The sequence below is a fragment of the Magnolia sinica genome, chromosome 18 (assembly GCF_029962835.1).
Source record: "Magnolia sinica isolate HGM2019 chromosome 18, MsV1, whole genome shotgun sequence".
Taxonomy (NCBI): domain Eukaryota; kingdom Viridiplantae; phylum Streptophyta; class Magnoliopsida; order Magnoliales; family Magnoliaceae; genus Magnolia; species Magnolia sinica.
The window spans coordinates 37,474,888-37,546,976 of record NC_080590.1 but is presented as its reverse complement, the minus strand read 5'-3'; the positions used below and the strand labels follow the sequence as shown (position 1 = coordinate 37,546,976).

Here is a 72,089-nt window from a genome sequence, read left to right as displayed (position 1 = left end):
TATTTCTCTTCTTAACACCCGCTTATATGAACACCAGTTGAAAGGCTAAGATTGGCGTATTAAGGATATTCTTTTTCGCAGTTCATCTGTGGTTGGGCCCACCACACCAAAGGTCTGGATCACTGGACCATAGACCCACTATTCAAACTAAAATTCCCAGTATACTATGAATATTATTATTTTTTCTTTAATTTACACACACCCACCACATGTGCTTGGTAGATGCAAAAAATAATCTTCTGCATGCAATTCTAAGGTGCAGGATGAATGGCCTTTAATATATTGGATGGGATCCCTTTGATTTTCTTTCATGAGTGTATTAGGCTTTATTCCATCTGGGAGAATTTTGGTACATTGACTGACACACAAAGGAGCCCACTAACACCGTTGATTTGGACCACTCAACTGTGGCCCTAACCTGTTCAAAATGAAAGCTTGGTCTGAACCGTCCATTTTGTTTTCATATATTTGGGGTTGCTCGGCTGATGAAACTGGACGACTTTTGTGCCATGTCATGTACTAAGTTGGACGGATCAAACCGCGCGTTATTACCAATCTAACGATGATTTTAAGGCTACATAGTGGCCCACTATTTGACAGCTGGGTCTGACCTTGTGATTGACGGTGGAAATGGTTTCAGGTAGATTACGTGCACATGGAGAGAAGGAGAGGAAGTGATTGGAAAAGATAAGCATCTTGGATGGATAGGATGGGAATTCTCAACGGCACCTGTTTCAGGGAGGGACTAAAACACTCAAGCTAATAAGTGAATCCCACCGTACGGTGCATGTAAAATCCTATCCGTACATCAGGTGAAACTTCTCATTTCCGCTGCAAATTCCAGAAAATCAACCTGATCCAAAACTCAGGTGGGCCACCTCATAATTAACAATGCAAAATCACGCCTGTGTCCATCATAAGGTCACACGGACCTGTATGAAGCACAAACAAAAATATTAACTTGATCCAAAACTCTTGAAGCCCCGAGAACTTTTCAAGGATAGGTGTTCAATCCTTACCGTTTCCTGTGGTGCGATCCGCTTAAACTTTGAATCTTTATCATTTTTGAGCACATGCCCTAAAATGAGCTTAAAAAACGGATGGACGGCGTGGATAAAACACATACATCATGATGGGCCCCACATAGGTGACGTTTGATTTGGATCGTCAGCAAATTTTGTTGAACCGTCTATTGATTTATTCGTACGTCAGTGGATGCCTGTTGATGCACGGAATGGATTGTCGTGCAAGGTCATGAAAGGTGGGGCCCACCTCATGTAATTTTGGGATGTTTCAACACAAATGCTTAGTAGTTTAGATAACCTCTTCTGCTGGCTGTTTCTTCTTCACTTGATCGGAAACAACCATGGTCTTAGTCCGGGTGGGTGTGGTCGCACCAAATATTACGAAATATCAAGGTATTTCATCAATTATTAATTAAAGTTACTGGAAATTCTCGTGATATTTTGGAAAGCACGTACATCTGAGCATTTGATAAGGTGGCCCCCCCGTTAATATGATCTGACGGAAAAACCAAAGGAGGCACGATCGTTTAAAGGTCAATCGTTAGGAATGTTTCCATAACCGTCCATTCTTTCCGTACATAGGTGGCCCACCAAACGAGCGATGAGCATAATATCGAGTCCAGGTGAAATTGGATTGTGTACTGAGTTACTCAGTAAGCTTTTATTGTCCTGAGTAAACTTAGTTGGGCTTACTTTGAATGTAGGTGGTTTACCCATGTTATCCATCTATTTTTCGAACTCATTTTATTAGTTACGTTCAAAATTTAAGCATACAAAAAGGTCAACCGAACCACATCACTGGAAATAGTGGGAATAATGATCTCCACCACTGAAATCTTACGAGGACTGACAGTGATGTTTATTTGTCATTCAACCTATTCATGAGATCACACAGACATGGATGAATGAAAAACACCCATAAAAGCTTGATCCTAAACTTCCGTGGTCTTCCAAAGTTTTTCAATGGTAGAAGTTCAATTCACACTGTTTTTTGTGATAAGGTTTACTCGGGCTTTGGATATGAACTAAGTGAATAAAATATATAAATTAATTACAGTGGACCCACGGAGTTGACTGACTACGCTTAGCGAACTCAGTTATTCCGTACGCAATCCGATTCCAGTCCCGGTGGGGGCGCCGATTGAGTACTACCCTACCAGGACTTAGAGACGGACGGCCTGTCAGCTATTAGTGGGCCCACTATGATATATATGTTCTATGCATGTTGTCCGTCATTTTGACAGATCATTTAATGGCATAAACACAAGAAGGAAGCAGATTGAAAGGTAAGTGACCACAGCAGGGAAAGCAGCGGATAGAATTCCTACGGTTGAAAACTTGCTACAGCCCACGGTGATGTTTATTTACTTTCTAACCTTTTTATAAGGTCAGATCTGTACGAAAGGAAAATATAAATATCAGCTTGATCCTAAACTTCTTTTCCCTGAAGAAGTCTTCAACGGTAGAAATTTAATTTCCACTTCTTTATAGGGTGTGATCCAGTTAGGTATTTACTCTGACTCCTTTTTGAGCTCATTTCCTAAATTGATCTGTCAAAATGAATGGACGGGATGGATTAAATATATACATCACGGTGGGCCCCACGGGTCCCTGCCAGGACCCTCCATCCATAGTAGGTCCTGGTGGGGTAGTACCTAATCCGCGCTCGCCCGGGTCACGGTAGACGTGGGGCCATTATGTTCACGTCAGATGTTAATCACGGGAGGCGGATTTCCTGCGAAAGCATTTCGCAGGAAGTTCCTGCGCAAGGATGCTGGGTGGGGCCACCACCATTGTTTTTGGAAAATATACTCCGTTCATCCATTTTGCAAGATAATTTTAGGACAATCTACAAAAAACAAGGTGGATCTGAGAGACTCAAGTGGGCCACACGAGAGGAAACATTAGGGATTCAGTTAGAACCGTTGAAACATTCTCATGACCATAAAAGCTTTCTTTCAGGCTAAATTTTTTATATTTTCACTTCATCTCTGTGTTAATAACCTTATAAACAGTTTGGATGGCATATAAACATCAAGGTGGAGCCCAAAAAGGTTTCAACGGTAAGTATTTCTTTCCCTAATTTTCCCTCTCGTGTGGCCCACTTTAGTATTGGATCCACCTCGTTTTTGGTCGATTTTCCTAAAATGAGCTTACCAAGCGAATGAATCGGAATACATTTCCCAAAAACATAGTGGTGGGCTCCACATAGCATCCTTTCGCAGGAAGTTCTTGCGCAAGGATGCTGAGTGGGGCCACCACCATTGTTTTTGGGAAATATACTCTATTCATCCGTTTTGCAAGATAATTTTAGGACAATCTACAAAAAACAAGGTGGATCCGAGAGACTCAAGTGGGCCACACGAGAGAAAACATTAGGGATTCAGTTAGAACCGTTGAAACATTCTCATGACCATAAAAGCTTTCTTTCAGGCTAAATTTTTTATATTTTCACTTCATCTCTGTGTTAATAACCTTATAAACGGTTTGGATGGCATATAAACATCAAGGTGGAGCCCACAACGGTAGGTATTTCTTTCCCCAATTTTTCCTCTTGTGTGGCCTACTTGAGTTTTAGATCCACCTCTTTTTGGTCGATTTTCCAAAAATGAGCTCACCAAACGGATGAACGGAATACATTTCTCAAAAACATAGTAGTGGGCCCCACAAAGCATCCTTGGGCAGGAACCCTGCGAAAGCATTTCGCAGGAAGTTCTTGCGCAAGGATGCTGGGTGGGGCCACCACCATTGTTTTTGGGAAATATACTCCGTTCATCCGTTTTGCAAGATAATTTTAGGACAATCTACAAAAACAAGGTGGATCCGAGAGACTCAAGTGGGCCACACGAGAGAAAACATTAGGGATTCAGTTAGAACCGTTGAAACATTCTCATGACCATAAAAGCTTTCTTTCAGGCTAAATTTTTTATATTTTCACTTCATCTCTGTGTTAATAACCTTATAAACGGTTTGGATGGCATCTAAACATCAAGGTGGAGCCCAAAAAGGTTTCAACAGTAAGTATTTCTTTCCCTAATTTTCCCTCTCGTGTGGCCCACTTTAGTTTTGGATCCACCTCATTTTTGGTCGATTTTTCTAAAATGAGCTTACCAAGCAGATGAATCGGAATACATTTCCCAAAAACATAGTGGTGGGCCCCACACAGCATCCTTTCGCAGGAACTTCCTGCGAAATGCTTTCTTGCGCAAGGATGCTGAGTGGGGCCACCACCATTGTTTTTGGGAAATATACTCTATTCATCCGTTTTGCAAGATAATTTTAGGACAATCTACAAAAAACAAGGTGGATCCGAGAGACTCAAGTGGGCCACACGAGGGGAAACATTAGGGATTCAGTTAGAACCGTTGAAACATTCTCATGACCATAAAAGCTTTCTTTCACGCTAAATTTTTTATATTTCCACTTCATCTCTGTGTTAATAACCTTATAAACGGTTTTGATGGCATATAAACATCAAGGTGGAGCCCAAAAAGGTTTGGACGGTAAGTATTTCTTTCCCTAATTTTCCCTCTCGTGTGGCCCACTTTAGTTTTGGATCCACCTCATTTTTGGTCGATTTTCCTAAAATGAGCTTACCAAGCGGATGAATCAGAATACATTTCCCAAAAACATAGTGGTGGGCCCCACACAGCATCCTTTCGCAGGAACTTCCTGCGAAAGCCACCACCATTATTTTTGGGAAATATACTCCGTTCATCCATTTTGCAAGATAATTTTAGGACAATCTACAAAAACAAGGTGGATCCGAGAGACTCAAGTGGGCCACACGAGAGGAAACATTAGGGATTCAGTTAGAACTGTTGAAACATTCTCATGACCATAAAAGCTTTCTTTCAGGCTAAATTTTTTATATTTTCACTTCATCTCTGTGTTAATAACCTTATAAATGGTTTGGATGGCATATAAACATCAAGGTGGAGCCCAAAAAGGTTTCAACGGAAAGTATTTCTTTCCCTAATTTTCCCTCTCGTGTGGCCCACTTTAGTTTTGGATCCACCTCGTTTTTGGTCGATTTTCCTAAAATGAGCTTACCAAGCGGATGAATCGGAATACATTTCCCAAAAACATAGTGGTGAGCCCCACACAGCATCCTTTCGCAGGAAATCCGCATCCTTCCTCACGGTTTCCATTTTGCTCGGCTGACGTACTGGATAACTTTTGTTCCTTATCATGTTTTAAGTTGGACGGATCAAACCGTTATTACCAATCCAACGGTGATTTTAAGGCCACATGGTGTTTTATCTTTTATTTATTTATTATTATTATTTATGAGAAATGCTTACACGCAACTAGTTGGACTGTGAGTTTTGGTCCAACTAGCCGAGCATTTAATGTTAATAAATGTTGTATCCGGAAAATTATTTTAAAAAAGAAAATGACTTACCCACTTTGATCGGCCCCACCATGGCGTTAATGGGAAATCCACCCCAATCATCACATGATTCACCTCACGCTGGACCCATGGTATGAAAATCAGCTCCATCCATAGTTAAGGTGGACCACACGACTAAAAACAGAATATAGGAAGAGTTTATCCTCCAAATCGTCTTCCTTGGCATGGCCCAGTTGAAACATGTACAGCCATGATTTCTTAGATATCAAGCCTAACTTTTTGTATGGCATATAATGGCTGGAGTAGATTTCCAAGGCCCAACTGGGTGGGCCCTATAAAAATCAAGAGTCGACGCCTTTCCCAATTGTTTCCATTTGGTATGGCCCACTTCATTCACGAATTAGCCTAGATTTTTTTCTGTAAGCCCAACATGGGATTAAACATATAATGATCGGAGTGGATCCCACACACATATCACAGTGGCCCCGTTAAAAGATAAAAGGTTGAAGTCGGTGAGGCACTTGTTAGTTCCGAGAAAATTGGTACGTTACCGAGAATGAGAAATTTACGACTGTGGACCTCACCTTTTTTCCAACGGTTTTATGCAGCTCCTCTCCACTACGCTACTTTCAGTCCTGTTTCTTTCACCCCTTTCCACTGCGTTGCTTTCACTGCTGTTTTCACCCCCTTTCTTCACTCTGTTCCAATAAAGGCTTGTTTGGCCGGGCAAATCCCATGGGATTAGGAGGGATGGGATGGATTTTAAGGTAATGATGGTAGTGTTGGTGGATTGGAAAAAGATCCATGGGATTGCTATATCCCGGGACAAGTTCACTAGGTTTGTTTGGCACGCCCAGCACATCCTGGGATTTTACCTTCTTCGAATCCGTCCAACCAAGGGATGAGATTAGTTTTAAGGTAATGATGGTGATGTCAGTGGATTGTTTTAAGATCCATGGGATTGCTTATATCCCGGGATAAGTTCATTGGGTCTTTTTGGCTCGTCATGCATATCCTGGGATATCGCGATCCCATCCCTCCTAATACCGTGGGATCGGTCCGGCCAAACAAGCCCTAAGAAAGACAAAAAAACCCATTTTCTGGAGCCCCCTCCTTATCACCATTGGATTGCATCCTCTCCGTATCACGGGAAACAGTGGGGATAATGATTTCCACCGTTGAAACCATATTAGGCCTAACAGTGATGTTTGTTTGTTATCAAACCTGTTCATAAGATCATACAGACATGGATTAATAGAAAACATAATTATAAGCTTGATCCAAAACTTCTATGGCCCCTAATAAATGATCAACAGTAGAAGTTCAATTCAAAATTATCATATGGTGTTGTCCATTTGAATATTAGATATGTTTAAATTATCATGTGGTGTTTCCATCTTGAAATTATCTGTTAAGTTTGCCCCACTGATTTTCTAGTTTACCTTGCTCAATTTCATGTTTACCGCGCTGATTTTCTACTTTGCCCCATTCAATTTCACGTTTGCCCCGTTGAAATTCATGTTTGCTCTGCTAAATTTCATGTTTCCCCTATTGAATTTCTAACTTGCCTCGCTTAATTTCATGTTTGCCCTGCTTAATTTCTAGTTTGCCCCGCTCAATTTCATGTTTGCCCCGCTCAATTTCATATTTACCCCACTGATTTTCAAGTTTGCCCCGCTCAATTTCATATTTGCCCCGCTCAATTTCATGCTTCCCCTGCTAAATTTCATGTTTGCCCCGCTCAATTTCATGTTTTCCCCGCTCAATTTCTAGTTTGTCCTACTGAATTTCGTGTTTGCCCCGCTCAATTTTATGTTTCCCCTGCTCAATTTCATGCTTCCCCTACTGAATTTCATGTTTCCGTTGCTGAATTTTATGGATCCCCCGCTGAATTTTATGTTTCCTCCTCTCATTCATGTTTCCCCTGCTCAATTTTCAGTTTGCCCCACTCAATTTCATGTTTGCCCCGCTCAATTTCACGTTTGCCTTGCTGAAATTCATGTTTGCCCCACTGAAATTCATGCTTCCCCTTAGAATTTCATGTTTGCCCCGCTCAAATTTTAGTTTCCTCGCTCATTTTCTAGTTGCAAAGGTAATAGTGTATGATAAGTGATATGCATTCCTCTAGCCTTTGGTTTTAAAGCTTGGTGTTCAATCGAAAACCTACATTTGTCTGTCAAATTATGGATACTGTGTTCATTACTGTTCTTAGAGTGACAAACATACTGGATTTAATATTATATCCTTTTTTTATGTTTACCGGTTTACTAGACATGTAATTGGATGGAACTTTCTTAGTGACTCTGATAGTGTTTTTCCTATGCAATCCCATATCCGAGTACTTAAATCCACTCCAGAGAACAGATCTGCACTTTTAATGAGTCTTGAATATCTAATTGGCATTTCTTATGTTGATGACACTGAGGTGTTTAAGGTAGTCATGTTAACTGCATGCCTTCTTTTCTTTGTAATTGAGTTTACATAGAGTCTTACCTTGTTTGCGTCAAATGCATGGATAGGTATGCTTGGATTACTGGAACCCTTTAGTCCTTGAGCTGTTTGAGGCACATCATAGCTTTGACAACCATGGTCCTATTGCTGCAAGCATGATGGGGCTTCAGGTACTTTAGATATGATGCTTCTTACTGCTATTGTGCCTAGAGTTTTATAGTTTCAATACATGGCATGGGTTATTATTAGTGTGATTTCAATCCATGTTTCTTACTGCTATTGTGCCTAGAGTTTGGATACCACCATATGAGCTAATCAGCCAAGGACTGAAATTTAATTATCTTTTCAATCCTTCCAGATTGTAAATGTGATTATAACTCTCTACTTCCATGCTTTTAAGAAGAAAGTTTTATGCTGGTAGATTGAAGAGCACGAGGATCCTGCCTTAAGTTCTAACTATCTGTGTTGAAGATTTTGACTATCTAGTTGTCCAGACTGGATATCTAGGCCATATCAGGGATGCAGATTGATTTGAGGAAAGGTCGGGACCTTCTCAATGCCTGGATCAAAGGTCAGGACCTCCGTGGGATTGCTATATCCTAGGACAAGTTCACCGAGTCGGTTTGGCATGCCCGTTATATTCCGGGATTTTACCTTCCAATCCCTTCCAATCCGTCCTACCAGTAAAATAGAGGCACAAGAATTACTAGCAATCATGTATGTAGACTAATAATCAATTATAGATAAGCTGAAATTGATTGGGGTGTGGTTTGGGTCAGTGCACGTATGTAGACTAATAATCAATCATGTTACATCTCTTCCTTCATCAAGAATTACTAGCAAACATAGAATTTTACTGCTGCAATTTATTAAGTACTTAAAGAAGAGGGGGAAGTCGATGATGATTTTTTGAGAACTCTGAAAAGGGGGGAATGGATGAAGAGCTCTAAAGGGTATGTAACCCCATTTGGGTCGGTTTTCTTCCATCCATTACAGGAGCTCTTTTACAAATAACAAACATTCCTGTCATTGATGAAACATTCTACGGAAACAAGTTTGGTTGCTATACCGCTGAGTTCCATTTGTTGGGAGTTGTGATGGACATGGAAGAGGTGTACAAATTGACTGCAAATAATTTCACATTTCCTAAAGCTCTACTACTGTAACTAGAGAGTGTTCTACTGAATGTAGGGTTAGTTTAAGATCAATTATAAGTAACTTTTTTATTTAAAGTTACTTAATCATTTCAATTTGAGAAGTAGGAACCAAGATAAGCTACTTAACGCATAGGTAGCTTATATCAAGTTACTTACAATCCAAACTCCCCCGTATCGACGCTATTTTATCCACTGCATCAGGTTTACGAGGTATTCTATATACACACCAGCTATCTTGATCTATTGCATTCAAACTGAATGTAGGCATCTTTTCCTCCGATGAATTTTATGTTTGCCTCGCTCAATTTTTAGTTTGCCCCGCTCAAATTCCAGTTTGCCCCGCTGAATTTTCAGTTTGCCCTGCTCAATTTCCAGTTTACCCCGCTCAATTTCTAGTTTGCCTCGTTGATTTTCTAGTTTCCCCCGCTCAATTTCCAGTTTACCCCGCTCAATTGCATGTTTGCCCCGCTGAATTTCTAGTTTGCCCCGCTGAATTTCTAGTTTGCCCTGCTCAATATCTAGTTTGCCCCGCTCAATTTTCAGTTTGCCCCACTCAAATTATAGTTTACCTCGCTTATTTTTATAGTTTGTCTCGCTCAATTTTCGGTATTTCCTCGCTCAATTTCTATCTCGATTTCATATGAAGCTTGTTCAAATTCATGAAATGCTACATTGTTTTTAATTATTTCTGATTTTGTATACTATGATTATCTTGTGAATTTTATGTTTGATATGTTTTTCAATTCATCTTTGTAGGTGACGAATATTCTGCTGTAATCCCAAACCCAAGCTCTAGGTATACACTGAAATGGTGGTTTGAGAAGGTAACGAATATTCTGTTGTAATCCCAAACCCAAGCTCAATTTCTACGTTGCCTCGTGCAAGTTCTAAGTTGCCTCGCTAAATTTTAAGGTTCCCTCGCTTAATTCCTAGGTTCCCTCACTGAATTACTAGGAAGATTTTGATGATAAAATAAATGAAGAAGCTCTGGTGCTAAAGTAGATGACGCCACATGGTGGGGCTTGAACACAACTTGCCAAAAACCTCTTTTAGGGGCTCAAGGAGTTTTGGATCAAGCTGATATTTTTATATTTTTCCTTTTAATTAGGTTTATATTATTTTATGAATAGGTTTAATGACAAATATATATATCACGATGGCCTCTAAGAAGGTTTCAACAGCAATATCATCATCATTACTGATTCTTGTGATGTAGGTGTGATTTACTTATGTTTTTTTATCTACTTTCTTTTTAAGCTTGTGTTCTAAAATGATTTTTAAAATGAATGAATAACTTAAATAAAACATACATACTATAGTGGGCTTTATAAAAGCCCCTAGTAGGACTGTTCGACTCTAAGTAAGTTACTTAAATAGGGAGTTTTGAAACTCAATCGAGCCATATGCAAACTAAATTGTCTAAAAGTTATACAACTTTCCTGTAACCTAGGGTTATATGAATTCCCTATAATCTAAAGGGATGCAGATTGCCCACAACAACTTAGGGTAGGAACTCCTTACTATTGAAAACTATGTGGGCCTTACGTTAATTCATTTTGACTACTCTCGTTATGATATAAGATAAAAAAGTAGACAAATCTAAAAAAATGAATTGACTACTCTCATTATGATATAAGATAAAAAATGAGACAAATTTAAAAAATAAGTGGGCAAGACAACTGACCCGGTCTCTCTCATGCTAAGCTCACTCTAATTTCAGTTTTCCTTGCTCTCTCTCATGCTAAGCTCACTCTAATTTCAGTTTTCCTTGCTCTCTCTCATGCTAGGCTCGCTCAATTTTCATTTTCCATTGCTCAATTCCAGACTACTTAGATAATATTGATAGTATTTGATCATCTCTGACGCAATAGATCCTTAGGTTCACTTGATGAACATAAGTTAGCATTCACGTACATATACAATCTTCGCGTGACTACACACATACATCATCATCAACCTATGTATCGCATCACACAGCCACATTGGGACTGGTTTTCCTCGACAAGATTGGCCTTGGTTCATTCCGAACCTTCGCATAGCCCTCCATATCCCGTGCCCAGTGGTCTCCTTTTTGGTTCTTTTGATGTACAGTGGCGGTATATGATAGGTGGCCCGCCTCCTTTTTTTGTTGCGGAGTCGACCTAAAGATGTACATTGTTCCCCCGTTTCCTTTGGCTTAAATGAAATTCTCCCTTTTTGAAAAAAAAAAAACAAAAAAACCCTATGTATCGCATCACACAGCCACATTATTCAACGGTTGAATTTGTATTGGTTTTGTCCAAACTTACTGACCAAATGTGTCTCAAAACTAATGGGTTCTTGGTGGCCACACGTACACTAAAGACTCACAATTCATAGTGACATGCTGATGAGCGGACGGTGCCAATAGCGTATACGTTACGACAGACCCGGCGGACCGCACGAATAGAACAAATATATTGTGGTGGACCTTAAGAGGGTTTCAAGTAGGAGGGCTCAAACAATACTATTTTCATGTAGTGGGGCCCACGGGCGCCGGACCAAGCTGAGATTTATGTTTTCCTCTTACCTAGGTCTGTGTGGTATTCTCAACTTGTCTCCCAAGTGGGTCCCATGGGTTTTCAATGGTGCACATTCAATCTCCACCGTCTTCCATGGTGGGCCCCTCAAAACTGTTGGATCACACTAACATTTGTGAAGTCCCTACATTCAGGTCCGAGGAGCCGTTGAACATGTTGGGATGCCAAATGACAGTGGGCCCTGGTCTGTTTCAATGGTGTTCGTTCAAAGCTATTTCCCTTCATTTTTCATGGTGGGGCCCACTTGATGTCTAGACCTGGCCCGTCTTTGGTGCCATGTCCCAACATGGTCTGGCCAAACGGATGGAAAGGATGAATTCTCACAAACATTACCACGGCATCAGGTATGTTGCATTGGTATGCATTAATCTCATTGTTTCTAGTGGCATGGTCTACTTCAGATATACATCTACTCCATATATTATTATTATTATTATTATTATTATTTATTTTTGGACTCATCCCAGCGGGTTGGTCCCACTAATGTGGTGGGGCCCACCCCTGATGAGCTTAGAAAATGAGTGAGTGGGGTGGATACCAACACATACATCACCCTAAAACATTCATAGGGCCCACTATAACATTTATTTTCCATCCAATCTGTTCATAAGATCACAAAGATCACCTTGATGAAGAGGAAAAACAAATATCATATTGATCCAAAACTTATGTGACCCTCGAAAGGGTTTGAATGGTAGCCGTTCAATCCCCCACTGCTTTTGCAGTGTGGTCCACTTGATCTTTGGATCTATCTTATTTTTTGGATCAAGCCTTACGATGAGCTCACCAAATGGAAGGATGGTTGGGATAAGGTCGCCCCAACAGTGACATCAACGCACCAGCTAGTTCGGTGGTGTGTTGTACACTAGCCAATCCACTTCCCTATAAAAGGCATATATATATATATATATATATATATATATATATATATATATAAAAGGTGGCCCCAACAGTGATGGATCACCTAACCCGGCGTCCTCCGTTTGCAAGTTTTGCAAGCGGAGTCCATGGTGTATATAAGGTGGCCCCAACAGTGATGGATCACCTAACCCGGCATCCTCCGTTTGCAAGTTTTGCAAGCGGAGTCCATGGTGCCCAGTCTACCGAAAACATTTGCAAGATACAGAGTCCCCTTTGCAAAAATGCGATGAGATTATAAAATACTTCCGTATTTTGTATGATGAACAATATTCTCGGCATGAGACAGGAATTGCATACCGAGTCACTGACAGTGCTCTATTGGGACCATCACGATGTATGTATCCTATCCACGCCTTCCATCCGTTTTTCCAAACTATTTTATGGCATGAGCCCAAAAATAAGGTAGATTCAAATCTCATATGGACCACACCACAGGAAAAAGTGGTGATTGAACACTCACCATTAAAAACATTTTAGGGGCCACGAAAGTTTTAGATTAAACTGATATTCATGTTTTCTCTTTATTCAGGTGTGCGTGACCAAATCAACAGGTTTGGATGACAAATAAACCTTAAGAAGTTTTTAATGTTGGGCATTCAATGGCCACCGTTTTCTTGTGGTGTGATCCATTTGAAATTTGGATCTCCATCCTCGGTCTCGTGCTCGATAACAATCTGAAAAATAGATGCACAGCTTTAATAAAACTCATATGAATGATGGGGGCTCGCATAGCACTGTCAATACACCTCGCTATTAATGTTGTCATTACTCAATCCGTGTCCCTCGGCATCACTAGAAGCTTTGATCATCTTTTTAAAAAAATAAAATTGAAGCAATAAAAGTAATAACACAACCCTTTGATCATCTCTACTAAAATTTGAAGCAATAAAAGTATTAATACAACCCTTTTGGTTGTCTCTACAAAAATTTGAAGCAATAAAAGTATTAACGGAACCGTCTTGGAAAAGCGGCCTATAAAAATCTCAAACGGGTACTGATATTCCACTGCTACTTCATTTATCCATCAGAAATGATAAAATAGCCTCCCCTGTCGCTGAAAGAACCACTACCCAAACACTATCCAGGCGCATTTTTGGTCATGTCCATATTAGCCATCTATTTTCTAACTATCAACCGTTACCTCAGCCATCCGATCATTGGATGATCCTTGGGCATTTGCGTTAGTCATCTCGGTCTATGACCTACTCATGCTTTTATTTCCCGGTTTGTATGGGCTGTCTGTCGCCACTGCCCTCAACATTGTTTTTGCATATCGTGTTGCAATAATCATGAATGTTGCGATGAAATGTGTCATCTGGAATATGGCAGCCTTCAATACCATTTCTAGGTTTTACTTCTTTTTCATCTTTCCCCCAAAACTCCAAAACTTGTTATGGCGCGTGCAAATCTTGCGATGGACCGTCTTTCGTTATGAAAAGTCTTGAATAGGGATTTTGACTTTTTTTTTTAACAAAAAAAATCTCTTTTGGTATACCCAACTGCCCCAAATATTGAAAAGGATTAAACGAATACACCAAGCAACTTTTTTTAAAATTTGTTGGGATGAAATTACCGTGCTTTTTTGCTTTGAGCTAGCATGTGACAGCTGCTGGAAGGATACGAATGGAGTAAATATTGTGGGGCCTACTATGGTGTTTGTGAGAATGGACACTACTTACATATTTTGTCAAATCATTTTATTATATGAGTTCAAAAATAAAGTAGATCCAAAGCTCAAGTAGGCTACACAATAGAAAATTGCGGAGACCATACTCCCATAGTTGAAACATTCACGTGGCTGTATAAGCTTTTGATAAGGCTAATATTTTTATTCTTTCAATCCATTCCCCCATGGTGAGGCGTTTAAGAGCATTTGGACCACTCTACGAACAATTTAGAATGCATATAAATGTCACTGTGGTGCCTAGTAAAGTTTGAATATTAGGCAATTCCTTTCCACTATTTCCATTCGTGTGGTCCACCTGAGTTTCAAATCTGTCCAATTTTTTGTCTCGTGTCTTGACATGATCTTCCAAAGTGAATAGATGGAGTGGATTTCCTACGAACATCACGGTAGGGTATATAATGTATATATTTTACCCATGCCGTACATTCAAAACTTACTTTAGGGCATGAGCCAAAAAATTAAATTTAAAAATAATAATAATAATAATAATAATAATAATAATAATAATAATAATAGTAGTAGTAGTAGTAGTATTTTATTTTTTTTCAAATAGTATAATATCTTCGCTGTGTTTATTTATGTTTGGTATTACCTTTGTAGGATTTATGATGTGGCTGTGGTTGTAGCGATGATGCGAAAGTCAATGATATAATATCTTTGCGTTTGAAAAAGCCTAGATATATTATTAATTTTTAACTAATTTATCCTCTTTACGGATGCATGCTCACATGAGCACCTGTTGTATGTATGCACCTTCTCACACGTGTCAAAGGTGTCTAATCTGAACAGTCCATGTCATGTGGCATTCCATGAAACACTGACGGACCAATTTTCACCTTGATCTAAAACTCTGGTGGGCCATAGCAAACAGAGATGCAAATCAAGGGAGAAAACTGTTTTCTTTTTCATGGCCTACCAAAGTTTCGGATCAAAGTAAAAGTTAGGTCATAACGATTTCATGGCGACCTATACATCACGTGGACCGTTGAGATATTAGACTCACATCATCATCTATGAAGACTCAAAAAGTTCACACGAGTTCCATCCGAACCGCTGAGCACTCGGCTTCTTCGAACGCGCACTGGCCGTCTCCAGTTGGTAACGGGTAGGATCTTTCAGTGGCCACCGTCATGTATGAGTCTTATCCATACCGTCCATTCATTTTTTATATATCATTTTAGGATATAAGCTCAAAATTGAAGTAGATCCTGTGGTCCACTTGATCCTTGGATCTACCTTAGTTTTGGGCTTACATCCTAAAATGATAGGAAAAAAATGAATGGACTGTCTGGATAAGACCATATATCACGCCATAACAAGCGTTTTTTTTTTTTCTTTTGAGGGGAAAATGAAAAATAATTAAAAACCAGGAATGATGCTGAAGGCGGCAATTGCCCGGACGGCACATTTCATCGCAACATTCATGATCATTGCAACACGATCTGCAAAAACAATGTTGAAGGCAGAAGCAACAGCCCATACAGGGACCTTCAATCTCTCTCTTGTTGGAGTTTTCTTGTGTTTGATCGTAGAGATGGAGTAAGAGAAATAAAAGCATGAGTACGCCATACACCGAGACGAAGAAAGCAAATACCCAAGGATCATCCAACGATCGGATGGCTGAGATGACTGCGTAGATAGTCAGAAAAAAGATGGGTAACATGAATATGACCGAAAAAGCCCCTGGATATCCAGGGTTTGTATAGGGGTTCTTTGAGGGCCAGGGCAGGCAGTTTTACACAAAGGAAGGAGTACTGGTGCAAGAAGATCATACCCATTCCAGCTTTCATAGGCTGGTTTTGCAAGACGGATTCAAATTTTGTAGAAATGTTCAAAACGTCCAGTCATGCGTAGATTGTTAATCATTCAAAAGTATTTTATATTCTCATCGCATTTTTGCAAAGTGGAGTCTTGAATGTTGCAAATGTTTTCGGCCGACCGGGCACGGAGTTCGGTTGGTCCATCACTGTCGGGCCCTACAGTCAGGGGTCACACCGATTTCGGTCGATCCAAGGTCTCACTTAATCCTACGCGGATTGCGTCCTATCCCCGCCTGTATGGGCACTTCTCCGGTGAGCCCATCTTGATGTATCTTTTTACCCGTGCTGTTCTTCCCATCTCTTAAAACATTTTAATGTATGTGCCAAAAAAATAAAATAAAAAATGAGGCAGATCCAATGCTCAAGTGTCACACCAACGATTACTCTAACATTTAATGCTTTGGGTATTTAATACACTCAAGCTCATTATTTGGTGTGGTACACTTGAGTGTGTTAGATTTGCTTCATTTTTGTGCACAAACATTAAAATTACACGGGAAAAATGATGGACCGCATAGATAAACAGATACATCATGGTAGGCCTGCCCAAAGAACTGAATGTTCATCGCGAGAGACCGGCGAGGGTAGGAGGCAATCCGCGTCTCACTTAATCTGCTCCTACACACGTGAATCCTGGATGGCGACACAAGAAAAACAAACTCATAGATGGTATCAAAGGGAAAACGGTCGCGTGAGTTTGGAGCGTCATTTGGGGTCTTGCTATTTGCTTAGGTGGATAGAGGACTTCATGTTAATGAGATCCACCCCATCCAACCGGTGAGCCACCCTGAGTTTTGACCGGCGTCTTAAAAAACAATCCGATTCAAAACTTAGGTGAGCTGCACCACGGGAAAGGGTTGAAATTAAAAGTCCCACCACTAAAATTTGTCTAAATCGTGTGGGGTCCACCAAGTAGTGTATATCCTATCCAATCCACTAATCTTACCCGAGATACTAGGGTGAATGAATTCCACCGAAATCCGAAGACTCATGTATGCCAAGCCACGTTAATTTAGAGCTTCTAGTCATGATTTTACACGTCTCGTGCTGTGGCAATTTTAGGATCCATGGCAAAATTGTGGTGGATTAGTTGGTGGAAGGTTGGATCTGAAGGACGTTCTCTCCCGTGTGGCACAAGGTTAGCCATAGGCATGCCTACACCGGGAGAGTAACGCTACCAGGGATTTGCCAATGATTCTCACCCCTCTTGCATGGTAGTAGACCCTTTTGGCAACTCCAATCTAATCCTAATAAGAACTACTCTACTAAAGGTTTAGAGATTTAAGGCCTTTTGTTATAATAATTATAAAAAAAAAAAAAACAAACAAACAAACAAACAAACAAACAAAAAAACCCTTATTTAAAATAAGCGCCTATCATAAAACATTTAAATAACTGCATTTTTCTAGGCGTAGTTATTGTCATTTTTTAAATTTGTAAAGAACTCCATCTCAAACAAGCTCGCCCCTTCCAGCCTCTCACTTTGGATGTGAGTCGTCCATCGTGTAGAGCTCACCTTTAATGTAGACCATCTATCATGGGCCAGGCTTTCAAAATGAGCTCTATCATGCAGGGCCCACCTTGGATGTGGACCATGTACTCCTAGAGGCCGACCTTTGATGTGGATTCCATTATATAGGCCCACCTTGATGTAGGTCATCATTTTTGTAGGGCTCATTATCATTGTTAATTATCCTTTATGTGGGGGCTCTTCAATGTCCACTGCTCATCACATCACATATTTGATTTGTCCATCATGTGGCCCCACCTTCAAAGTGAGTTGTCCATGTGGCACCCGCCTTGGATGTGGGCCATTCATCATTAGGGACTAACCTTTGATATGGATCGTCCATTATGTGAGGCCCACCTTAATGTGGGTCATTCATCTAGTGGAAACCAGTTAATGTGGGTCATCCATTATGCGGGCCACACTTCGATATAGGCCATCTGTCATGTGGGGCCCACCTTTGTTGTGGGCCATCAAAATGTGGGGCTCACTTTTGATGTCCACCATTCAACGTGTGGGGCACATCTTCTATGTGGATCATCCATCATGTTGAACCACATTCGATATTGGTCATCCGTCACGTGTGACCTTGGATGTGGACTTCCATCAGGTGGGGCCCATTTGATGTGGACCATTCATAACGCAGGGCCACAATTTGACATGGTCCATCCATCATGTAAGGCCCACTCCGTCAATTATGTGGGCCCACCTTGACATGGACCATCCATCATATGGGACCCCACCTTCAATACAGGTCATTCATCATGTGGGCACACCCTTGATGTCCATCATCGATTATATGGGCCCACCTTCAAAGTCCACTATCCATCAAGTGGACCCCATCTTTAATGTGGACCATCCATCAGGTGGGGTCCACTTGATATGGATAGTCAATCTTGTAGTGCCTGACTTTGATGTGAGCCATCCATCATGTGGGGGCCATCTTTGATGTGAACCATGCAACATGTGGGCTTACCTTGATGTGGACCATTCATCATGTACGCCCCACCTTTAATACTAGTCATTCATCATGTGGCCCAACCTTTGATGTCAGCTTTCCATCATTATATTAATGAATAAAAAGCCCTCTATTTTTTCTTTTATTATTATTTTCTAACAAAGCATGGGATATTCCATATGGTAGGCTCAATCATTTCATGGAAGATAGAAAATGACTTGGCTGAGCTTTGGGCATGGTATACAGTAGTTCTGTTCTTATTTTGACCCTTTTCCTACCTATTAGAGGAATAGAAATGACTACGGCATATTGGGGTCTGACTACCCATAAAGCAGGTTTGGTTTGAGCAGAACCCATCCACTTCTCTTTTCCATGCATTTGAGATGACAGAAAATGGAAACGACATTGTGTGATTCCACCATGCATTTTTCTGCCCCGAGTATCAATTGAACCCGAATGTATGTTCTTCAGTTCTTATCCCAATAGAGATTTAGCAAGAACTGCCTCTGTATGCTGCTGACAGCTGAACTTCCAAGCACACCCTTAGTAGTTTCTTACTGAGGAGAGAATGATTGTTGCTTCTTGTTAACTTGTCATTACTGTTAGGCTTTTAGCTTATTACTAATTATTCCTTCAATGAAGTGAGATTTCCTGATTTGTAGTATAAGAGTTTATCATGTGAAAATATTCCAAACATAGTTGAGCTTAAAGTCTTTTACACTGCCATCTTTCCAGCAAAAAGGAACGGACAGATTCAGTGTTTCTCGACATCACTCTGATATGTTTCCACATAATCTAATTAGTGGGAATGACAAGGGTCATCATTTCACAAAGGGTCAGATATTTCTTTTCCAAAATGGATGGGGGTAAAAGGCCCGAAAAGGGTGCCACTTGGGTAGGACAGGTTGGGTTGAGTGTCAACCCAAACCCAACTGTAGCTCAGAAGGCCCTGGCCCAAGGCCCAACTCAACTATAGACCCAATTCAAGCTATCCAACATGAGGGTATTGAATACTTAACTCTTAACACAATTTGGGTTGGATCAAGTTAGATTAAGATAGGTTGGGTTGGGTTAGATTGGATTAACACTTGCAACTAGCACATAGAATCAAACATCTAAGCATCAAATAATATTATTGAAGTAATAATTGTTAGTACTTAATTGATAATAGGAAAATAAAGCTTACAATCATCACTCATATACAAATAAAATTAAAGAAACAGATTTTATAAAATAAAATTAAAAAAAAATATTTAAAAAAAAAAAACTCATTTTCCATGCAGGGACGGTTTCACACATGAACCCTTTATGGCATAGAGTCCACAGCACAAATGGCTACAATCTTGAACCATGTTTTCCATGCAAGCCATAATCTTAGAATTTATATCATGTATATTAATCATAACTCATATGTATAAATAATGCATATGAGGTCAGGTTCACATTAGGTGGGGTTATCAACACCTCAACTGGAGCCTAAACCAATCTGGAATTGATTCGAGGTTAGGTTGAGGATTTTCAGCAAAAACCCAAGTACGAGCCCAAACCCACCTCATCCTAACGCAACCTATAAACTTTGGGTTCAGATAATCAGGTCGGGGTTGACCCAAGAAGGATGCACCACTAACCCATCTTATGTTTCAAGGGAACCACCTGATACACTCATAAATGAAAATGCTCTTAGCAGAGAAAATTCAATTTGTTTTGACTTGATGGAATTTGGGGGAGAATACAGAGTTCACAACTGTCAAGTTCGATACCAGTTCTGTTAGTATGGATGCATGTTTTTTCTTTTTGATATGTTGTCATGTGTTATTTTGGTAGCAAAGCAAGTTCTAAATCCTCGAAAATTAGTACAGTAAAAAACGCTGGTAAATGTCCAAAAAGGTGCCGGTAAAACCTTTGTCAACGCTCAGACAAGCACCAAAAAAGGGGTGCTTCAGCAGAGGATTTACCAGTGCTAATCAACCTTTACGGGCACTTTTGTGGTCGCCGTAATTGAGTAGACTTTTCCGGTGCTCATTCTCATTTTATCGGCGCCTCTGATGGCTACCAGTAATCTCTGAAAAAGCATTTAGAAAAGTTTTTAAAAAAAAACACCGGCAAAAGTCTGTCCAAGCGTCGGTAAAATTATTCTAAAGCACAGTTTCTAGCCAACATTTAATCATGAAAAAGCGCCAATAAAAATCTATCCAAGTGCCGGTAAAAGTCTTCCGAATGGCTTTAGAGATTTGAGAGGCCCTGGTTAAAAGCCATACAATCCACAGTAGAGGCCAATAAAATTTTCTTATATATATAATTCAATTGGAACCTGTATTATTTTTTTTAATATTTAAAACCTAAAAAATGTTGCAATAAAATTAAAATGAATATTAAACAAAAATTATATTACTTTACAATAAAAAATATATATAATATTTACAACAATAAGTTGAAAATGATCTTGAATATATTTAAAAAAAAAAAAAAAAAATACTCCATGTGGTCCACTCCTAGCTTGACCACATCACTGAACGAAATGTAGACGACTGGACTGGTTGCCTTTTCATCGAGCTACTCCATGCATGTGCTTGTCTAGGAACATGGATGGCAACCGGTAGTTCTGAAACAACGGAAGAGATCATCCACCATCATTATCTTCACAATTTAACTATCAAATACTGTGTACTTTAACCAGTATCTAGCTAAATTGTATCTAAAATTACAATTCAGGAGCTGTCCAAATGCATCTAAAAAGGCAAGGAGCAGTATTTGAGTAAAAAAGTTAACTAATTAAACCGCAGAGAGAATAACATACCTAGGAAATGCTTAAGATGATAGGATTCCAATACAACCATACTGATTTCTCATTCAATAAACAAATAATGAAATAGAAATGAAACTAAGACAGAATAACATTAGATGAGAAGATTTTGCTTAAAAAAGAAGTAGAAGAAGAAGAACAAAAAGATTCGACCAAACAAGAGATTTTGTACAGCGCATGAAACACCCAAGCTCTGTTCTCATAGTTATGTTATCCACCATTAGATGTCATGTTTCATATTTTGACCGTGTTTGGATGCACAAGTGGATTGATTTGTGAACATTCAATTAACAAGAGGAAATGACCAAATTAATGATTCTTCTGAGTATTCATGGTGAGGAAACACCTTAGGTTTGAGTATCCATAGCACGCACCATTACAACTTCCACCACACGATTGTAACTCCAAATAGGGGTGGCAATGGATTGGCGTCAGCCCAAGCCTGGCCCATTTCCTAAACAGGTCAAGAATTCTTGCCTAAACCTAAACCTGACTGACGACTCATTACCCTCTAACCTGGCTCAAACCAACAAGACCCAGTTAATAGTTAATGGGATGGGCTCAACCTACCATGATCCAATTAAGGTTTCAGAATGGAATATGACACTAAGGTATGAACAACCTAACCTAGACAGCGGATAGGTACACATGTAAAATGATCTTCAATGCTTCTTTTTTTTTTTTGGAGGGGGGTGGGGTGGTGGTGGTTTGGGTCGGGTCGGGCCCATTGATAAACTATATGGTCAGGTCAGGTCAAGTAGGGTTCAACCCAAGCTTCGGCGATTTTCTTAAACATTTTTTTTTTTCGGCGATTTTCTTAAACATAATCATAAAGTTTACCTTCCCAATGGCATTGCTTAATTTCGCAAAGGCCTTTACTTGAAAGAATTCTGACAAAACCTGCAACATAAAATCATTAGGAACAATCACCAGATCTTGAGCCAGGAAACATTAGGTGGATAACTCACTTCTGAACTTGACACAGCATAATTTGACCACCTCTCCATTAGTTGAGATAACACTGTTTTGATGTCAACAATTGGCTGCAAAAACAAATGCAAGGGAAATAACAGAATTGGTACACGCTCATAGAAAAAGAGAGAATACTTCAAGAGCACACGCTCATCTTCTCAATTCTAAACTCTTAAAAACTAAGAAAAATCTGCATCGTCCAAAAACCAAATACACATCCAACAATTCATGGTAGTAATAACTGCAACAAATGGCTGGTCAAGGGTTCGAGTACCCATAGGTGGTGAAATTCCACTACAGCGTGAGTGTGTGGGGTATGTGTGCGTGTACAAAAAAAAAAAAAACTGCAACAAATGGCTCGAGATCTTCCCGACCTGATTAGTTGATTCAGCCAATTTCAAGATAACCCAACAAGGTTTAGTGAGAAAAGCATGGGAATGGAAACAAACAAACTGACCTTCCATTCCAGTTCCATTGTCACACACAAGGGGCTGAATGTCCTCAGTATCAGTCATCTTTTATATTGAGCTTGTACCACCAACCATGTGTCAAAACAGTTATAAGCAAGCATGTTTGATGGTTCTTTAGCAAAATCAGACACATAATTGATGTACAGAACTGGCAAAACAAGTGCCTGTAAACTGGTTTGAGTCAAGAATACTGATGTATGAAAAAGTTGAGAAGCATTTTCCAATGGAACCAAGCGGGCATTAAAAGCACTCAGCAAAGATTAAAATTGGGACCTTAACATTCCTAATGTTCGAATCTGTAATGAATAAGAGCATAGTAAGGCAAAGGCATATTGCCATATCAAGAATAGAAATGGTGACATATCAGAACTGAAATGAATATGAAAATGGTAAGGTGAAGTAATGAACCTTCGTCTTATCAGATACGTCCTCGTAGTAATGAACTTTTGTACAAAAAATAAAATTAAACAACAACAACAACAACAATAATAATAGATGTACTTGACCACCAAATGGTTAGGGAAGAAAGTGAAAAGAAAGAACAAAAAGAGAAATGAACTTACATTAACACCTGCAAGTTTCGACTTTTTCTTCATTTCCTCCTCGAACTTGTCCTTCCCAATGCAACCCATATGACTGGTCACAGCAGGAATTTGTAGCATCCACTGCAAAACACATAAAAACTCAACCTATCTAAATAATGAATTAACCAGAATAATAAGCAGCAAAAAAAATACGGCAATTAGTAAATATATAACTAGGCAACCTTGCTGAAATATACACCTTTCTTTATACACACACGTGCGTGTGTGTGTGTCTGTCTGTCTCTGTGTGTGTGTGTGTGTGTGTGTAAAGAAAGGTAATGACTTCGCAGTACCCTGCCATCAATCAATATAATTATAATCTGTTTTACCTCCTGTAATGCACTCCACATTCACTACAACAAAAAAGGCCTTTAGCCTGAATTCAAAACTGTGGCTAAAAAGGTTTAAAAAATGAGGCTAAAACCTTTTTGCCTCGGTTTTGCCTCAGTTACCCAAACCAAGGCTACCCTTTGAAAACCCACTTTTGTACCATTAAAAAAAGAAAGAAAAAGGAGAGAGAGAGAGAGAGAGAGAGAGAGAGAGAGAGAGAGAGAGCACAAAATGGATGTGAACATTTCAATGAATGTGCTGCTGAAGGATCTGAACACCATCTTCTGGTATTGGTAACATTTGAGAATCACTAGGTGTGTCTATTCCATGCCTACGAGGCATTAACTCCTCTCCGACATCGACACATCATTTCTTCAGGTGCAAATCAGAAACAAAGTACAAATCATTAGAAACAACATGAGTAATACAAGGGGCATGCTCTGTCGGTAATGGTACCACCATTAGCTACAGAATCAATTGAGAAAATTACTAGATAGAAAATAGATATATGCATCACCTGATATAAGTTAGCCATACATTCAACAAACCTAACAGTTGAAATTTCATAATCCTATCTAGAGAAGGCATCAAAGCTGTGACTCTTCACTATTTCCATTCCCTACTCATTTGGCATAACATGTACTACCGATTAAAAAACATCCTGACATGTAGTTGCATGTACATTGTATATAAATAGACTTAATGTATGTTCAACAGAACATGAATTCCATTGAATGGATGGTTTGGATCATCCATGTAGTAATGGTTCTTTTAGTACAACCTATGATGAGTGGACTGGACCCAATGGACAGTCCCTAATCCTTATAGGTGAGATGGATACCAACAAGTCCATATGCAACTATGTACATAGGAAGGTTCCCATGCAACCCACTAGATCATTTCTCAACTAATGTTTTACCAATCACAACTTTTTATTTCACTCACCAAATGGGCATTAGAATTATTTGACAAAAGATGACCCCAAATGAAAATGAATGCCATGACAGTACGATCCGTGCATATGTTGTGCTGAATGAAAGAGTGCAGATTAGAACAATTTTTGAAAGCATGAGGTTAAGATAAACTTGCACAGGTTCCAACTAAAGCCTCATTTGAAACATTAAGGTATTTTCGATGAAATAGTTGCTCCGGCTATTAACAAAGTTTCCATAGCACAACGCAAATAGTCAACATTAGAACCTAGCTGCAAACATAATTTAGATTATGGTTAGGCATATGCAATATATTAATTACTGTTAAACATAATCTTCTGGGGTTGTCATTATGTACCAAAACACTATGGAACAAGCAAGATCTAGTTCTAACTTCGCACCATATGCATGCCTTGTGTTTTTTGAACAGATTTACTTATCAATTATACAAAAGACATACATGTCAAGAGAACCCCATGACAGGAGAAGTCAACAGGGTTCTGAATCTTCTGTGGGGAAAGAATAGTGCCTGGATACACTAGTCTGTGCAAGTGGGGGACACACACACAAGCAACATTCTGAATGTCTATAGACAGATGCTATGCCAAGTGCTACAGTATTGAAGCCTGCCCGATTTTACAGTTCTGAGGACAAGATGGCACATTGTTGTATCATGTACAACTGTGGAATAGAATGAATAAGTAAGCTTTATAACATAAAATAGGATATTCAGATATCTTGAAAGAGGGTAATTGGAGAAAAAGAAAATTGATGTATAGAAGAAAAAAAAATTGAAAGCCAAGTTCTATTAAAGGGAAAATGCAAGATGAAGACAGCATAACAAGGATGGACCATAACTTGTGGTCCAACCAGTAGGACTTGAGACCTCCTCTTTATAAATAAAACCCATAAAGAGTCGAATATACCCAATTACTGCCATTAACACAAAGCTACTTAGCAAATACTGATTAAGGCAATATTAATCACATCACTCATTTCTAATGCAGGAAGTTGAACATGTAAAAACATCAAGATGGCTTGTGATGCATTCACATCAATCTCTAGAGTCCAGACAAAGCCTATGCGAGCATATCCTTGACAGAGAAAACCTAGAGATATAACAAGCCTCAATTGCCTTCTAGGAACTAACTTCTTCGAATTGACCTCAGTATGTTTTGTTCTAGCATGAGATACACGGTATTACTTTGGGAAATGAAATAGCACAAAGGTGAACTATTTCAAATGCAAATCAATTATGATGGGTTTAGACATGAATTCCTTTCAGTAACCACAACCTTCTCATTCACTTTCTCAAACCTCTAGTAGAGTTAAAAGGACAAAAAACCGCCATTTTCTTCATTACTTCACTTGCTCTATATGCCTAACATCGCCACTTATCGATGAGAATTGCATCCCTGGGTTTCTTTTAATCAAGTTCTTTCCAGATTATGCCACATGGTGCTTATAGCAGTGAGCAGACATCTAAAAATGAAATTAACTCATTTTTAGATGTCTAACAAACAGGGCCTAAGCTTCTTCTTTTTTTCCCATCTGACTATCGGATTAGTGAACAGTTACAAAATGAAAAATATGCAATGGTATTTGTTCAAAAAGAGCTACCTGTGTTTGAGATCAGCCCCCATTGAGTTTCCTACTGGAAATTAGCGCTATGGACACAACTGAGAATTTCTACCATAACTTTTGAAATTCTTTTGAAAGAATTTCTAGCATAACTTTCATAAAGAAGCAATTTTTAGGTAAAATATAACAATTCAGACTCAATCTACAAAAAGTACTCCGATTTCTTCACAATCAGCAAAAACTACGATAGCATAATGCTTTCCAGATCAGGTCTGCATTGACGTGAAATCGAAATCGATTCCGATTTTGAATTTCATTTTTTATAAAGTGATTAAACAGAAAAGAAGGCTCTAGAGAGAATTTTGAGATCGAATCGAGCTTACCTTGAACTAATTTGGCTATGGATCTATATGGTAAGGAGGTCTTCTAGCAGCTCTCCTTCCAGCTGAGAGAGAGACCGATGGATGGACAATGACACAAAGGCTTCATTGAAGATATGGCCCGGCCTTCTTCCAGCTGAGAATTTCTGCTGGCTCAACAACTTTATGCAAAGCAGGAGCTCTTAGATTCTTTTGCGTGTCAAACACATAAATACGGCCTGACCTGAAAAAGAAAGGACCAATTGTTCAATGATGGTGAACTACTAAAAATGAAGGGATCACAAAACCCATAGCTAGCAACAAAATGAGCATGGCTATTAAATGCACAAGAAAATATTTAAAGAGTAATTAATAAATGGCTAAAAAAACATTAATATGCATAGCCCTTAGAGTGACAAATTGCAAAAGAGGCACATGATTATTCCGAATGTATGTATTATGTATATGAGGAATGCATGTTGGTTGATCATCTCTTTATGCATTAAATTTTGGCCAAAGCAGTTTGGGAGTGTTTTTTTTGTTTTTTTTTTTTTTTTTCTCTCAATCTCCTTCAATGTTGCTGGGTGATGCCAGATTCAATCACCCCCCTTTGTTCTAGCATGCCATAGGCTGGTGTCGGCCAAAAAGGAAAGAATTTGTGGAAGTTGTCCCTTCTAGCGGGGTTGTGGTCCATTTGGGCAGAGATAAATGATAGATGCCTTCATAACTGACATAGGTTGCTAGATGAGGTGTTTAGAAAGGCAAAGTTGATATGGATTGGGCATCCTCTATCAAGGTTCTAGCAACTAGTGCCTTGGATTATTTGTTGTTTTAGTTTTTTGCTGTGTAATTCTGGTGTAGAGGTCTATATGCTTTCTTTATTAATTTTTTTTCTAAGAAAATGATTCACCAATAAAAACTGAAGTAGCTGAAACAGTTGAAGTAATTGGAGTACTATGAAGTTCAAACCATGGAAAAATAGTTATTAATCTATGCATGTTAGAAACCAATGCTTAACTGCCTGCATTGTCCAGAAATGACATGAAAAGTAAATTTGCCTAACAAAGCTCCAAATGATGGAGACAAAATGTTAGAGTTGTGACCTTTCCCGTGATGATGCCCAAAAGGCGTTAATGAGCGCAGAACAATGGGCGAATAAGTATAAATTCATGGCTCTAAACAAAAACAAAAAATACAGGAAACTCAACTTCTCACTGTATCATCTCTCCTATGCAAGGGAACTAAAAGAAACCTTATCCTAGAAAGTGTTATGCCAGAAATACGGAAAAAGGTAAAGCACCTCTCTCTAGCACTAAGAGATGCATAGTAATGCAGGGGCATTTTCACACTGGGCTCGAGTGGGGTCGCTTGTTGGATGCAGGGGCACACTCGGGGTGGGTGCGGCCCACGGAGGAGGTCTCGTGTTCGAGACTCCTCACCAGGGGTGATTAATGCGCATTTCACACCGGGCTCGAGTGGGGTAGCCCGTGAGATGCGGGGACACGCTCGGGGTGGGCGGCCCATGTGATTTGGGGCCCACGAAGGGGGTTCGGCCGAGGTCTTAAAACCCATGAGATGTGGGGCCTGGGCTATGAGATAAAGGGATTAATTCGCCATACTCTAACAATTCGAGCTTTTAGAGCAAGTGGTTAATTGTCCTGCATCAAATTGGTATCAGAGCGGGAGGTCTCGTGTTCGAGACTCCTCACCGGGGGTGATTAATGCAGGGGCATTTTCACACTAGGCTCGAGTGGGGTCGCTTGTTGGATGCAGGGGCACACTCGGGGTGGGTGCGGCCCACGGAGGAGGTCTCGTGTTCGAGACTCCTCACCAGGGGTGATTAATGCGCATTTCACATCGGGCTCAAGTGGGGTAGCCCATGAGATGCGAGGACACGCTTTGGGTGGGCGGCCCATGTGATTTGGGGCCTACGAAGGGGGTTCGGCCGAGGTCTTAAAACCCATGAGATGTGAGGTCTGGGGTATGAGATAAAGGGATTAATTCGCCATACTCTAATAGTTCGAGCTTTTAGAGCAAGTGGTTAATTGTCCTGCATCACATAGTGTAAGGATAATTCATCACAGGGTTACATGAATTGTAATCTTACTGTGAGATTTCGAATTGCCTTGCTTGGTAAACCATGGTGGAGGATCCCCAGTTCAACTCTGACCTTGGATGTTGGTCCTAATTAATTCAACTCTGAGCTTAGTTAGGTGTTGGTCATCAAAGCTCAAGCAACTAGAACTTGTGCACTTTCCCATTGAAAGGCATTCAAAGATCTGCTTCAGCTTCTAAAAGCACAGAGGTTTGTAATTAAAATAGATGTTGGTTCCTTTTCAAGCTAGATAATGCAGGTAGAATAAAACTCTCTCTCATTCCATGTCCTTATTTAGAAGGGGATCGGTGACCAAAGCTGTGTTAGGAGAGTTGGATGCATGTGGTGACCAAAGCTGTGTTAGGAGAGTTGGATGCATGTGGTTAACATGACCTATTTTTTGTGTAAATGATCTTGACCATCCACATTAAAGACCACAGATCAAATGGTTAATATTGTCAAATGACTGTAATGCTTGCATGGTGGCTCTTGAAATATTTGACAGACCTAACCAATAGTCTAGATGAATGAATTGGATTGTCCAGGTGTCCCAATGCAACTACCAACACTACTCCTAGAGCTATGGAGCATTTCTCTAAGTATAGAATTAATTTTCTAAGAATGTAATGAACTTTGTTGTGCCACAAAACCTCTCATATATAAGAAATAGGTGCATCAACAATATTAATTGTTTTTTGGAGGACAAAAGTCCTTCATTAAGTTCAAAATGGATCTCTGTCCGGAAATAAGGTAAATACAAAGAAAGATTAAGATAATTCACTGAAATTTACCTCAATGGATATTGCACCACAGAGGCAATCTTCTCCTTACAGTATCAAATCAATTTAAATTTAAAAAATAAAAAATAAAGAAAACATAGCCTAACATTGTGTGTGTGTGTATGTGCTATCAAACTCAATTGCAACAATTTGTCTGATCATTTAAATAGTAGGTAACCTCTTAATGCAGCACTGGAAATAGTCCTACAATAATACAAATTTTAGTATCAATAAAGAAGTAGAAGCATGCAAGTAGCTAAACTTCAGATGAGACTGCTACAACTAGAAAGCAATTAACTCATATAATAGGTTTGGAAAATAGACAGTCAATATTAAGTATTGACGTCATGTCTATGGAGGAAACATGGTCTCGGTGGTAGACTCAAAAGAGTTTCAACACGAGGCCATGGGTTCGAGTACCCACACCCAGATCCATAGTTCAACTGGCAGACTGAGTGGAGATACCTCGTTTCAACAGTTGAGGTCTTGGTATCGATCCCTAGCGGGGGGTGGCTAACATGGAGTGTGTGTATTGACATGGGTGTGTACTAACAAGCTAACCCAAAAAAAAAAAAAAAACTAGTGGTGTGAGTGCATGGTGTGTGGGGCGTGAGTGCGTGTTTAAAAATAAATAAATAAATAAAAACTATAAATAAAAAAAAAAAAAAAAAAAAAACAAAACAAAACAAAAGAAACAAGAGGGAGGAAACATGGTCCTGTGCAATAGGAGCAAAAAACCATGTTTCTTTTGTAACAGATGAAAATAGAATAAACTTTACTACATTCACTTGGTTATTGGATTGGAAAAAAATAAAAACATACTCATTTGAAAATTTCCCTGATGCCTTTTTGTCAGACCATCCAAAGAAACAATACCATGGTGACCCCAATTGTGGGGAATAAAATATAAGCTCTCGGAAAAAAATAATAATAATAATAATAATAAAGAAAAAAGAAAATGAAGGCCTAACAAAAGAAAGCAAATAATTTAAGAAACAACAACAACCACCTTGAGATACCAAATCATGGGGAGGAAAAGGGGATCATCTTCCACATGACATTGACAACCAAGAATAGAATGCAGAGTTTAAGTTACATCAGCTTTCACATTGTTGCATGACTTATCAGTCCCTGTTCATTCCCACTCCACCGTACACATGGTTTTATGGATGGTGAAATGAATCCAGAGCTATACATCTGATGAGCCATATTGTGGATGTCCAACGCTACAGTAACCATATCAATTGAAGAATCCCATATATTCAAATACTAGATTTTTCTACTTTGAATATGCACCATTGCTACAGTGTACACATATTGATTATGGTTTTAGTTTGCCACACATGGAGTGTTAACATTTAGAAACACATCAACAGTAGATACAAATAAGAATTTGTTAATTTGAGATGGACAACACGTGCTCTAGACACACTAGACACATGCTCTAGACACACTCTCCAAAGTGCCTATACAAGTGGATACACAGCAATCTTGGTTGTTCATTTTGTGAGCCATGACGTCTCTGTGTCATGGCACTCAAATCAGTTTGGTCCAATCAATGTGTGTCACAAGTGAATGAACAAAATGAATGGTTGGCCAAAAGTGATCAGCAATCCACACTCAATGCATAGTTGTCACAAAGGACCTAATACTTTTCAAGAACACGTCATTCGCAACAGGACCCATGGGATAAATAAATCAGATTGCCTTAACCATAGCTCCACTTACATGTATGTAATAGAGATTCAAAACCCATATCTATTCTATCAATCCCATCAAACTCAACAACCTATTTCAATCCAAATAACATAAATCAAATCCATCCAATAAACTGCACAAAACCCATTCAAAAAAAATTTTAAAAAATAAAATTAAAAAATAAAATAAAATCCAATTTCGATCTAACAGAATACCAAATCGAAATCATTCTATAAATCACATGAAACCCACAAAACAGATTTTTCTTTTTTTTAAAGACATTTAAATAGAAAATACCACCTAAAGCAAGAAAAAGATTACCTGCAAATAGGAAAGATCCAAGCTCCGGATCATTTCACTGCAATCAATCCCACCCCAAGATCGGTCACACTCAAACAGATCAACTTCAATTTCTGGCACCCAACCGCAATGCACCCAATCCCCAAATCTGTCACGCTCTTGCAGCACAGGTTAACAGCAGTAGCATAACCACAGGATAACTGGTCAAAAGACAGAAATCCATCTCACAGAACAAAGTTTTTTTTTTTTTTTTTAAGAAAGAAAACCTTTATCCACACAACAAGAGCTATACAACAGAATTACATTCAGACAGGCCCTCAGCTCAAAAAACCGTCCGAGCCTGCCTATCATATGTCCCCAAGACTGCCCCAAAAGAAAAACTAAATCAGACTCTATCTACTCTAATGCAACCCAGGGCCACCCAGTCCAAGATGAGGGATCCCACAGAATAAAGTTAACACTGCAACAAAAAATACCATCTAGTACCCTTACTACAGCTAACAAAGCAGAAGTTCATGACCTGTTATAGAAAAAGAAATCCATTTAGAAAACTTGCATCTGTAGAAACTCATTATTTCATCTGCAATCAAATAAAATTTCCCAATATTATTGGCTGTAGCTAGATAGACATCAGATGGGAAACCAGAAACAAATCTGGTAGATAGAACCCTATCGAGTATCCTGGTTCACAAGTCAACTGTATTATTACTCGTCCCTGCATTGCAAGAGAACAGTTCAAACTGAATTATCAAACTTTCCATATGAAGGTTGCCAAAAGAGAATAACCAAAACAAAAGATCAATCAAACATACAGTATTTTTCATTTTTAACTTGAATTAATAGTTGACACATGAAGATAACTAATCGAACCATCAAGAACAAATTATGCACAAGCAATACAAGAAGAGAAGTAATTGAACTGTTGACACATGAAGGAAAGTGAACAAATGTATGTCATCTTACTGTGTAATTTTTCATCCTCTTGAAAGATTGCATGACCAGTCAGTACAAAGCATTATTCACTCAATCACCAGTCATTCCAAATATATGTTTCTTAGCTTGCAAATATTGTACAATCTCATGTTTTTGTGCTGAACGAACAGAAAACAAAATAAACAAGGTGGAGAATAGGAATAATAACACCGGCCTGATTTTCAAGCCGTTAGGCATTCTATGATATAACATCTCTATCATGCATTTCGTCAAGTGCCTTTCTAGCCAAGTCCAAATCACCAGACCTGGCGTAAAATGTAACCAGCGCAATAGCGACAAATAGATCAGAATATAGATCAGAATTGAAGCCATGACCAAACACAGAAGCATGAATCTCCTTACCCAACATCGGATGGGGAAGCGACACCGATGACAACGCTTTCAAGAGGGAGGAGATGGTGAAACTATCAGGTTTAAGGGTGACTTTGAATGATGACAGAGACGAGAATAGGCAATGGGCTTGCATTGAGAGAGAAGATATTTCCGTGGGGAGTTTCGTCAAGCATCTTGCGGGTGTGATGGATATGGACGAATTTACAGTACATATAAACAATTTACCATACATATAAACGAGCTTTGGGTGAGGAAGTTGTTGGGGATGATCGAGAGGAGAATGAGGCAGGCATGAATCTGCTTTCCCTGGAAGAAGAGGCGGTGGTCAGCACAGTAAAGAAACAAACAGAAACTACAAGAAGAGGGGATTGGATGCTAAGGCTACCCCAAACAATGAAAATTATAATGGGGAGCTCGTTACCTTCAATTGCCGACGGTAAATGTTGGCAGCCGGCAACAATGCCCTGACAATGCCCCCTTCTCTTGTAGTGAATATCCATATTAGCCATTGGTTTCCTAACTGCCAATACAACCATCTCAGCCATACTCATGCTTTTATTTATCTGTTTGCGTGTCTACGATCGAGCACCTGAAAACTCTGTCAAGAGAGAGAAATTGAAGGTTTTTTGAGCACATCATCGGCTGCAACCACAACCATATCACGAAGCCTACGAAAATAATACCATAACAAACAGAAATAACCATAATGAAGATATTATATTATTTGGGGATAAAAAAAACAATCACCACAAGGGAATACATTCGAGACATCTTCATCAAGGAAAGACTGTATATCGCAAGATTTGCACGCGCCATAACAAGTGTTGGAGTTTTTGGGAAGATGAAAAAGAAGTAGAACCCAGAAATGGTGCTGAATGCTGCAACATGCAAAAACAATATTGAAGGCAGTGGCGACAGCCCATATCGGACCTCCAATCTCTCTCGTCTGAGTTTTCAAGTGTTCGATCATAAGCAAGCAAAGAAATAGAAACATTAGTACATACACCGAGATAAAAGTATAAGTAGGACATACACCGACACGACGAATACAAATTTCCAAGGATCGTCCACCATGGTTAAGATGGCTAAGATGCTAAGATGCTGTATCTACAGTTAGAAAACATATGGCTAACGACGTAACGCTTGAATAAGGTTTGGGTAGGGTTCTTTTAGTGCGAGGAGTCTGTTTTACTATTTCTGACCTGATGAGCAGCTGAAATGGCCAGGACGGGCGTATTCGTTGACCTGAAAAAAATTAATTACTCCGAAATTGTGAAAAATACTCGCTGTTAGGTGAGTATGACTTTTCTGCATTCTTTCCTGTATCGTCATTGGCACATGTCAGTCAGCAACGACGGCGTCTAATGATACCGTCCAATTAGATTGCAACCACGATATCTTGACGCAAACAACGGATCCGTATTCTATTTGTTGACGCTGAATTTAGAAAGCGCCACGAGATTTTTCTTTTTTTTTTTTTTTCTCGACCATATGGACCTGGCTTAATGATGAATATGAAACGCGCTGTATAAATTATTTTATTATTAAAAAAAATACTTTCAAAATTACCCATCTTGGGAATAGTGCCTCTAATATAGAACCCAACTTTTAATGGAACTTCTTTAGGCCCCACCATTATTTATGTCTTACATTCAGACTGTCCATCAACTTTTTCAAATAATTCTAGAGCATTTGCTTATAAATGAAGCACATGTAAAACTCAAATAGACCACACCATAAAAATCAGCAAAAATTGAATAACTATTGTTGAAACTTTTCTGGAATCCAATGTAACATTTATTTTCCATATAACCTCTTCATAAGGTCACATGTACTTGGATGAAAAAGGAAACACCCAAATATCAGCTTGATCAGGGTGTTCTATGGCCCAAAGAAATTTTAAAAGGTAGGCGCCCAATTCTCACTATTTCCTACAGTGTGACCCACTTGAGCCTAATATCTTCTATGCACCCCACCTAAAATGAGGACAAGTCATTCTTTGAGCTTCAGCTTGACATTAATAAATTGTTTCTCAGTAACTTAGAAATCATTGAAAATCCAAATAAGTCAAACTGGGAGTATACTCGGCACATGTCGAAGATAACCAATGGACTCAATTGGCTAATACCAAATCTAAAGTGATTCCACCATGGCCTAGCATTTGAACTCCAAAACCTCAAAAACTCTCTGTATGTCACAACCGATGTGCGGAAAAGTATAAAGTGAACCCTTTTTACCTATGAATCGCTCTCTATACCCATTAATCTTCCTAAATAGTATTGTCACGCCCCAAACCCGGAAATCGAATTCACAGGAATTCCGATCTCCGAATCTAGTGCCGACAGCCTCCGTAGTACTCCATTCTCGACTCCTAGTGTTCATACGCCAGATTCCGATCCTAGGATCCTACAAAGAGGATTTTTTATTTTATTTTTTTTGCCAATGTACATTTAACTCGTAATAAGCATAACCACAAGATTACCCAATTCACAAGGGCAACATCATCAGCACATATCCACTAATATAATCATTTGAGTACAATGCTGAAAGGAAAATACATAAATTGAAAATCAAGCTCCGGAAGACCGCTGCACGCTCCAAGCTCAACATTGCTGCAATCTAAACATTACCTGCACGCATCTATCGTGCATAAGCTTATAGAAAGCTTAGAGGGTGGTGTAAGTGTGTGCACAAGGTAAGTGTCAAGTATTCAATACAATGTCATCATTATACAATACTGAAAACACTGGTAATTCCATAAATCGTACAATATCGGAATAAGTAGAAATGCTGACAAGATCATGAATTATCAGAGTAAGCAGAAATACTGACAAGATCATAAATCATATGCTAACAGAGTAAGTGGAAATACGGACAAGTCCACGAGTCAATCAATATCAGAATACGCAATATAGAACAGCTATGCAAATGAGGAGTCATAAAGAGCCAAATACCAGCTGCCGAGGATGCGATGCAATATGAGGTGCGAATGGAATGATCATGCTGGAGTGTGAAGTCGGGATGATAGTACGTAGTATCGCAGGCTATGGAATCCATCACAAGGGACTTCTATCCAAACCAGTCCCATACCTAAATTTGGATAGTCAGACTCGATGTGGTAAACTCCTGATCTCAGGTTAGTCGCGCGCCCCAACCGAAATCCTGGCCATTGCGAAGGCACACGTAACAAATAGTTGCGCACCACCAACTCGAGTGGATAGTGAATGAATGAATGCATGAATGAGTATGCAGCTCCTGCTCACTAAATGCACATATCAGTACAGTTCATCTCTAGGATCATCACCGGCGTTTACTACACTCCAAATGGCACTGCCGCTTTCCCACCCGCACAATCCAAGTGAGCGTAGGAAACCTCACTATCCATTTGACCAATAGTCTGTCAATACCTATCCGGCATGTCGATAGCGGACCCATTCACAAGCTGGTCAAACTCAGCCTCGTATTGCCCCCTACCCTCGAGCGGGTAAGGCCACACTCCCTTCCAACCGACCACGACACAGTGGGAGACGTGACCTCCTGGTATTCGGCACTCGGGCGCTCGTGTATCCACTCGGTCTTGACATTTTGGAGTCTCCTGGCCTCGGAGGTTTAGGGATTTTCACCCAGGGACATCTATGGCACCCGTATGCTAGAACCAAACATTTTCGGTGTCTCATCTGACCATCCACGATAAGTCTATGGAGGCTACGGCCCTGATGTCGCTAGGGCACACAATGCAAGATGCATGAGTCATACAATCCAGTCATACATCAATCGTGCGCATACCGTGCACTCATGTGAGATAACCTCCGCCTATTAGGGAGTCTCATAATAACCTGCCCAATGACATATACAATGGTCAGCCACATCTCATAACAAACATGCAGATGATGCGTATAGGCATGTATGATGATGCTATACTATCACATACTCATAATCGATGTCAATAATCGGCCTCAACAGTCGGCTTCGACAATGTGGATATTTAACCAACATTTGCCCCCAAGGAATGGTCCACATAGATCCTAACATATAGTGGACCCATGACCTCACACAAGGGCCAAATATACAATACTATGGGCCTCACTCAAGAGCTTAATACACATCACGATGGGCCTCGCTTATGGGCCATAAATACTTCACAGTAGGCCTTGAATACGGGTTGAATAAATATCACAACAGGCCTCAAATACGGGCCACATATACATCACATTGGGTCTCGACAATTGGAATCAGAATCGGCAATCGGAATCGGCCTTGGTAATCGAGATCAAGCGATAATCAAAATCGGTAAATCGATCACGTCAATCAGAATCGACAATCGGTCACAACGATTGGAATCGATCGATAATCAGGATCGGCAAATCGTTTACGTCAATCAGAATCGGCAATCGGTCACAACGATCGGAATCGATCGATAATCAGGATCGACAAATTGATCACGTCAATCGGTCACAACGATTGGAATCGATCGATAATCAAGATCGGCAAATCGATCACGTCAATCAGAATCAGCAATCGGTCACAACGATCGGAATCGATCGATAATCAGGATCGACAAATCGGTCATGTTAATCGGAATCAACAATCAGTCACAACAATCAGAATCGATCGATAATTAGGATCGGCAAATCGATCACGTCAATCAGAATCGGCAATCGGTCACAACGATCGGAATCGATCGATAATTAGGATCACCAAATCAATCATGTCAATTGGAATCGGCAATCGGTCACAACGATTGGAATCGATCGATAATCAGGATCGGCAAATCGATCACGTCAATCGAAATCGGCAATCGGTCACAACAATCGGAATCGATCGATAATCAGGATCGGTAAATCGGTCATGATAATTGGAATCGGCAATCGGTCATAACGATCAGAATCGATCGATAATCAGGATCAACAAATCGATCACGTCAATCGGAATCGGCAATTGGTCACAACGATCAGAATTGATCGATAATCAGGATCGGTAAATCGATCACGATAATCGGAATCGACAATCGGTCACAATGATCGGAATCGATCTATAATTAGAATTGGCAATCGGCTACAACAATTGGAATCGGCAGTTGGTCACTATAATTAGCCTCGATAATCGACAACGATGAGAATGGGCCTAATCAAATGGGTCGAGTCAAATGGACCAAATCAATTGGGTTGATTCAAATGGGCTGAATCAATGAGTCGAATAAAACGGGCCGAACCAAATGGGCCGAATCAATGGATTAAGTCAAACGGACCAAATCAATTGGGTTGATTCAAATGGGCCGAATCAATGCACCATTCGTCCATTGTTAGAGATCATTATGGAGCATTAACAAAATGAATCATATCCAAGGGATTATTTGGACCATACCACAATAACAGCGGTGATAGTGATCAAAATATCATTTGGACTGCATTAGAAATAGCAGTGGAGATAGTGATTTTCACTATTTAGAAAATTTCATAGGGGCCACCATAACATTTATTTTCCATCCAAACTATTCATACGGTCATAAAGACCTGAATAGGAGGGAAAACAAATTTCATATTGGTCCAAAACTTCTGTGACCCCAAAAGTCCTAGTGCTGGATGTTCAATAACCACTATCATAGTGGCATGGTCCACTTGATAGCTAAATCAGTCTTATTTTTGGTCTCAGGCCGTGAGACGAAGTGGCCAAATAGATGGACGATTTGGATGGATCACATATATCAAGGTGGGTCTACATAGGTGGTTGTCCATCAAATGAATAAACGGTTTGGATTTAATACAAGTATCAGGGGGTGGGTCCACGTACGTGGCTCACCAGAGGATTGAGTCTGCTTCAATTTTTTTGTCTCGCCAAAAACGAGCTCGCCGGATAAATGAACGGCGCGGATACAAACATATATCATGGTGGGCTCCACCCGTCCAGATTGCTGGACGGCTGGACCATCATTGCTAGTGGGTCCCACGTAATTAGGATGGACGGCGTAGGTAGAACAATACATCAAGGTAGGGTGTACGACAGATGGATGAACAGTTAGATATAACACATACCTAGTGGGGTCCACAAGCTGCAGACGTCAGAGCTGCAGGATATATAATATATATTATATATTATAATATATTATATATAAGATGTATTATATCTAAATATCTTTAAAACCCCCATTGTCTAGACCCTCTGGACGTTCTGGACAGTGGGACCTAACACATCCATCATGGTGGGTCCACACGTGTGGCCCACCTCAATACATATACAATATATATATATATATATATATATATATATATATATATATATATATATATATATATATATATATATATATATATATATATATTATGATTATTATTATTATTTTAAACTCAACATCCAGCGTCCAAAGGAATGGACGGTTGGCTGAAATGCATCCATAAAGTGACCACCGTCTAAGCAATGGACGGTGGATACAACACATCATCAGGGTAGGGCCCACCAAGCTGTGGTTCACAAATCCAGCCCATTCAATAAGTGTGTCCCACCTAGTTAAGGGGTCAGACCGAGTTTCGGAAGCATCCAAATTTCAGATGGGACCCAGCAAGTGTATATATATGTTTTAGGCATGTTTCCACATGATTTTGGACGGTGTGGGCCACCTAAGTTCCATGTATGGCTGACCTTTGGGGACATCCCATTTTTTTAGGGGACCCATCAAGTGCACGGTGTAGATGTTCCACATACATCAATGTGGGACCAATGGTGGGGCTTACCCTGTCGTTCCAAACAAAGGACGCTGCTTGCTACAGCGTCCTCTAGAGGCTGACAGTAGCAGCGTCAACCACCCCTTTTTCTTTTTCTTTTTTTTTTCTTTTTTTTGCCGGTTATCATAAGTGGGGCCCACATTAGTAGAATCCACCCCGTCGGTTGGGTTCCCAGGCTCGAGACAGGCCTAACAAGCTCAAATTTAAGTGTATTTGATGCATATAAACATCACAGCGGTCCCCAACAGTTTATATCACCAAGACCACTGCTTTTCATGATGTGGCTCATAAGAGATTCGGATTAGCATCATTTTTCGGCTCAACGCCTAAAATGGGCTAAGGAATGGGATGGACGGTGTGGATTAGTTCTATACATCAAGGTGGGGCTTGCATGAGTGGCCCACCCCAAAACTTTAAAAGGCTATATATATATACATTTTGTTAGCTGTCAGTACACACTCATGTTAGTACACGCACTCCATGTTAGCTATCAACACGTCTAGCGTCCCTGGACGCTGGACGGCAGGGATAAACACAGGCATTGTGGTGGGTCCCACATGGAAGTGGACCACATTTCATCAAGGTGAGTCTCACATCAACGTGGCCCACCATGTATATATATATATATAATATCAATATATTATATGATATTTAGTCCAGCAAGTGGGACCTCCCACCGTCCCAACAATGGACGGCGAATCTCGCCTGAAATGTGGTGGGCCACACCATCTGATGGATGGAGTAGATTTAACACAAATAGGTGGGGCCCACTTCATTCTAGGGGGAGGATAGAGAGAGAGAGAGAGATGTAGCGGAGGGACCCCACCACTATGGGCCCCTCCTTGATCATACACATACATCAAAATGGGTCCCATCATAAATGGGCCCTCAATTCATCAAATCCAAATAAAAATCACCCACCTCGAGATTTCTTCTTCCTTCTTCCGCCAATGCATGATAAAATCCCAAAGGGACAATTTCAACGGTTAAGATGGGCTTAGGATGGTGGGATCGGGTGGTAGAAAGGTGGGCCACACTAGCTCTCTCTCCCATGGAGCTTGGACGTGGGTTGCTCTCATGGAGCTTAGGAGGAAAATGAGAGATAAATGAGAGATGTGATGTAAAGAGAGAGAGAGAGAGAGAGAGAGAGAGAGAGAGAGAGTGATAGGTGATGGTTTTTTGTTGACTTTTGGGTGGAAAGAGGAATGGGTGTCATTCCTTGTTGGTGAAAAAGGGATGGATAGGTAAGGTTGTGTATTTGACTTTCATTGATGGATTAATGTCATATTTAGGATAGAAATTCTCTTGAGGATTATGACGCGTGGTGTTTTGCTGAAACTGAACACAGGCCCACATCTCTTGGCCTGGGTATCGCCTCGGCGCGTAATACGCGGCATCGGAACCGCGGCGACGGCATGGTCACTAGGGTACAAGTCTCGGGTTGAGCCGACTTTGAAATACGGGACACGACTCAAGGTTGCACGCAACTGCCGATAACAAATCGCGGGTCATCGGAATTCGACCGGGAGGACTGCAGAAGCCTATGGAACAGTACAGGTTAGGATACGAGTCTTACAAGTATTGTTTTGAGGCGTGAGAGGTTATGTCTTCATAATCGAGGAAAGTACAATCATCCTTGTATACAAAGTGGTCATGGTATTGTTGATGGCAAATTCTGACCATGAAGATGATTTATGATTCATTGGAAATATGGTCAAATGATCTTCCTAACAAACTTAAGTTTCCTTCAATCCAAATTATGACAAGGATGATCTGACCCGTTTATCAAAATCACGCATTATCGAGCAACTAAAGCTAGAAAAACTTTGCTCGCACTTTAAAATAGTCAAATGAAATTCGATTGAAGTTATTTTAGCTACATTTAAAAACTTACCAGGCGACGTTTTCAATTATCCTAATATTATGGAAAATAGATCATTGGTCAAATTACAAATAATCAATTTCATATACTGGATGGACGTACTTTCGGCATGTCAATTGAAGTACAATCGAAGTGATTCTAGTCTTGTTAGAAAGGTTATCTGATTATCTTTCTAACAAAATTAAAATTACCAAAAATGGACAAATAACGAAAAATATACAAGCATTTAAAACATTTGGTAGAAAAATATAATAATTTCATGTGTGTGTGTGTATATATATATATATATATATATATTATATCAATCGAGCGGGTGCGCACAACACAAATAAAGGCATGACAACTATTAGCAGCAGATTTTGGCAGCCAACGTTTATATAAGGGATCCAATGGTCCGATGAATGCACACATAGAGATAGATACAAAGCCAGAGATAGGAATGGAAGGAGAAAGAAACACAATGTGAGAGAGAAAAACAAAGAGTAGAAAGAGAAAAAAAAAATACAAAGAGTGTCTGAGGGTTGGAGTTCACCTGGAGGTGTTGCCCAATGTGCCTTAAAGATTTTCAACATGCTGATATGCTGCCCAATGTAAGAGACAAAAATGACCATTAAAGAAGTCATTAAAGCTAAGAGTTTGTCCATCTTTATTTAATTTGCATTCAATTCCACACATTCCAAGTGTATTAATTATATTTACGTTTCCTCTTATCTCATTTTGTATTATTCACTCTTCCATTTTTTACTTTATTTGCCCGCCTAGAATCTTAAATCATATAAAGTAAGGCTAATTGGTATTTTATTTTATTCACTGCATTTTTACTTTATTTGCCTAACCGGGGCCACTTGACTCTATGATGAAAGACTTAATAGTTTTTTCGTATTTTCGTCTATCTGGCCCTTATGAGTTATACAAAGCACGATCAAATATAAAATGTCGAAACTCCACGAAATTCCTAAAAAATTATAAAATCTTGTAAAGTAAAGACCGCACATTATGTGGGTGGAAAAATATGCTTAATCCATTTATTTTCCATCACCGAGGCCCTTACTCAAAATCTACGGTTGTAGACCAACCACGAGAGTTACTTAAGTTAGGCAATCGTGAGATTCCCTAATACCTAAGCGATTCTATGGTTTCTAGCCGACCATAAATTTTAAGCTTCATTTGAATAGTGGCGACTTTGAATCAAATGCATTTTACAAGCGAGTCAACGACATAGTTAGCCTACAATAACAAATCAACTACAAAGCCAAGGAAGTGAGGGAGCCGCCGCCGCTTGCGTATGAGAGGGGAGGCATTCACAGAATGACGACTGCACTGGGGAATGCTAGTTACTAGCCTAGGCTTGACTTGAAACATGGGACTTTTTTTATTTTTAGGGATTCTATAAATTTGACACATTTACTTTCTTGCACTCTAGTGAATACTGGTCTTATTTACTTTTTGTATCATGCTTTCTAACATTCTAGTAAATTCTGGTCTCCTACTAACACACTAACTCGCTAACAGTCCAGTGTATACTGGTCCACTTTACTTTCCAACCTGCATCCTACATTCCAGTGCAAATTAGTCCTTTTATGTTCTTGCGAGCATTCTGCATTCTAGTCTATACTAATTCACTTTACTTTATTACCTACATAATCCATTCTAGCAAATTGGTCCCTTTTACTTTCTCGCAAGCATCTTGTATTCTAGTTTACATTAGTCCACTTTACTTTCCAGCATGCATCTTGCATTCCAGTGCAAACTGGTCGCTTTTACATTTTTGCGAGCATCTTGCATTCCAGTCTATATTGGTTAGCTTTATTTCCATGTATGCATCCTACATTCCAGTGCAAACTGGTCCCTTTATTTTCTTGCGAGCAACCAGCATTCCAGTTGTCACTAGTCCATTTATTTTCCTGCAATCCAATTCTCACTGGTCTATTTACCCTTCTGTTAATCTAGTGTGCACTAGTCCTCCTGTATTTTCCTGTCATTTACGTTATACTATACGTTTGCCTTTTATAAAAAGAAAAAAAAAACACACAAAAAAGTAGAAAAACTAAAAAGATTTATATATATATATATATATATATATATAAAAGGATTGCAAGTAAACTTATTGTGAGGAAGTAGCAGGCCATTCTGCAACCATTGTGTCCAGAAATTAGTTGTGGGTTCGCCGCCTTGCACAATCATCATGTACCTACCAAAGCATCATTTGAACCCGTGCACAAGCAGCAATGTAGCCCTAGACGACAATCCTCCAAATCCTTCAGATTCACCAAGGTCGCAAGCCTCTCAACCAGCCGCATCCAGTCCCTCAACAACCGATCTTGCCCGCAGCTTAAACAGGTAAAAGGACATTGTGAACCGCATTCACGCGGAAATTGCACCACTCATTCATAACATGCGACCACCGACCATCCATGTAGGTCTGTCAGACCCAACTGTTAATCAATCCAACCCATTTCTCTTAACGAAAATCGGGTTTACTTTCAAAACCCATCAATCATAGGTATTCAAACTCCAACAGAGCCTCCCCCTAATGGGAGACAACGCAAGTGCCAGCAGAGGGCCAATTTCCTGTCAACATTCCTCCCCCTAATGAGAGTTAACTAGCACATTCCAGTCAATCACAGTCTAGTCAATTACAACAACCTTCCCCTAACAAGAATTTATTTCAATTTCCACCCAATCAACCAAAGCAAATACCTACTATTAATGGATATCCATTCAACCAAACTCACTCTCTCGGCAGGGCACATTCCAATTCTCTCACCCCACCATGCACTCAATCCCCTTGACCGAGAAACATAGGAAAATCAAAGAAGTTGTCCATTATGAAGAAGAAGCTAACCGAATGCCGGAAGGGGCATGACCTCCTTTGTCCCAACCAAATGAATTCGATCGACTTCGGGAACACTTCAAAGCCCAACTAAGGGCCATGCGAAATGAGCTTCAAAAACAACATGGGGTGGAACTCTCACCCATAAATTTCAGGGATCTTTGCCCATTCCCCGATATTAGGATACCTACAAACTTCGAGGTGCTCAAATTTCAACGATACAATGGCACGGGATACCCAACCATGCATTTAAAGGCTTTCTGTGGTGAACTTGATGCTATGGCAGAAGATGACGGGGCATTAATCCGTCAGTTCTAAAAATCCCCAAGGAGTGATTCATTAGATTGGTACCCATCTCTAGACTATCACAATATTAGAACATGGGAACAATTGTCTCAAGCCTTTATAGATCATTTCGCGTATAATCTAAATACAACACCTCGAAGGTCAGACTTGGCAACCCTTAAGCAAAGGATTGATGAAACACAGTCTGCATACGTGGGGCGATGGAGAGACATGGACGCACAAATGAAAACACTAATCAATGAAGAAGAATAGATTTCTACGATCGTTTGTTCGGCGTTTCCAAATACCCGTATATCAATTTTACTCAATTAATCTGTGTAAGGGAATAGGTGGAAGCCGGAATAATTACCTCAGCATAAAAAGAGAAACTTGAAGAAAAGATAGGCAAATACGGAGTAAGAAACAAAGATATGGCCGCTCCTCGCCCAACGTAAACAATAATGTTGTTGCATCTATGCAAGGAGTGCCAAGTGCTCCACTACAGGAACAACAAGACCAACCTCAGCAGCAGCAACCCAGGTGGAATCCATGATACATAAAACAAAATAGGCAAACGGGCATGACACATGTGCTTAGCAATTTACACCCTTGCCCTAGTCATACACGGACATTTTGACCACATTCATCCAAATGAAACTCTTAGCACCTCTCTAGCCTAGACCACCGCTAAACCCGTTACCTTCAAATTATGAGGAGAACGGGTATTGCGCATTTCACCAAGGGCAGGGTCATGCCATAGAACGTTGTTTCACCTTGAAATACACAGTCCAAAATTTGATCGATTAAAACAAGATCACAGTCACGCCCCTTGAAACAACTGTTGTTAATAGCAATAACATACTCTAAAATCCTCTGCCACATCACCAAGCAAACCCTAACACTTCCAGCAACTGCCACTGTCAATGCCATCTAGGGAGATTATTCCCGCCATGTTTTTCAAACATTCTCAGCCAAAAGCTACAACAGAGAGTTTCCCCCACTCATCCTGTAAGAGGCATTATTCCCTCCTTCGTTGGTCCTCCAAGGGAAGGCCCCTGAACCGCATCCCAGTCCTGCTCATCACATGCAATAGACATGGGATCAAACATTGGTCATATAAGGGGTCATACGTTACCACCAGTCAACAACCCCTGCCGGTCAGGAGCCTACCAGCCAGTGGTCTTTATGGGAAAGACTCTATCCCCCATACCCAGTCAAGTCACATACCATCTACCCATTACTGCACAGAAAAGATGGCATCCCCCATTCTGCATGCCACACAACCTCGCTAGATCTAGCCGGACAATCCAGGAAGGCCCTCCTACTCAACCCCTAGTACTCCTAGGGGCACCGCTAGCTCCCTAATTGAACCACACATTTGTTATCGTTAACCCTCTACCCCCTATAGAATCTTCACCTCTGGTTCTTTAAGAAAGGATGGAACCGGTCTCAGACAATAAGGCAGTCCCCTGACATTACTCATAATACTTTAAGGTGGGAAACATGCATCTTAATGAGAAATGCTTTCGAAAAGAATGACTCAGAGGAGATCCTAAGGGACCTTTAGCCATAGCAGTACATAAGTCTTACTCTGCATACGATGTAGCGACCCAGCTTAAAACCATCTTGGCCTAAATATCCATTTGGAAACTCCTCTGTACATCACAAGCACACAGGAAGATTTTTTTAAAAAACTCTGAACGATGTGCACATCTCTCGGGAAGCTCCACTTGGAATAGTCACACATATGATAGGGCAACTCCTTGCACCCGAAGCCATCACTTTCTCAAATGACAAGTTGCCACCAGAAGGCCATGACCATGCAAGGTTATATTTAATAATTGTTCATCATAAGGAAAATAGCATCTCACTGGTATTGATTGATAATAGTTTAAGTTTGAATATTTGCCTACTTTGAACTGCCTTGTATTTGGGACTAAATCCATCTATGTTCAGGCTAAGTAATATGAATGTAAGAGTATTCGATAATTCCTGAAGACAAGCACAAGGAGAGGTTGATCTTGAACTACAAATTGGCCCATAAATATCCACGATTTCTTTTCAAGTTTTGGACATCCCTTTATCATTCAATCTTCTTCTTTGTCGGCCTTGGCTTCACGAAGTTGGGACCATACCATCAACTCTCCACCAAAGGGTTAAGTACATACATGGAAATAAGGTGCTCTGCATTCTGGCAGATTATAAACTACTTTTCCCCAATGAAACAAATCTTCCAAGGGAGCCTAACATCCCAGTTATTGATGTATGACAACCAAACAAAGACAACCCATATTACAGCTTCCAGTTCGAAGTGGTAAATCATGTTCCAGCTCATCCTACCCTAAAATCATATATGGCATGTCGGATAACTCATTCTGGTTTGTGAGCTACATCCATTTTAAGGTTCTAATGGTCCGAATCACTTTCGCCTCCAATCGGGCTTTTTTTGGTCCATCTTAGTCCTGAAATTGTATGCGATCCGCTCTACATCAGTTCCCTCCACTTTAAAAGAACTTGTCCTCAAGTTCGTGTCCTACCTTGGTTCATGATACTCAGTTAAGTCCACGACGTTAAAAGTGCACGAGATCTCCATGTCATCTAAAAGATCAACAACATAAGCGTTGTCGTCAATCTTTTGGAGGATCAGTACTAATCTAATCTTCTTGTTCTTCAACTTGTTGTATGTATTGGTCGAAAATCTCTCCTTGCGTAGATGGACCATAACTTGGTCTCCCACTTCAAACACCTTTTTTGCCGATGCTTGTCGATCTGTTCCTTGTACTTGTTGTTCGAGGCATGTAACTTATCTTACACCTCCACATGAATATTTATGATCTTTCAGCCATATGTTCTGCTACAACGCTCATGCCTAGGAGCTTGGGCAAAGGGACTAAGTCAAGTGTATGGCGAGATACTCGACCGTAAATAATCTAGAAGGGAACTTTTCTGTCGACCGGTTCACTATGTTGTTAAATGCAAACTCTGCTTGAGACAATGTCAAATTTCATTTCTAGGACCCGTATCCTAGACCATACCATTTCGTAGACTTCCGCGATCTTTCCGGTCGAATTTCAGCAACCTTCGACCCTTAAATGACATTTGCACGCGACCTTAATTCACACGCCGTCAACCCGAGTCGACTCAACTCGAGACTTGTACCCTATCGATTGCGCTGTCATCACGGTTCCGATGCCGCGTCTCGCGTACTGAGGCAATACCCAGGCCAGGAGATGTGGGTCCGCGTTCGGTGTGAGGAAAACGCCGCGCGTACAAATTCTGAGAGAATCTCTACGACTTGTTACATCAATCAATCAATCAATCAATCAATCCCATCATGTCAAGTACACATCACCTCTCACCCTTCCCCAAGCCACCCCTAAAGTCAAAAGTTTCTTACACACCCCATACCCCTCTTACACAAAATACCTCAAAAGTCAATAAAGGTCTTACACCCATCACTCCCCACATCCATCACCCATCTCTCTCTCTTTACAACCCTCTCTCTCCCATTTCTCAAACCTATTCCAAGTAACCCAAAAACTTCACACGTCCAAGCATTTTCCAACCTTCATAAGAGGATTTTGTGTGGCCCACTTCCTACTCTCTCATCTCCCATCTCAACCATTAATACTCCATCTCCTCCGTTATGATCGAAGCTAAGGAGCAAAGGAAGCCTAGGGAGCAAGAAGAAGACGGTGGGTGATCTCGGATCTCCACTTATTTACTTGTTTTGTGGTTTAAGGGCCCACTTGTGGTGGGACCCACCTTGATGTAGGCTTTGTATCAAAGAGGGGCCCATAGTGGCGGGGCCCCTCCATCCTCTCCATTCTCTCCCTCTCTCTCCATTATTTTTTTTGGTATGATGGCTTGTGGCCCACTTGATGCATGACCTTATCCACGCCGTCCATTGAGGTGGACCCCACTGTTTACATGGGTGGCACGTGCTTTGGGTAAAACACAAATATCAGGATAATCCAAAACAGGTGGGCCATGTGGGACCCACCTTGATGGGGTGTACACCCACACCATCCATCCTGGTGGTCGCACCAGTCAGAGTAGGTAGCAGTGAAGTGGGCTAACAATGGGAGTGGCTAACAGTGGTAGTGTGGAATGACAGTGGGTGCACTGACATGGGGTGTGTTCTGATGTGAAGTGTGTGCAGGCGGTGGGGTCCATGGGACCCACCCTCATCATCCATTCATTTTGGTAGGCCACACCCTCACACACATGTGGTGCATCCACCATCTAAGGACGGTGGGACCCATCCATAGCTCACGGTGGACTGAGTGAGAGATACCCCGTTTTAACGCTGGGACCCACCCAGTCCATAGCTCAAGTGGTAGACCGAGTGAAAGATGCCTCGTTTCAACACTTGAGGTCTTAGTATCGATCCTGTGGAGGTGGCTGACATGGGTGTACGGGCATGGGCGCCCATCCATTCCGGTGGACCACACCACTGTATATGTTGTATCCATGCCGTCCATTTGTATAAGATGGCCCACCATGATGCATGTACTGTGACCACCGTCCATCTGACGGTGGGATACACCCCACGTGTGGGCCCCCCTTGATCCACGTGACTGTCCAGGCCATGGATGGCCTGGACGTGGTTGTTTTATATTATATAATATATATATAGTATATAGTATATATATATTATATATTTTATATTATATATATATATATATATATATATATATATATATATTATATTATATCATATATATGGGATGGTGGGCCCTATGTGGGACCCAACTCAACCATTTGGAGTGCAGCAAGCTGCATGCACAACAGCCATGTAGTTGCTCCTCTTGTCAGCAGCCCGCAGGCCCCACATGATGTACGTGTCTTATCTACATCGTCCACGGTTTGTACGGTGGGGCCCACCATGATGCATGTGTTGCATCCATACCATCCAACCATTTATGAGATCATTTTATGGCATGGGAGAATAAGTGAATCAGATCTAAAGTTCAAGTAGACCCCACCATTTAAATAGTGGACCGTGACATCCACCGTTCAAACTTCTAAGGGCCACAGTAGTTCCAATTAAACTGACAATTATTTTCACTTCATTTATCTCTATGTTAACTTATGAATAGGTCTGATCTCAAATATACATAAGGGTGGGCCCAATTTGATATACATGAGGCCCATCGGTGCGGCCTATTTAATGTACATAAAGCCGGTTGGCACGACTCATATAATGCGGCCCATGTGATGTGGCCCGCTTGACATAAAAGGCCCATTGAGATGTATTCGATGCCCAAGTGCGAGGCCCACTTGTTGTTTATTCGAGGCCCAATGAGATGTACGTTGGCCTAATATGACAAGGCCTATGTGATGTAAATGAGGCCCATCGTGATTGTACTTGAGGCCATGGGCCCACTATATGTTTGGCCCTATGTAGGCCACTCCTTGGGAGCAATGTTGGTTAGCTGTCCACATGATGGGCAATGATGGTTGGATGTCCACATTACGACCTTCTCTTAGGCCTTGTTAGGCCCATCCTCATCATTCCCTTAATGGGTTAACCCAAATAAGTGGGCCCCATTCGCCGTAGACGGATGACCCCGTGCTATCGGATTCGATATAACCACAGCCGAGTGCTGATCTTTATACTATGGTTGATTGAATGATCATTTATGGACCTTGCTTTGTTTATCTGTTGATTATCGATGCCATTGTCGTGGCCAATTGCCGATTCCTATTGACATAACCGATTTGCCGATTTCGATTATTGACTGATTCCGATTGTCGTGGCCGATTGCCGATTAGCGATTGAGGCCATTTATCATGACCGATTGTCAATTCTGATTGACATGACCAATTTATCGATTTCGATTATTGATCGATTTCGATTGTCGTGGCCAATTGCCGATTAGCAATCAAGGCCGTTTATCATGACCGATTGTTGATTTCGATTGACGTGATTGATTTACCGATTCCGATTGCCGTGGCCGATTGCCGATTCTGATTGATATAACCGACTTACCGATTTCGATTATTGATCGATCCCGATTGTCATGGCCAATTGCTAATTAGTGATCGAGGCTGATTATCATGACCGATTGTCCATCAGCGATTGAGGCTGATTATCATGACTGATTATCGATTTCCGATTGACGTGACCGATTTGCCGATTCCAACTATTGATCGATTCCGATTGTCGTGACCGATTTGCCGATTCCGATTGTCGTGGCCGATTGCTGATTCCGATTGACTTGGCCAGTTTGCTGGTTCTGATTTCGAGGCCGATTTCGATTGCCAAGGCCTATTGTCGTGACCTATATGATATATGCGCGACCCGTATTTGAGGCCCATTGTGACACGTATTAGGCCCATGATGCATGGCCTATTTGATGTATTCAAGACCCATGTGTAGGGCCCACATGTCATGTATTTGAGGCCTATGGGCAAGGCCCATTGTAATGTATTCATGACCCATGGGTAAGGCTCATTATGATGTATTCATGGCCAATGGGCAAGGCCCATTGTGATATGTATTAGGCCTATGAGCAGGGTCCACCTGTTGTGTATATGTGGCCCTTAAGTAAGGCCCATCGTGTTATATATTAGGCCTTCGTGTGAGGCTGTGGGCCCATTATATGTTTGGCTCTATGTGGCCACTCCTTGGGGGCAATGTTGGTTAAATGTCTACATTGTTAATTGTTGATGCCGGTTATTGATACCGATTATAAGTATGTGACAGCATAACATCATAATACATGCCCATACACATCATCTGCATGTTTGTTATGAGATGTGATTGACCATTGCATATGTCATGGGCAGGTTGTTCATAGGGCTCCTTGATAGGTGGAGTTGCCCCACATGAGAGCATGACATGCACATGATTGATGCATAATTGAACTGTGTGACTCATACATCTCGTATTTGTGTAATATGACCACCATACACCCTAGCGACATTAGGGCCATAGCCTTCACAGGTATTTCATGGATGGCCAGATGGAACACCATTAATCTGTTCTACATGGGGTGCTATAGATATCATTGGGTAAAAGTCTCAGAACTCTATTGGTTCTAGAGGTTACTTCAACGTCTAGACCAAGTGGATGCATAAGCGTATGAGGGCCGTATACCGTTAGGCCGCGTCTCCCACTATGTCGTGGTCGGTTAGAAGGGGGTACGGCCTTACCTGCCCGAGAGGAGGGGGTAATGCTATGCTAAGTCTGACCAGCTCGAGGAATGGGTCCGCTATCGACGAGTTGGGCCCGATATTAGCAGGCGAATGTGAGGTCTCTTCCACTCACCTTGTTGCGCGCGATGGGGCGACAATTTGGTTTGGAGTGTAATAGACCCTGGTGATTTTCCAGAGAGGAACCGTACTGATATGTGGACTTATTGAGTAGGAGTGCATACTCATGCATTTGTTTCATTCACTATCCACTTGAGGTGGTGGTGCGCAACTAATTGTTGTGTACCTTTGCATGGCCAGAATTTCGGTTGGGCGCACGATTGACCTGAGATCAGGAGTTTACCACATTGAGTCTGACTATCCAAATTCAGGTATGGGACTGGTTTGGATAGAAGTCCCTTGTGATGGACCTCATAGCCTGCGATACTACGTACTATTATCCCGACTTCACTCCAGCTTGGTCATTTCATTTGCACCACATATCACATTGCATCCGCAGTACTTAGCATTTTGGGTTGTCATGTTTCTGCATGGATATGGCCGTTAGTACTCATGCCTTGCATCGCATAGCCTTGGCACGGCTGATGACACTCATAGACTTATCAGTATTTTTCCGCTTATTTCGATATTATATGATTTATGGCATTGTATCCTTGGCATCTAATATTTGGCTCGCTCTGACACCTCATTTGCCTAACTGATTTGCATTGTGTACCCTGATATTGTGTGACTCATGGACTTGTCAGTACTTCCGCTTACTCTGATTACTTTGATGTTACTTACTTGGTACTTACCTTGTGCACACACTTTCACCGCTCACTAAGCTTTTTATAAGCTTATGTACGATAGATGCGTGCAGGTGGCGTTAGGTTGCAGCAGCATTGAGCTTAGAGCATGCAGCGGATTTATGGAGTTTTGATTTTTTGACATATGTATTTCCCTTTCAGCATTGTCTTCAATTGTTTATATTAGTAGATATGTGATGATAATGTTGCCTTTGTGATTTGGGTGAACTTGTGGTTATGCTTATTACGAGTTAAATATACATTGGAAAATTCTCCTTATAGGATCCCAGGATCAGAATCCGGCGTATGGACGCTGGGAGCCGAGAATGGGGTACTACGGAGGCTGTCGGCGCCAGATTCGGCGATCGGGAATCTTGTGAGCCCGGTTTTCGAGTTCGAGGCATGACACAACTACTTCAATTTTTCTCCTGAAATATATCGAAGGAAGTTCCTCAACGTGCGATTCACAACTTAAGTCTGTCCATTGGTCTGCGGTAAGCACTTCTAAACTAAAGTCGTGTACTGAATAGATTCCACAAAGTCCGCCAGAAGTGGTTATTAAACTTCGTATCACGGTCAAAAATAATAGTCTTAGGAATCCCGTGTAGCTGCACGACATCTCTGAAGAATGGATTCGTCACGTGTGTCGCATCGTAGGCATTCTTGCATGGGATGAAGTGTGTTATCTTCGAGAAACAATCTACCACCACGAACATTAAATCCATGCCATGCTGTGTTCGTGGGAGACGCAGCACGAAGTCAATATATGGGTCCTCCCAAGGGCCGTCAGGTACAATTAACGGGGTGTAGAGTCCTGTATTCTGAGACTGCCCCTTGAAGACCTAGAAAAAATGACAACGCTACACCGCTCTACCCACGTCATGTACTAACTGCGGCCAATAGTACCATTCTTCAATAAGATCTCACATCTTGTCTCGTCCAAGGTGTCCACTAAGGCCACCTCCACATAACTCTTGTATAATCTACTCTCTCAGCGAGCTTTTGGGGATACACAGTTGATTTCCTTTGAAAAGGAACCCGTCTTGCATATGTAGGTCACTAGGGTGACCTTCTTGACATCTGATTCATGCATCCTTAAAGTCGTTGTCATCGGCATACATGTCTTTGAGACGCTCAAACCTAACAACCTCACTGCTCATGGTGACTAACAAAGTTGCAAGGCGGCTTAGTGCATCAACAACCTTATTCTGCTACCTAAACTTATGTTTCAGCAGAAATGTGAAATCCTACAAAAATGAAATTCACCTAGCATGCACACGATTCAAGTTAATTTTGCCATTAATGAATTTAAGAGCTTAATGATTTGTGTAAAGAATGAACTCCCTCTGAATTAGGTAATGTTGCCAATGTTGTAGTGCCTGAACCACTGCATACAATTCGAGCTCATAGGTCGACCACTTTTTATGTGCATCGCTAAGCTTTTCATTATAAAAGGCTACCAGCCTACCTTCTTGAGACAAAACTCCCTCAATTCTGATATATGAAGCATCACATTCGATTTCAACCAGTTTGTTGAAGTTGGGAAGTACAGGAATTGGGGTTGTGGACAACTTGTGCTTAATTTCGACAAAGCTCCTGTCGGCTTCGTCAATCCACTGAAATTGTCTATTCTTCATGCAGTCTGTAATTGGTGACACAATGGTGCTAAAAATTTTCATGAATCAACGATAAAATGTCATTAATTAGTAAAAATTTTATACCTCATGGATGTTTGTTGGAACCGGCCATTCCCTAATGGCTTTCACTTTTTCATCATCCACTTAGATTCCCGTGGACGTCACAATAAAGCCCCAAAACAATGGGCTACCAGTTAAAAACTGCATTTAAAAAAAATTTAAATATAACTTATTTTCAGTGAGGAGTTGAAGGACCTTCCTAAGGTGTTCCATATGGCTTGTTTCATCCTGACTGTATATCAAAATATCATCGAAATAGACTACAACAAACCGCCTAATGAATGGCTTTAGAACTTGATTCATAAACCTCATGAATGTGCTGGGCGCGTTCGAAAGACTGAAGGGCATGACCATCCATTTTACAACCCTTCCTTAGTCTTAAAAGCCATTTTTCACTCATCAACCGACCGTATTCGAATTTGATGGTAGCCTCTCCTTAAATCCAATTTAAAAAATAATTTTTTACCCTCAAGCATGTCTAACATATTGTCCATCCGTGGTATGAGAAGTTTGTACTTTATGGTAATCTTATTGATGACCCGACTATCGACACACATACACGAACTTGTATATTTTTTAGGAGTTAAAAGAGCCGGTATGGGGCATGCGCTCATGCTTTCTCAGATAAGACCATTATGGATTAGTTCCTCGACTTTCCCTTGTAGAACATCGCACTCCTTCGGATTTATCCGATAGTGAGAACGATTTAGTAAGTTGGACCTGGGGAACAGGTCGATTTGGTACTAAATATCTTGCATGAGAGGTAATCTATTGGAAAGGTCATCAGGCTAAATTTCTTTGAATTCATGCAGCAAGGGTTTTATTTTATCAGGGATGGTGGTGGGCTCGAGTTCCTTCCCCTTTACAATTAATGCATAGGCTTGTTCTATTTATTTAGATTCCTCCATGAAGTCCTGTATGGTTAAAAGAGAACGACCTACTACTTTTGAAGTTTCAGGTGGCTCCTTTGGATCCATAGGGCCAAATATGGTTTTCCTGTCATCTTTGATGAAAATATACACGTTATCTCATCTTTTATGAGTGACATCATGATTGGATTGCCATGGCCGTATGAGTAGTATGTGATAGGCCTCCATGTTAACTACATCACATACTACTTCATCTTTATAATATTTACCCGTCGAAAAAGACATAGTACACTATTCATCTTTATAATATTTACCAGTCGAAAAAGATATAGTGCACCATTCATTTTTATAATATTTACCAATCGAAAAAGATATCTGGGGAGGGATGACGTTCTATTTTTAATTGCAACTTTTTCACCATGACCTTGGAAATGATGTTCTCGTTGCTCCTACTATCAATAATTATGTCACAAACTTTTCGATTTACTGTACACCTAGTTCAGAAGATGTTATATCATTGTGGGTGTATTTCTTTCCTTGGTGCATACAATAGTCGTCTCATGATAAGCAATCGTTATGATCCTGCGGGACCTAATTTGTCTCATCCTCTACAGCATGTTCCAACTCATCAACGTCTGGATCTTCATCGGCGTTTTCAACACTACCATCATTGATGGTGAGGTTCGCCACTTGTCACTGGGGACAAGTGTTTGATAGGTGACTCGGTTGGCCACATCGATAGCAATAGTCGGGTCTTGGCCGATCATAGGGGTTCGGGCCTTGGTTAGACCAACAACAGTCGTTATACCCCTTTGGGGTCTTGTTGCCCACTTCCCTTATCTCGGTTCATGGGTGTAGGAAGTTGAATGATCGCTCCTACAGGTTCTTTCCCTCTGGGCTATGGAGCTCCTTAGGACGGACTTGCCGCGACGACTCTGGTGGTAGGATAGGTCCATGTGTTGGGGCATTCAAGCTATGTTTCCGCTTAGGAGCCAACCTAATTGCATCATTTATCGTCCAAAACGGGCTACATCTGGACCCAATCCTGGATTATCATATACAATCCACCATTGAATCGGGCGACTTGTTGCGATTTAGTCTCAATCAAATCATTACATGTCGCTAAGTGTTAAAATTTTTCTGCATAATCTCTTACCAACCAACTACCCAACCGACAATTTGGTATTGTTGGAATAATACCTGATCGTAGTCACTAGGTAGGAATCGCACGCGTAGCAGCTGCTTCATCCACTACCATGTGTGGATTATTGCTTTCATCATTCTCGTCCGTGCGAGTTGTAGTTGCTTCTACTAGGCTGAAGCTCTACTCTTTAACTTGTAGGCTACAAGTTGACCTTCTTCGTTTCTGTGATTTTTATATAGTCGAAGAATCTCTCAACTTCAGAAAGCAAATCGAGAAAATTCTTAATGTGAACTTTGCCATTGAAGCTAGGGATATCGACCTTTATCCCGAACTCTCGATCTGCCTGGTCTACTTGACTGTCGCTTTGTCCTCGATATTGGAGGACCATGTCGTCGACCTCCTCATCGTTGGATCCTTCTTCCTCAGGAATGATCCTTTGGTGCACCGCCGGTACCATCCTGCGATCAGAGTGATTATGAGCTCCAACACCTACTGGTGGTGGATCACCGCCATGAATATGAAGTTGTCCTATGGCCTCCATCATGTGATCGATGGAAACCTATAGCCTTTGCATGGCTTGCCGATTCTCTCGTTGTGCTACTTTGAAAGTTATTAAAAGATGATTCCATGAAGCACTGTTCACGGGATTGTTACCTGACCCGTCGTTAGAAGCCATGGATCTGAGGAAAAGCCTCACTCTGATACCAAATTGACGCAGGAGAGGACGTGTTGAGGTCGAGCACCGTCTTCCTCAAGGAATAACTATTCTGAATCCACGGAACTTCTATGGACTCCTCACATAGATACCTCAAATTCACGAGGAAAATAAAAATAAAATAATTTCTAGAAATTCTTAGTAAATTGATTGATTGTGAAAAACAAGCTTACAACTTCTTAAATGCTAACATAAGCCCCAAGGAGAATTTTTGGAATCATACTATAACTAAAACTCCTAAAAATCACTACTTACTATAAATAGTAAACTTACTATTTATGGACGATCATGATTTCTACTGGTCATCATGGTTTTCGTCCAAAAATAGTTAGTATTCTATTTGGTCGATGTGATTCTTCTAATTATTCTAAACACTTTTCATGTTGGACCCAACTTCTAAAACCCAACCAATGAAGAGTTATAATCAAACTAAAACTTACTATAAATAGTAAAAACGAAAATAAAATGAAAATGCGGCCATGATATGATAGAATCTCGCAATTTCAATGGTTGCGGCGTGGCTGTCTTCAAAGGTTGAATAGGTCACCCACTACAGAGACTCGGGGTTTTGAGAAATCCCTTGAAATTGCAAAGGCTGCTAGTCATGTTGCTCGCTGGATTTTGAGAAATCCCTTGAAATTGCACATGCTGCCAATCACGATGCTTGCCGGGTTCCCGGGACACAACCCTCGTTTTCCATTCGGTCAATGATTGTGGTGCCATGTTTTGATTGGAAAGACAACCAACGTCCATAACCAGGAATTCGTATGCGGATTTCCCGTGAAAGCCTTCGGCAGGAAGTTCCTACTCTGGGAACCTAAATGGGGCCACCAAGGTGTTTGTGAGAAATCTACCTCGTCCATCGGTATTGTGAGCTCATTTTAGGACTTTGAGACTAAAAGAGAGCAGGATTCAAGACTAAGTAGGCTGCACTAAAAGAAAATGTTGGTTGGGAAATTCTTGCTATTGAAATCTCCCTTGATCAACAGTGATGATCGACAGTGATGTTTACATGCTAACTATACCATTCATAATGTCATTCCTACTATGATGAACTGCAAACACAAATATTAGCCTGATTCAAAACTTCTATGGCCCGCCCAATATTTCAACCGTGGAAGTTCAATCTTCACCTTTTTAGTCCACTTGATCCTTGGATCTGCTCATTTTTGGCCAATGCCCTAAAATGAAATAAAAAATAGATGGATGGTGTAAATTTTTCACAAACATCATGGTGGGCCCACTTAAGCTTCCAGTACAATAACTTCCGGTGAAATGCTTTTGCAGGAAATCCGCCTCCCACAAATTCGGTCCTGACTGTGCATGGTGGAGGACCATGGTTGCCATAACTTACAACCAGTGCACGCTGACTGGAAAGGTGAGATTAAACGAGTGCTCGACAAAGGAATCTAACATGATTATTACAGTCAAAGGGAGACAGCTTGTAACGAACGAGTGACCGTCCAGCTTGTGTGACAAACTCCATCTTATAACATATGTGATAAAGTGAGGCCTACTGAATCCTCAATTTGAATAATCTAATTGTCAAATCTAAACCGATTATCATGTGTTGCTCACTTGACAATGCCTTGTAATCTTTACAATGGAGACTGGACCTACAACCTTTTCTCATAGAGGAAGGGACTTCTCACAAACGAGAGGTGAGGTAGAGTAAAAGAGCTCTTCCTTTTCTTGTAGATGAGAGGGACTAGTTACAAAACTTGGTGAAGTTTGTCTGCTGGGCCTATTTCATTATGATTTTCCATTACTTATTAGTAATTACCATTAGAGTGCCTTCTTATTAGATTCATTACGTATGGCTCGGCTGTAGTTGCCAGCCAAGGGGTCAAGCGCTTAGGCTGCCCCATTGTGATGTTCATGTGAAATCCACCGCATCATTCCATTTTAAGGCTCACGGTTCAAAACTCAGCCACAGGACCAAACAATTGGAAATAGTATATAAGGTGGCACTCATCTGCCAAATTATTTCCTTTGATGTGGCCCATATGAATAATACAAGTAGATTTGATTTTTGGGATCTGAGTCTAAATTTTAGTGTGTCATTTAATGGATGGAGTAGATTTCATATATTATCATAGTGGGCCTAGTAAAAATCAAGGGTGGATGTTTTTCTCCCAACTGTTTCTATCAGTGTGGCCCACTTGAATCACATGTCATCCTTTTTTCTTTTCTTTTTTTTTGTTGGGCCCAACGAAGGTTTATCTACTGATCCGAGTGGATCTAAAAATTAAGAAATAGTTGGGAGACGGATGCCCACCCTTATTTTTTAAGGGTCCACCGTGATGTGTATGTAAAATCCACTCTGACCATTAGATGTGTAATCCTAGTGCAAGGCCAAAAAAGAGTCTAAATTGTGGTTCAAGTGGGCCACACCAAAGGAAATATTTGGAAAAGAGATGTCCACCCTTAATTTTTCCATGGCCCATTATAATGATTATGTGAAATCCACTCCAAACATTAGATGGCATACCAAAATTTAGGCTTGGGCTTGAAAATCTAGCCCACATGTGATCTAAGTGGGCCACAATGAGGGAAACAGTTTGGAGGGTGAGCATTGCTTGCATGCCCGGTTCCAATCATGTGGTTCACCAGAATCGTGGAATTGAGTTTTGGGCCCTGGGCGTGAAAGCGTATGGTCAGTGGTGAATTTCACATAAAGCTTTCTGTGGGGTCCACCGTAGCCACCACCCTTTGGTAGCATGGCCAACCCAAGCAATAGTAAAGAAATCCAACCAAAATTATTCTAAGGACTTGGGTTGGATTAATGAGGTAGGTTATTGGAACCAAAAAACCTTTCTTAAAAAGGTTCCGAAATGAAATGTAGATGGTTTTCTGTATAATTCTCTTAATTTTTTTAATCCAGATCCACCCGACACTAGAATCTGGCTGTCCGCTCCGGTGCCCCTGACTCGTATACTTGGTGACATGACTTTGTAGGGCCTACCATGATGTATGCATTTTATCCATACTGTATATCTGTTTTTCTAGCACATGAACCCAAATTAAAGCATATGCGAAGCTCAATTGGACCACGCTAACTTCTATTCTTTAGGCTCCAAAAGTTTTAAATTAAGCTGATAATTATAATTTCCCTTCATCTAGTTTTGTGTGACCTAATGAACCGTTTATATGTAAAATAAACATCACAATGGGCCCTAAGAAAGTTTCAACAGTGGATATCATTATCCCTACTGTTTCTTATGATGTGGTCCACTTGAGCCTTAGATATGTTTCATTTTTGGGCCGATGCGCTTAAAAAACAGACAGACTGGTGTAGATAAAAGACATGTATATAACATCTTGTCGCCTAGGATATCCCTGATGGCAGGTGTTGCAGGCAATCTGCTTTCCTCAACCGGATGATGAGTTCGTTTTGCCTTTTGGTGGAGCTTCAGCGTCTGTCGCTTCCACTGGGCCACGTGCTAATTAGTCCAATGATCAGAAACGTACATGTTATGTATGCTGTCGATACCACGAAAAAAAAAAAACGCAAGCTGAATGGATGATCCTGACCCTTGCTATATGTAGATGAACCGAGAATTTCACTGATGTGGGTGGGACCCCTGACTGTGGGGCCCACTGTGATGTATGTGACTACATCTACACCGTCCATCCATATTGAAAGCTCATTTTAGTGCATGGTCCAAAAAATGAAGCAGTTTCAAATCTCAAATAGACCATAGTACATGAAACAGTAGTGATTGGCCATTAAAAACTTCTTATGGGCCATGAAAGCTTTGGATCAAGATGATATTTGTGTGGACTCTTCATGTAGGTGTTTGTGACCTTATCAATAAGTTGGATGGGAAATAAACATTCTTATGGAATCCATGAAGATTTTAATGGTAGGGATTCAATCACGACTATTTCCTGTGGTGTGGTCTACCTAAGATTCGAGTCAGTTTAATTTTTCGGATCATACCTTAAAATGATCTTTCAAAAGGGTTGGACAGTGTGGATTTAAGTCACATACATCACTGTGAGCCCCAAAGTCAGAGGTCCCACCCACTTCGGCGGATACGGGATCTCCCGCTCGCGCATGCGAGACCCGGTGGGCGAGTTCACATGTGAATCCTAAATCGCGACACAAGAAAAACTGACTCACCGACGCTATCAAAGGAAAAACGCTCGCGTGAGTATGGGGAATCATTTGAAGTGCAACTATTTGCTTACGTGGATAGACGACTTCATGTTAATGAGATCCAGTCCGTCCATCATGTGAGACACCCTGAATTTTGATCGGGTTCCAAAAAACAAGTCGATTCAAAGCTTAGGTGGGCTGCACCACGGGGAATAGTTTAGATGGGAAGTCCTACCACTAAAAATTGTCTAAATTGTGTCCCAGATCCACTGTGGTTTGTATATGCCATCCAATCCATTAATCTTACCTGAGATACCAGGGTGAATGAATTCCACCGATATCCCAAGACTCATGTATTCAAAGCCACGTGAATTTAGAGCTTCTAGTCATGATTTTACACATCTCGTGGTGGTGTGGCTCACTTAAGTTACAGATTCGATTAAATCTTAGAATCCATAGTAACAATGTGGTGGATCAGCTAGTGGACGGGTAGATTTGATGGACATTGTCTCTCATGTGGCGCAAGGTTAGCCATAGGCATGCTCACACCCTAGAGAGTAATGCTACTAGAGATTTGCCAATGATTCTCACCCCTCTTGCATGGTAGTAGACCCTTTTTGGCAACTCCAATCTAATCCTAATAAGAACTATTCTACTCAATATTAGAGAATTAAGACCTTTTGTTAGAGCACTTTCTTGTTTTTTAGTAAGCTGGTTTGGTAAAATTACTTTTTAAGAACAAAAAAAATAATAAATAAATAAATTATTTAAAGTAAGAGCTTATGATAAAACACTTAAATAAATGTTTCTTTTTTGGGGTAGTTATTGCCATTTTTTTAATTTGTAAATAACTCCTTCTCAACAAGCTCACCCCTCCCAACCTCTCACTTTGGATGTGAGTCGTCTATCATGTAGAGCCCACTGTTGATGCAGACCATCCATCATGGGCCAAGCTTTCGAAGTGGGTATTTATCATGCAGGGCCTTCCTTGGATGTAGACCATTTGCTCCTAGAGGCCAACCTTTGATGTGGATTGTCCATTATGTAGGGTCCACCTTAATGTAGGTCATCCATCATGTAGGGCCACTATCAATGTTAATTGTCCTTTGTGTGGGGTTCTTCAATGTCCACTGCTCATCACATCACATGGAGTGCACATTTGATTTGTCCATCATGTTGCCCACCTTCGAAGTGGGCTGTCCATCATGCGATGCGCACTTTAGATATGGGTCGTTGATCATTAGGGACTGACCTTTGATGTGGATTATCCATTATGTGAGGCCCAGCTTTATGTGGTCATTCATCCAGTGAGCCTTAGTTAATGTGGGTCATCCATTATGCGGGCCAAACTTTGATGTAGGCCATCCATCATGTAGGGCCCACCTTTGATGTGGGCCATCAAAATGTGGGGCCCACTTTTGATGTCCACCATCCATTGTGTAGGGCACATCTTCTATGTGGATCATCCATAATGTTGAGCCACTTTCAATATGGGTCATCCATCATGCGTAACCTTGGATGTGGACTGTCCATCAGGTGGGGCCCACTTTGACATGGTCCATCTATCGTGTGAGGCTCACTCTGTCAATTATGTGGGCCGACTTTAACATAAACCATTCATCATGTGGGGCCCCACCTTCAATACGGATCGTTCGTCATGTGGGCCCACCTTTGAGGTCAATCATTAATTATATGGGATCACTTTCAATCCAAATCAAGTGGGCCCCATCTTTAATGTATTGGGGATTTGTGTTGCAGAATCACATAGATCTAGATCTAGGATAGCAATCCAATGGCACCAAGCACACACAAGAGAACACAAAGATTTAATGTGGAAAACCCTTGCGGGAAAAAACTACGGCACAAAGCAACAGAAATCCACTATGAAATAGAAATTACAAGAGAGAGGACTTACTCGATTCAAACAACCTCGAATCTCACCCTTGCTACACCCTTTGATAACCCTAAAACCCTTTTAGGAACCCTTGGAAAACTTTTAGAAAGCCTTAGAATACCTTAGAATAGCCCTAGGGACCCCTATTTATAGTTTAGGAAACTTTCCTTTTGCTCCCTTGCGAAACCACCTCAGATTTCCGCAGTCCGCATAAGATCCGGATTCGAATCTGCGAAACCTTGAACTGGTCGAGCCGAGTCTTCGACCGGTCGAGAGACTCCCTCGACCCGTCGAACCATCCCCTCGATTGGTCGAGCGGCCCAGACGCCAAAAAAGATAAGACGTCGAACTTTGAATCAAGCAATCCTCGACTAGTCAAGATGCCCACTCGACCGGTCGAGCAAGGCCCTCAACCGGTCGAGAGACCCAAAACCCTTTTTAGATTGAAGGCTTCTGACAACAATCTCCACCAAGTCTTCAATCTTCAACCGTATATCTTGCTGCCCTCTTCTCTTATCTCTGCATCATAGCTTCTTGTGCACACTTCATCCTTCTTTTACGCCATCGCCAAATCCAGAGAAGTTACACAGAACTTGCACTTCTCTGCAAGAACGATCTAAGTGAGCATGTCTGCTGAGTCAAAATCCACGTGCTTAACCATCTTTGCTCCTGTCGTCTTAAAAGAAAAGATGTAGTCTTCTTACCATTTCACCGTTACCCAATATTTCTTACCGAGGTACTTTCTCACAACACTGATAGCCTGTGAAATAACCGATCTAATCCAGACCATGGCATACATTGCCAACCGCATTCGAATAAGGCTCATGAGATATCCTGCTTTTCCTCATCTGTTTTGGGACATATCCTAAGGAAAACTTGAAGAAAGACGCGTAAAGAACGCTCTCCAGCTTTACCCGACCCATCACATCCTTCATCAATACCTACACACAAGGTATTCCTCCTATGATTACCAAAATCTACTCCTCCTTCAGTCTCAATGCTGAGAACCATCTTTGCAGCCCTCCGATCCTTCATCCTGAATGTCCCACTTAACCGAGTCTTCAGTACATTGATTTCAGACATGTCATCCTTGGTGATCTACATGTCATCAATTCCTGACTCACCATGAAGGAATCAAACCACTGCCTAGGCGACAGGTCAAACCACGACCTCCTGCAAAGTCTTTTCTCAGCCCCTTTAACTTCGAACCACTCTAATTGCTTCATGTAGATCTACTCTTCACTTTCCCTTGAAGAAGTGCAGACTCCACATCCATCCTTCCAGCTCAAGATCATATTGGCCAACCAGTACCAATCACGGATCTAATAGACACTTGTTATACCGTCTGCGCAAATATTTTTGAGAAGCCGATCCCTTCTCTCTAAGCATAACCCTTTGCGACCAACTTCGCCCTGTATCTATATTGTATCCTCCTGAAGATCCACCTGCATCCAACCGGTCTTCGGCCCACTGGAAGCTCTACCTGCTCCCATATGTCGGTCTGGTACAACGAATCAATCACATCGCACATAGTCACCTTTCACTTCATAGCACTAGGCTTAACTAGAGCCATCTGAATAGAAGATGAATCCCCTATGATATTGGAGTCGTCCATGTACCTCACCGATATCTTACGATCATGCCGTGTAATTCTTCTCACAGTTTGCTGCTCCACTTGCTCTGTATCCCTGTCCGCACGTCTCAGCCTTCCTACCCTGCCCTCTCATGTGGCCATGTCCAATATGCCACACACGTGCAGAGGTGGAATCCGCTACATCCACTGTAGCTCCACCTTTTGAAGTGCTCCCGACCAACCTATACAAGTTACCAAGTCGTTGCGCTTTCATGATTATCTGTGCCCCCTTAGATACCTTAAGAGTACCATCAATACATGTGTACTTGCAGCCCATTACCTCAAGTACACCAAGAGAACTCAGATTCTTCTTCAAATCAGAAACGTACCTCACATCAGTTAAGGTACGCTCCACCCCATCAACCATCTTGATACGCACCATACCAATAGCCACAACACAGGAAATGTCATTGCCCATAAATACCTGTCCACCATCGCACTCCTTGTAACTGGTGAACCAACTCCGATGAGGAGTCATATGAAAAGACGCTCATATGTCTAGCATCCACTCGTCCTTAGGATCATCGTATGGCCGCATGATAGTAGACACAAACAAAACATTACCATCACATCCATTCAATCCATCTAACGTGGCAGCATTGGCCTCTCTGTATGAAGCCTCAAAATCTTCCCTCTTCGATGTAGGATTTTCACAATCCTTCTTCACATGTCCTTCCTTCCCACAGTTCCAGCATTTTACCTTTCTTTGTCCTTGCCCTTGGATTTGGACCTAGAACCTGAAGAACCTATACCTTGTTCAGAATTCATATCCCTTGTAAGCAGTGCCTCAGAAGATATCCCCATATCGACATTCAGCTTTCTCATAGCCTTCCCTTGAAAGGCCGAGATAACGGTGTCAACACCAGGGTTTTATTCGCTGAGCACATTGTGTCCTTGAATGACTCATAAGACACCAGAAGAGAATTCAACAACATATATGCTTGTTCTTCATCTTTCATCACTTACTTCATATCCAACAATTTGCAAACCAATTTATTAAAGTTGTTGATGTGAGCCTCTAGATCTCTACCCTCCACCATCTTGAAGTTATACCACTGTCGCTTCAAGTGTAGGCGATTTTCAGAGAATTTTTTCGCATAAACATCCTCTAACTTCGCCCATATCTTAGCCGCAGTTTTCTCCCTCATGACATTGTAGATAACCTTATCCGTGAGACATAAACGGATCAATGATAAAGCCTTCTTATCAAGAGTATTCCACTCATCATTAGTCATAGTAGACTTTCGCTCCTCAAGAGCACCATCTTCCCCTTGCTTGATTAAAGAACTCATCATCTTGATCTTCCATAACTCAAAATTATTTTTCCCTGAGTACTTCTCAATCTCATACCTAGTGCATTCCATTATTACTAATCCCTCAGATTTAGATCTATGCCCCAACGATTGCTCTGATACCACTTGTTGGGGATTTGTGCTGTGGAATCACACAAATCTAGATCTAGGATAGCAATCCAATGGCACCAAGCACACACAAGAGAACACAAAGATTTAACGTGGAAAACCCTTGCTGGAAAAAACCACGGCACAAAGTGACAGAAATCCACTATGAAATAGAAATTACAAGAGAGAGGACTTACCCAATTCGAACAACCTCAAATTTCACCCTTGCTACACCCTTTGATAACCCTAAAACCCTTTTAGGAACCCTTGAAAAACTTTTAGAATACCTTAAAATACCTTAGAATAGCCCTAGAGACCCCTATTTATAGTTTAGGAAACTTCTCTTTCGCTCCCTTGCGAAACCGCCTCAGATTTTTGCAGTCCGCACAAGATCCAGACTCGAATCTGCGTAACCTCGACTGGTCAAACCGAGTCCTCGACTGGTTGAGAGACCCCCTTGACTGGTCGAGTGGCTCGAATGCCAAAAAACATAAGATACTGGACTTTGAGTCGAGCAATCCTCAACTAGTCGAGATGCCTACTCGACCGAGACCCAAAACCCTTTTTAGATTGAAGGCTTCTGACAACATAATGTGGACCATCCATCAGGTGGGGCCCACTTGATATGGATAGTCAATTTTGCAGGGCCTCACTTTGATGTGAGCCATCCATCATGTGGGGGCCATCTTTGATGTGAACCATGCAATATGTGGGCTTGCCTTGATGTGGACCATTTGTCATGTAGGCCCCACCTTCAATACGAGTCATTCATTATTTGCACTACAAGAATTAGGATTTTTACCGACGAAACTTTTACCTACGATTTTTTTTTTCGTAGGTAAAAAGGACTTTTACCAACGAAAATGATTTTCGTTGGTAAAAGTAGACTTTTCCCTACGAAATTAGGATTTCGTAGGGAAAAGTCTACTTTTACCAATGAAATTTGTAATTTCGTAGGTAGAAGTAAACTTTTAGCTACGTAAATTTTCATTGGTAACGGTTATTTTTATTTTTTGAAAAAAGAAATACGAAAAATTTTCTTTTACCAACGCAAAATCTATTTTCGTAGGTAAAAGTGTTATTCCCCGACGGACATAAACCGTCGGCAAAAATCTGGTATGGTCTAATTACCGACTAAATATATCTTCGTTGGTAAAAGTGTTTTTCCCGACGGACATGACACGTCGGCACAAATCTGGTACATTGTTAGTACCGATGAAATAGTTTCGTTGGCAAATGTGCTTTTACCGACGGACATCAATCGTCGGCAAACATCCTATACAATTTTAAAACCGACGCAAAGCACTAGTCGTCGGTAAGTGTTTTCCCGACGGACTTGAAACGTCGGGAAAAATCTGGTAGGATGTAAATACCGACGAACATAGGCATCGGTAAAAATATGTTTTCCGACGTACATCAACCGTCGGCATAAATTCGTAGCTCAAAGCATGACCGTTTTGCCGACGAACTAAAACCGTCGGAAAAAGGTTCCTACCATATGACAGTTTTGCCGACGAACTCAAACCGTCGGAAAAAGGTTCCCGCCAGGACCAATTTGATTCCCGCCTTGGCCGAAAGTATGACAGTTTTGCCGACGAACTAAAACCGTCGGAAAAAGGTTCCTACCATGGCATAATTGCGCCGACGAACTTAAACCGTCGGGAAAAAGTTCCCGCTAGGGACCAAATCCTTGGCCGAAAGTATGACAGTTTTGCCGACGAACTAAAACCGTCGGGAAAAGGTTTCGCCAAAATGTCAGTTTTTTCCAACGAACTAAAACCGTCGGGAAAAGGTTCCCACGTCGGTAAAAAATATTTAAATTTTTCCCGACGGCAGATAACCGTCGCTAATGTTTTTACCGACAGACAGAAGCCATTGGTAATAATCCTTTGTTTTTATTATATATATAGAAATGCTTACACACACTAGTTGGACATTGCATTTTTGTCCAACTAGTTGATGAATTCAAGGACCAATTAATGCTATTTAATACTAAGAAAAGTTATTTCTAAGAGGAAAAGTAGCCACCAGTGGTGGCCCCACTTTAGTGTTAAAGTGAAATCCACCCCAACCATTCGGTGAGTCCCCCGGTGTTAGAACCATGGGTTAAAAAATCAGCATCATCTATGGTTCAAATGGACCACAAGATTGAAAACAATGTACAAGTAAGACTCACTCTCCAAACTATTTTCATTGGTTTGGCCCACCTGAATCACGTATGCCCCTAATTTTTGGACATTAGGCATAGATTTTTAGTGTGTCATCTTAATGGTTGGAGTGGATTTATTAACATTAGTTGATATCCAAAATAGGCAATGGATTTCAAGAGAAAATGGGATGAATTAGGAAGCTGCACACATGTAATATATTTATGCATGCAGTAAATGTATATGAAATCTAGTCCATTAATTAGGTAGGAGTTCTTTTAAACGTGTGAAGGACATAAATTATTATTTTTAATGATTAATGGTATGATATCTATTTACAAAAAAATGGAGCTATTAGAAATTCATTTTAGCCGTACACATTTAACTTGTATTTGTGGCTTCATTGATGATGATCGTTTATTAAATTTTAATAGATAAAATATAATGAATAGGCCTTATTTAATGGACAGGCCGGATCTTTGACATATAATTTCTATCATACTTATGTAAAACTTGATATTATAGATCTCACATGTGGTATATTACTTGGGATAGAAAGTAATTTTTTGCTATTAAATACACAGCTAGTTGGACCAATTTGATTTGTCCAACTAGCTGTGTGTGAGGATTACTCATATATATAGTTTTTATATCATATGAGTGGAAATTTTTTTATTTTTTATAATTAAAAAGTAATATTTAAATGATTTGTAATATCATATGAAAAAGAATATTGAGAAGTTAAAAATTTTAACAATGTTTGAGAAAAATTTTGAAAATAAAATGATGCTTTTGAAGAAAAGAAAATTGGCATTTTGAAATTATTGAGAAAATATTTTGAAATTTTGAAAATAAAAATTCAGAATTTGTATTATTTTTTTTTTGAAATAATTTATAATAAAAATGTTATTTTGTTAAAATGTTTTCAAAAATATACATTTTATAAAAGAATGTTATTTTTAAATGGAAATTAAAATTTATGTGTGAAAAAAAAAATTACTAAATTATTAGGCACATCCACTAATTGTACCTTCAACCATTTTTAGAAAATCTAATCAGTCTAGATTGAAGAGTAAATAACTTCAAATGTTTAAATCAAATTTCATTAAAATTGTTGATCAATGTTGTATGCTCAATATCTTTTTCATATGTAACTTGATCGGGACGAATAACTAGTGAAATTGAGTATTGATCAGAAAAATAGAGTGAATAGACCAGATAGGTAAAATGGGGCAAATATTTTGGTCAAAATTGTGACCAACTTTATTGACCTCATGAGAACCTAAGTGTTGATGTAAGTTTTGTGGGCCCCATCATAATGTGTGTCGAACATCAACACCATGAATTTAATGTGTCCCCTTCAGGTTATGAGATATGTAAAAAATCATCCGTATACGAAACTCAGGTGGGCTATGCCATCTAAAACCACGTGAAGACATCCTAAAAAATATAAAAGAATTTGGTGGGGCCCATGTGAGTTTTGGATGCAGCTGAAACTTGGTCTGACCCCTCATCCAAGTGGGACACACATAATGAGTGGGTTGGATATCTGAATCACATTTAGGTTAACCCAATATATGATTATGAAAGGAAACCCCTCTCCACTCTATTTAGGTGATTTACTAATTACCCTGAGTTAACTTTGTGGGGTCTACCATTAATTATTTATTTTATCCACTCTGTTCATCCATGTTAACAGATGATTTAGGATCTAAAGAACAAAAAGGAATCATATCCAAAGCTCGAGTGGACCACACCACAAGAAATAGTGTGATTGAACCTCTACCATTGAAAAATTCTTGGAGGCCATAGAAGTTTTGGATCAAGCCGATGTTTGTGTTTTCTCTTCATTCATATGTTTTTGATATTATGAACAGGTTGGATGACAAATAAACATTATTGTGGGCCCAAGGAAGGTATTAATGATGGAAATCATTATTTCACATTGTTTCGTGTGGCATGGTCTACTTGAGTTTTGGATTTACCGAAAATTTGGGATCAACCCACACCGTTCATCCATTTTTCGAGATTAATTTAGAGAATTATCCAAAAAATAAATCATATGCAAAGATTAAATGGACCGCACTACAAATAAGGGGAACATATTGGCTACTTCTCCTGACACTAGCCAATGGCTAGTGGTTGGTGTTATGTGGGCCCCACCATGATGTATGTGTTTAATCCACACCTTCCATCCATTTGTAGAGATCATTTTAGGGCAATATCCAAAGAACGAGTTAAATCTAAAGCTCTAGTGGACCCCAGCACACATAAAACAGTGGGACAGTGACGCCCACCATTAAAAACTTCTAAAGGCAATAAAAGTTTTATATGAAGATGATATTTGTGTTTTCTCATATTTCATGTATTTTTAAACTTTTGAACAGGTTGGATTTCAAATAAACATTATGGTGGGCCTTAAGATAGTTTCAACAGTGGAAATCACTATCCCCGCTGTTTTCTATGGTGGGGTCCACTACAGATTTTTATCTGCCTCATTCTTTGGATCATGACTTAAAATGATATCTCAAAATGGATGGACGGTGTGGATATAACAAATATATCATAGTGGGGCCCACAAAACTTGGTGACGTCACTGACGTAGGGCGTCCAAGAGACGCCCACTGTCAGCGGCGGAAACGGATTGGCTACTCCCCTGCCACCAGCAATTGGCTGGTTGTCGGTGGTCTGTGGGCCCCACCATGATTTATGTATTTCATCCATTCTATCCATCTATTTTTATAGATCATTTTATGGCCTGAAAGAAAAAATGAGGTATATCTCAATCTCAAGCGGACCACGTTACAGGAAACAGTGTTGAATGAACGTTGAACATTAAAAATGTTTTGTGGGCCATAAAAGTTTTGGATCAGGCCGATTTTTATTGTTTCCCTTCATCTGGGTCTGTACGACCTAATCAACATATTGGATGTCAAATAAACAGTACACTGGGCCTTAGGAGGATTTTAATGATAGATATCCAATCATTGTTTTTTCCTGTGGTGTGGTCCGCCTAAGATTTTTATCTCTATAATTTTTTATATAAAGTCCTAAAATGATCTGTAAAAATGGATGAACGGAATGGATGAAACACATACATCATGGTGGGTCCCACAGAGTACCAGGGCTGGTGTCAGAGGGAGTAGCCCCGCCTCGGGCGGATTTCCAGCGGAAGCCTTTCGCACGACTTCCGGCGCAAGGATTTTAGGTGGGGCCCGTTGCGATGTTTGTGAGAAATCAAAGCCGTCCATCTGTTTTCTGACCTCATTTTAAGCTATTCTACCAAAAATGAGTAGAATCCAAAACTCAAGTGGGCCATAGGAGATGAAACAGTGGGGAATGGAATGCCTACCGTTGAAACCTTCCTAGGCTCTACCTTGCTGTATATATGCCATATGAACCGTTAACAGCATCTAAACCGTTTATAAGGTCATTTTCACTCAGATAAAGTGAAAAAACAAAAAAAATTATATAGTTAAAAACTTTTATAGACATAAATATTTCAACGGTGGTCACTAAATATCCACTGTTTCCTCTTGTGTGGCCCACTTGAGTTTTTGATCCTCCTAGATTTTGGTCCCACGTCATAAAATGAGCTTAAAAAATGAATAGAGGGGTTAGATTTCACACAAACAACTAAGTAGGACCCACAAAGAATTTTGTGCAAAATTGTCTTCCTTGGGAAATCCGCGTCCGTTCGTCTTCGTCAGCGACTCCTCGCTTATCTCTCTCTCTCTCTCTCTCTCTCTCTCTCTCTCTCTCTCTCTCTCTCTCTGTCCTTTCTCGCGCATCCTCTTTCTTTCTCTGTCTCTCTCGGCCCTCTCTCTCTCACGCATCCTCTCCCTCCCTCAGTCTCTCTCGCATCCTCTCTCTCTCCTCTCAGTGATCGGGAACCCAATTTTCGATGTGGACTCGTGATCGGGGCTCCAACTCAAACTCCTCTCGTTCTCTTCCTCAAAGCTCGAAAGGTAAAAATCCTAACCCTTCATCTAAGCTCCTCTCGTTCTCTTCCTCAAAGCCCGAAAGATATGCAAAGAAAGCAAACCAACTTTACATCAAAATGACTAATTTTTTAACATTATCAAAATGACTAATATGTACATCCTGAACTAGATCCAACTTTCAGTTGGCCCACATCACAGGAAACAGTGGTGAT

General features: G+C 40.6%; 1 protein-coding gene across 13 annotated transcripts; it reads right to left on the bottom strand.

The window, feature by feature from the left end:
- Window positions 1-20,709: 20,709 nt before the first annotated feature.
- On the bottom strand, window positions 20,710-33,731 carry LOC131233022 (uncharacterized). 13 transcript variants are annotated; one of them, XR_009165035.1, is made up of 8 exons: window positions 32,305-33,731; window positions 31,363-32,056; window positions 26,494-26,713; window positions 23,247-23,348; window positions 22,671-22,741; window positions 22,210-22,284; window positions 22,082-22,141; window positions 20,710-21,040 (listed from the first exon to the last, which is right to left on the bottom strand). XR_009165035.1 is itself a non-coding variant. In XM_058229584.1 (6 exons), exons 3-6 carry the CDS (start codon window positions 23,343-23,345, stop codon window positions 20,984-20,986), a joined length of 291 nt encoding a protein of 96 aa, XP_058085567.1. In that variant the 5' UTR covers window positions 23,346-23,348; window positions 26,494-26,713; window positions 31,363-32,297; the 3' UTR covers window positions 20,710-20,983. The 13 variants fall into 13 exon arrangements, 2 of the variants coding, with proteins under 2 accessions (XP_058085567.1, XP_058085568.1); XR_009165033.1 differs by lacking the exon at window positions 22,671-22,741 and having other exon boundaries at window positions 32,305-32,432; window positions 32,677-33,731; XR_009165034.1 differs by lacking the exon at window positions 22,671-22,741 and having other exon boundaries at window positions 32,305-33,335; window positions 33,428-33,731.
- Between the last annotated feature and the right edge of the window lie 38,358 nt (window positions 33,732-72,089).

What these genes read in the sequence shown, in the direction of transcription:
- LOC131233022 (XM_058229584.1), bottom strand. Translation starts at nt 23,345, where the DNA reads ATGCTACAAATTCCTGCTGTGACCAGTCATATGGGTTGCATTGGGAAG. An exon ending in CGAAACTTGCAGGTGTTAAT is followed by an intron (nt 22,285 to 23,246) that starts GTAAGTTCATTT and finishes TTGTTTTTGCAG; the next exon opens with CCAATTGTTGACATCAAAAC. An exon ending in ATGCTGTGTCAAGTTCAGAA is followed by an intron (nt 22,142 to 22,209) that starts GTGAGTTATCCA and finishes TTTATGTTGCAG; the next exon opens with GTTTTGTCAGAATTCTTTCA.